The 72089-nt window shown below is 46.2% G+C and overlaps 1 long non-coding RNA gene across 1 annotated transcript; it reads right to left on the bottom strand.

Moving 5' to 3' along the window:
• Nucleotides 1-44513: 44513 nt before the first annotated feature.
• Nucleotides 44514-53360, bottom strand: LOC122457612. The gene is made up of 3 exons (XR_006277249.1): nucleotides 53288-53360; nucleotides 52583-52584; nucleotides 44514-44589 (listed from the first exon to the last, which is right to left on the bottom strand). It is a non-coding gene; the product is annotated as an uncharacterized LOC122457612 (long non-coding RNA).
• Between the last annotated feature and the right edge of the window lie 18729 nt (nucleotides 53361-72089).

Below are 72089 nucleotides of genomic sequence, written 5' to 3'. Positions count from 1 at the left end.
TAGGATGGAAGAATCCAATGCACCGCTACAGACTAGGGACCGAATGGCTCGGCAGCAGTTCTGCGGAAAAGGACCTAGGGGTGACAGTGGACGAGAAGCTGGATATGAGTCAGCAGTGTGCCCTTGTTGCCAAGAAGGCCAATGGCATTTTGGGTTGTATAAGTAGGGGCATAGCGAGCAGATCGAGGGACGTGATCGTTCCCCTCTATTCGACACTGGTGAGGCCTCATCTGGAGTACTGTGTCCAGTTTTGGGCCCCACACTACAGGAAGGATGTGGATAAATTGGAAAGAGTACAACGAAGGGCAACGAAAATGATTAGGGGTCTAGAGCACATGACTTATGAGGAGAGGCTGAGGGAGCTGGGATTGTTTAGTCTGCAGAAGAGAAGAATGAGGGGGGATTTGATAGCTGCTTTCAACTACCTGAAAGGGGGTTTCAAAGAGGATGGCTCTAGACTGTTCTCAATGGTAGCAGATGACAGAACGAGGAGTAATGGTCTCAAGTTGCAATGGGGGAGGTTTAGATTGGATATTAGGAAAAACTTTTTCACTAAGAGGGTGGTGAAACACTGGAATGCGTTACCTAGGGAGGTGGTAGAATCTCCTTCCTTAGAGGTTTTTAAGGTCAGGCTTGACAAAGCCCTAGCTGGGATGATTTAACTGGGACTTGGTCCTGCTTTGAGCAGGGGGTTGGACTAGATGACCTTCTGGGGTCCCTTCCAACCCTGATATTCTATGATTCTATGATTCTATGATTCTATGTATCGCTCCAGCTACATGTCAGGATTTAGTGAATGGCATTTTCAGGAACATGTTAGATTGATTTGTTATCTATTTAAATATAGTCTTGTCTTTTCCAAACACCTGAAGTTACATGAGCAACATGTTCATCTTGTCCTTGACAGACTTCCCCAGAATCACCTTTACACCAAACCAAAGAAATATGAATTCAACAAGGACATTATTGAGATCCTGGTTTATATTATTTCTCTCTAGAGTCTACCAGTGCATCCATGGAAAGTGTCTGCCATCACTGGGTGGTGCACCCCATAAGATGCAAAGGGATTTCAGCAATTTCTCAGATTTGCCAATTTGTATCAGTGCTTCATTAAAGGATTCTCCCTGCAAATAAAACCAATAACTTCCAAAAAGATGGTTTGTTTTGTCTGGTCATTGGAAGTACAGTCCACCAAATGCGTCCGATGAAGTGAGCTGTAGCTCACGAAAGCTTATGCTCAAATAAATTTGTTAGTCTCTAAGGTGCCACAAGTACTCCTTTTCAGTCTGCCTTTGATCAGCTAAAGAAAGCCTTCACTTCAGCTCCTGTTCTAGTTCATCCAGACCCGACCAAACCTATTACCACTGCTTTAACTGCACAATCAAGGCTGCACTTTTGCAAAATGCAGGCCCCCATAATCAACTCCATCCTTGTGCATATTATTCATGTAAACTAACCCCTTCTGAGAAAAACTGTGGTATTTGGTACAAGATGCTGCTTCCACTCAAACAGCATTTGAAGCTTGAAGACATCTTATGGAGGGAGCTCAGTTCCCAGGTCAGGTCCTCACAAATCACAAGAACTTATAACATCTTCAGAGGGCCTGTAATCTTACTGAACAGCAGATCCATTGGTGGGGCGGGGTCACTTTTCTTTGCCAGATTCATGAATACCTTCCACCCTTGCTCACGAAACAGGAAAGCAGACACCCATTCCCACATGAATGAATATGCTGAGCTCACCACAGCTCCCCAAGATGCTGTGCTACAATCATCTAACTTTATTTGGGGAACCACAACCTTGGATTTTATGTCCCTTATTTGGACACTACTCCCAAAAAACCCACAAGTGGCTAAAAGCTGTCAGACATTTGATACCCCTGACACTCTAGTCAACTTGGATTTCCATTTGCACAATGATCTACTGTATAATGAGAAGTGCCCTTACATTCCAAAAGGTCAGCACAGACATAAAGTGTTGAAAATGTGCCATGACATGCTGGTGACCAGCCATTTTAAGACTCAGGACTTGGTGGTAAGAAGTTTCTGGTGGCCAGGGATGAATACTGGCATGAAAAAATATGTCATCTCCTGTGGCCTGTGCTGTTGGAGCGAGTGGCCACCATGCTAAACTGCTTGATCTACTCCAGCCTCTGCTCACCCCACTTCTATCCTGGGGTGTGGTCTCATTGGATGTCATTGTAGAACTACCTCGCTTCCATGGTTGTGCCATCACACTAGTAGCTATTGATCTTTTTCACTAATATGGTACATTTTATTTCTTTTCACGTTCTCCCCACTGCTCAGGATACAGCCTACTTTTTCCTAAACCATGTTGTTTAGCTTCATGGATTTCCATTAGGAGCAGTGTCTGTACAGGGCCCACAATTCACTTCCCAATTTTGGCATGGATTCTGTAAACCCCTAGGAAATGAACTCTTCACCTCCTCAGCCTACCACCCACAGACCAATGAACAGATGGAGTGGGTAAATTAAATCTTAGAGCAATACCTTTGATGCTTCCTTAATTATTCCCAAGATGACCGGGTCACTCTCCTGCTATATGATGAGTTTGCTTACAGTTACTCCATCCATGCCTCCATCTGACATAGTCCATTTTATGCCAGTTATGGTTTTCACCTTCATCAGCATCTAGTTCCATCTGCAGACTCGCAAGTTCCTGCTGCAACAGACCTTGTTACCCACCTTCATCAAGTTCACCAAGAACTTATGGAGCATCTGGAAGCCACCAAGGAAACATATAAATTCCATGCCAACTGAGACCATCAAATTGCACCAACACTACGAGTGAGGAACAAGGTCTGGCTGTCTGCAAAACCTCTCAAATCCTTCCACCCGTCTACCAGATTAGAATGGGTCCATTCAAGATAGTTGAACAAGTCAACCTAGTAGAATTCCGATTTAAGCTGCCCAAATTTTTGAAAATCCACCCAGTGTGTCATGTGTCCCTCCTGAAGCCCTACACAGAAAATCCCTTTCCTGACCATTCAGTTACACTTCCCACTCCCCTAGAGAATCAGAGTCAGGAATAATATGAAATCCAAGAAACCACGACTTCTGAGCAAAGCCAACGTTGACTTTACTATCTGTTGGCATTGGTGCTGGAACTAGAGGCGCTAGGGGTGCTGCCACATCCCCTGGCTTGAAGTGGTTTCCATCATATACAAATTTAAAGCTTGGTTCAATGTTTCTCAGAACCCCCACTATACAAATTGTTCCAGCACCCCTGTCTGGTGGACTGGGAATGTTATGGCCCAGATGAATGGTCTTGGGAAGCAGAAGAGAATGTTCATGTTCCACAGTTCATACTCACTTTTCACTAAAAGAACCCTAATCAATTTGATTTCACCAAAATCAAGCCCTAATGCCCCTAGAAAGCACTTCTATGTGTGTGGCGGGGTGTTCTGTCAGGGAGCCAGCTGAGCAGGGTCACTCTCCCAGCAACGCACTCAACACACCTAATCCTAGCAAGGATTGCTTGGTTAATTTCACTTCCTGATTGGAGGAGGGGTGGAGCTAGCTACTACTTGACCCAGCAACAGCGAGAGCTTGCTGGCTTCTCAACACGTTCCATGCCTGGAGCTGTGTTTGTTCCTGCTTCCTGCAGCCTATGCCTGTTCCTGCCCCACTGCTTTTGTGCCTGCTTCAGCTGCTGCCCTTCTCCATCTTTGACACCCCTGGCTCTGACCTTGGGTCTGCTTCCCAACCATGTCTCCATCTCACCCATTAGTTCTGGTATTCAGTGTCTGATCCCTGGCTCTGATCTCTGGATCTGCTTCCCCACTACTTCTCTTGTCTCATCCAGTGGCTCTGGCATTTGGCTTCCCCATGGCTCCACTTGCTGACCACATTCATGGCTCCCAATTGGCTTTGGCATTTGGCTTCCGATCCCTTCCTCTGCTCTCAGCTATCTCTCAGGTATTCCAGGGTTCTGATCTCGATTCCACTCTAACCTCCAGCTTGGCTATCCCCATGGCTCCAGCCATTAGACCTAACTGCTCAAGTCCCAGTCAGGTCCCTGACACTTTGACAATTTGACCAAATATTTGTTTCCAATGTTAGGCTGTGAGGGACCTGCATGGCTTAGGGGGTTGTAATGGAATATGGAACATTTTAGTTATAGGTTACTATCTCTGTTCAAATCTAGCATAGGTCAGCTGGTGAGTGGCCTCTACGAAATGAGTCAGTGGGCTCATTTCAGGGGCCAGTGGACAAATATCCACATCCTACCAAAACTCACAATGGGATCTTGCAAAAATTAGCTCCCTTATTGGCAGTGTCAGCAGAGAGTCCAAGCATCAAAGAGTCATTGAGACTTTTATGCAATATGGGCCAAATTTGACTCTCAGATATAAAGTCAGAGTAGTTCCATTTGCATTGAACTCCATTTGAATTAATGGCATTATTCTGGATTTGTACCAATATATAAAGAACAACACATATAACATATATGGCTCAAAATATTTTTGCTGATACATAGTACATAGAGTGGGGCATGACTATCAGTTATTGTTATTTATTTCTCTAAATGCTTGCCACGAACCTGAAACATTTAAGGGATTAAAGTTATTTAAAAGTGGAATTCTTAGGGTTGGAGAAGCTTAGGTAACTTGTCATACCTCTATTGACTTCAGTTGAAGTTAATGATGCAATGCTGAATTATACCAGCTGAGGATCTAGGGTCCTATATACAAAATGAAATAAATGGAATAAATGTTTGTTAGGCTTCTTACAAATAGGTACGTGCTGCTCATTTGACTATATTCAATTCCATTCCATATCATCTAGCTCATATCTGACTTCCCAGTTTCAAACATCCGTCAAAGGCTGTAAAGGGGTCTGGCCTATTTTACACATTTTTAATAATGCTACAAAGACAAACATGACACAAAATTCACTTTGTAGAAATCTAAAGAGAAAATATTTAGTGTCAATGTCAAGCTAAGTCACATATGTACTCATCACAAAACCGTAAAATCAGATTAGCAAAGATTTTTAAAGAAACAAATGGCATTATCTCTCAGCCATAAAGCAGTGGGTGCAGAATACTGAAGGAGCTGATGCTTTTGGGAACACACTGACTATATCATCAGCCAGTTTCCTTTTGGATCATCATGTATTGTATTTGATAGGATCATGGTGCTGCCTCTTAAAGTTAACATCCTTAATCCTAAAGTGAAAGCTAAATAATACAGAAGAGAAAAAAATGAAAAGCTGTGCTCCACTTTCTTCAGTGAGGACCTTTTTAAAGTCCTAAGGCCTTCAGGAAAAGCTGTTTATTATTCCTAGTTGTGTTTGCCTTTTGCTTTCTTCTTGCCAGCTTTCATGTTTGTGGAATGACTTCTTTATGTTTTCACACCAACAGCCAGCATGACTTGGATGAGAGCATGTGCCCACTCAGAGAAAGCTCAATATGACTATAACAATACATTAAAATCACACACAAATGTCAGAAATTCCTTGGAATTAAGGTAAGGAAAACTTTAAAATTGAAAGCAAAATAACAAAGAACAATAGAGTGTATTGCCTGGGAACAAAATTTTCATAGAAAACCTAGAAAATATTGATCAAATAAATAGCACCAGTGCAATAACAAATTTATTAAAATATGATATGACAAATATGATAGCAATACATATAATATTTTCAACTTCCTCAAGTCTTCAAATAGTCCTTAATCCCTTGCATAGAATGAAACTATGGTACAGTTTTTATGCTTCATAAAAATTGGTTTCGCAACAGTATGCGTTTAGATCACTATAAAAATGCAGAATGCAACATTCAATGCATCTTTAACTAAATCCACTACTATTGTAATGAATCAGATTTTAAAAGTTAAGTTTGCATGGCAGGGACGCCTAATTAGTTAAGCCTCACTTTAGTGTTTGGATACTAGCTGGCAGACACTTCTTCCCCCTAACAGCTGAGATTATTTAAGAAAAATACTTAATGCAGGGCTGGTTCACATGGCTTGAATGATGGAGCAATAAGGTTTTATTAAACCCTTCCATTGCTCTCAGTGTTTGATAGAATCCAACTATCTTTCACTTTGCATGTAACTTATGGTGTCTCTGTCCAAACATGTCAGTGTTTCCACAAAAGTGTTTTTGATCACCTGCAACATTCAGCTAGATGTTGACTTTTATCATTAAAAACATGTTGAATTCATTTGCAAATGCCTGAACATTCCTTTATGCACATCCCAGTTTTGTTTTTAAAACTATAATGCTAGTTCACACAGTACTTTTCTTTGCATTAAGTATCTGTGCTATCTTATGATATGCAGATACTATACTTTAGTATTACACAGAGACTTGAGATATGGAAATAGGTATACAGATCAAAAATTTTGGATGGTGACTTTTCTTGGGATTACTGGGAAACTCTGATAAAGTTTGCAATGATACAAAAATTGGTGGAGTGTTAAATTTGATAAGGACAAGGCAGGGCAATATAGCAATCTGGATCACTGAGTAAGCAGGGCTCACTTGAATAGCTTGTGTTTTAAATACAATGAAATTCAAGGTCATATATATAAGAACAAATAATGTAGGTCACTCTCACAGAACAGGCAATTGTATTTTGGAAAGCAGTGGCTCTGAAATGGACTTAGGGCTCATGGCATATGCCCAACTGAACATGAGCTCCCACTGCAGTGCTGTAGTTAAGAGGACTAATACAATCCTGGAATGTATAGATACAGGAATATTGAATAGAAGTACGGGTGGTATTGGCATTATACATAGCAATAGTGGAATACTGTGTTCGCTTCTGGTGACTCCAATTTAAAAATGATTTGACAAGTAGGAAAGCATTCAGAAAAGAGCTGATTGAAGAATGATTCAAGATTTGGACAACCTGCCTTACAGTGACAGAATAAAGAAGCTGACTCTATTTAGTTTAGTCAATTGAAAATTTAGAGGTGATTTTATCATGATGTATGAGTACATACACAGTGAAGAGTTCTTATGGTAGAGAGCTCTTCAGTTAACAAACAAAGGCATGAAAAGATCCAGTGGCTGAAATATGAAGCTAGACAAATTCACACTAGAAATAAGGTGCACGTTTTTTACAGTGATCGTCATTAACTATTGGAACAGCTAACATAGGGATGTGGTGGCTTCTCTGTCACCTGAAATCTTTAACTCAAGGTTGGGTATCTTTCTAAAAGATATGCTTTAACTCAGCCAGAAGCCATGGACTAGATACAGTAATTACTGGCAAAATTCTCTGGCCTGTGTTACACAGGAGGTCAGAATAGTTAATTATGATGATCCCTTCTGGTCTTGAAATCCGTGAAAGCATCCACGCAAAGGGCTAGTCTTGATGACTTCTTGAGGTCCCTTCTGGCCTTACATTTATATGATTTTATGAATCTATATTATATATATTTATGTATTGATATTTATACAAAAAATAAAAAGCAGCACCTAGCTGAGGCCCCAGGCCACCCCTACTATAAATAGGGCCTTACCAAATTCACAGCGATGAAACACACCTCACGGAAATCTCATTTTTTGTGTGCCTCTATCCAATCCTATATAGATTTCATGGGGGGAGACCAGCATTTCTCAGATTGAGGGTCCTGATCCCAGTACAGAGGTAAAGGTAGCAATACCATATCATGCCATCCTTACTGCTGCACTGCTGCTGGCAGTGACTCTGCCTTTAGAGTTGGATCCTGGCCAGCAGCCGCCGCTCTCCAGCAGCCCAACTCTGAACGCAGTACCGGCACCAGCAGGATCACAGAAATAAGGGTAGCAGTACTGCAATCTCCCCTATAATAACCTTGCAACTCCCCCCTTAACTCTTTTTTGGCTAAATTGGTAAAAGTAAGTTTAGGAGGTTTTCATGCAGGTCCCCACATCTGTACCCTAGAGTTCAGAGTGGGGAAGGAACCTTGACATGGATGCATCCGATGAAGTGAGCTGTAGCTCACGAAAGCTTATGCTCAAATAAATGTGTTAGTCTCTAAGGTGCCATAAGTACTCCTTTTCTTTTTTCTAATTATCTTGTTTCTAAAACTGTGTCAGGAAACTGAAAAAAGGAAAACATTTAAAACACTTCTCTCATGTTTGATTTATAATAATTTAAACCAGGGGTCGGCAACCTTCTGCATGTGGCCCATCAGGGTAATCTGCTGGCGGTCCGCAAGACATTTTGTTTATGTTGACTGTTTGCAGAAATCATAGAATGGCCCCCTGCAGCTCCCAATGGCCGCAGTTCACCATATCCGGCCACTGGAAGCTGCGGGGGGCCATGCCTGCGGATGGTCAATGTAAGCAAAATGTCTCACAACCCCCCAACAGATTGCCCTGATGGGCATGCATAAGGTTTCCAACCCCTGATTTAGACTATCTGGTAACAAACAGATAAAATGTAAAGTAAGTGATCTACTTCCAGTTACACCTAATCTTACTACTTGCCACTGTTTATTGCAGTCTTCATATTCTTGCTTTATTTTTCTGTGGTCAGAAGTCTGTTTACCAGATATGAATAAGGATACCTTTGAGATTCTTTTGTTATTAATAGTCTTTTTTCCCCTCTTAACAACTATACCCATTTGTGCAATCCAGAACAAAGAAAAAGGTGAAAAAGCACACAATAGACAGTATCCATAACAGGGGTTTGTATTTGACTTGTTTATTTTTATATTTTCTCCATCTCTCATGTTGTTGTGATAAGTAATGCAGCTGAAAATAGGCTGAAGGCAGAGTGAGGCCATAAGGCAAGCTTGTGTTCCTGACTGTATAAATGAGGCACAGAGGGATATGAGAGGGAGGTGATGTGACTATGTTGCTCTACAAAGAAAAGTCTGCAATGGACTCCAGACACCAGCTGGATGAAAATATATCTTAAAATAAAATGGGGAAAAAAAGATTACAGAAAGTAAAAAATTGCACAGTGCTTCAAGAAACTCCAAAGGGGTTTGGGCATTTGGGAGCTTCATTGTTTAAAGAGGATGTTGAGCATCAATTACAAATCCCAAGTAAATTGCCCCACCCTGCTACAATGCCTCAAAGTGCTTAATCCTAGAAATGAAGATGAATGAGACTAAAAGAGTCTTTCAGTAAATATTAAATAAATAATGCTAATGAACTGTTCCATGTGAAATATCATTACTCACTATTGTATTTTAATGCCTCAGTTGACAATTGAACTGAACAATCCTCTGGCTGGTTTTTGTATGGGAACATTCTCAAGGACAATTAAAAAAACAATAAATGATCTGGAAACTAAAGATACATCTGATAGCAACAGAGGCTTGTTTGCTTTTCCATAACAATCTCAAGTATTTGCCCTGAAGTAAAGAAATATGCAGAGTCAGGTACAATTTGGCAGTTTCAGCTTTCAAGACTTTCTGAGAATATTTTCTTTGATTTCAGTCCACGGAGGTTTGCACCTCCCAAGGTTTGACTTACGCTTCAGGTTTTAATAAATTCGGCATCTCAAAAGACAACTCTGTTGAAACCACTGAGTTTTAAGTTGGTTTTATCTTGAAACAATGCAAACAACGACATCTATATGATTTCGATGGAAAGCTGGCCCAAAGTGTGCTTAATACTGGGCCCAGATTCAATTGAAAGGTCTGTGAATTTTCTAATGAAGTTGGCCTGAAATTCAGGAGAGTTTCATCATGAGTATTGTACACAACTATAGAAATAAAGGGCAAGATCTTCAGCTGGTGTAAACAAACATAGTTCCGGACTTCAGTGGAGCTAAGACATTTTGTAGCATCTGAGGATCTGGAAAGGAGAACTTTCCATATAGATGGAAGGGTGGGGAGGGGAGTGTTCCTCTCATTGTTCACTGAGAGATGATCTGATTATAAAACATGTTCATCTGACATCCCAAAATTCTTGGAAGCCAAATAAAATTATTTTCAGCATGACTGTGTGTTTCTCAACTATCCACATCAATTAGCAATGATAACTTCATTGTCACATTTCTAATCTAAACAAAGGGAATTGAAGTGAATGAGAAAGTATTTCCCCCTTCTCCTTGTTTCTGTTGAATTTGGTTTATAATTTTTATCCAAAAAAATGTACAGCATATTTTTATGTGAGCCAATGATCTTCATCTGATTGGTTTCTCAAGATCATGGCATTAAGAGATGATCCTTTCAAACGAGAAATATGTAATATAGTGCATACACCAACACTTTAATGAGTCCATCACATAAGTATTTCCTTGGGTTTCTAGATTCCACTTTCTGGTTTACCTAAAGGCTGCAGTGGTGTTATTGACAGATACCATTGATACTTCATCAAATAAGAAGAGGATGTCAACCATCTTCAAATCTGCAGAGGTCCTACCTCTCATTAAAGAGAAATTACAGTACAGTCTGAAAACCATCATCCAGTTTTGTAGATCTCCAGAAACATCAGCGGGTTCTCAATCTACAGATATAGAAAATGGACACACTCATTCAGTTCTAAGATTCTTCAGATGGGGATCACATATTTCAGCCTACATGCTAGTTTTGGTTTCCTCACAAAGGTTCTGTTATACATTGCTGAGATTGATTATACTTGGTGATTTTAATGTCAATACTTATCACTTCAAGATTTCATGACTCCATGACAGCCATAAAACTAACTGTTTGGGGTTTTGGCTTAAATCCTACATCTAGCCATACTCTGAAACTGGTTTTGAGATTGGCTTAGTGGTCATTGGGTTTGGATGGAGTGGGGAGGTGTGGAATATTGAATTAATGAATGCACTGAGGGAATTTGAGGCTAGAATCTGAGACCTCACCACATTTCATCTTCAGCTAATGAGTCATTGGAGACTTATTGATTCTACTTTTGGGAAGAGTGTCAATTACTTCAGAACAAGGGTCAGCAACCTTCAACATGTAGCCCATCAGGGTAATCTGCTGCCAGGCCACAAGACATTTTGTTTACGTTGATCGTCCTCAGGCATGGCCCTCTGAAGCTCCCAGTGGTTGGGAAAGGCAAACCGCAGCCACTGGGAGCCGTGGGGGGTTGTGCCTGTAGACTGTCAATGTAAACAAAATGTCTAATGGCCCGCCAGCGGATTACCCTGATAGGCCATGAGCCAAAGGTTGCCAACCCCTGCTTCAGAAGAATAGGTTGCCAGATGTTCATAAGGAAGCACCGGTGAAGCCTCTGCTTAAGAAATTATCTACCGACACCGAGAATCTTGCTAATGATCAATAAGGGGCTAATATACAATTTGGGGGAAATGTCACTGAGAAAACAAGAGAACAGGTGTTGAAGCAACTCTGATAGCAACTGTAGTCTTCAAATACCCTGAACCTAGTTAATCTGGTGTCAGGCATGGTTACAGCATAGAGGCTGTGCTGCTGCCAATTGTCCTGATAATAGACAAGCATGTCCAAGCTGATTCTTTTAGATCTGTCAGCTGCCTTGGATTTATGATTTGGCCTGATGTGAGAGTCCATGTCCAGATTCCAAAATCCTCTGCTCAGACATTAGTGGTGTTTGGATCTGGGATTTTGGTATGGGGCCATCTCTAATACTTAGACCAATGATAATGATAAACATTTTGGGTTTTATCCTTATGGATTTTAGAATTCTAGCCCTTTAACTGCAGCTTTAAGTAACCATGTTACTTGATATCTCTCTCTAGCGAGTGTGGATCCCCTATTCCAGCTACCCAAGAATTTATGGTTTTGCAGCCAAATTAACATATGCTTCCTTTGGTGAGAATGAATAAAAAAGATGAATTAGTGAGCATGGAAATGTCTGCTGGGTCAGCAGTGCTCCCACCTTCAGAGGTCCTAAAAATGTAAGAACCAGATGTACAACAGAAGCAGCCTTATTTATTGTGATTCTCAACTTCTGTCCACCAAGGAACAGCTTGACCTCAGGGTGACCTTGATATTTTGTAACAATGCTGTTATTTATATCTGTGATAGGGTCCCCTGTGGGTCAGATGGTCAACTGGTTAGCATCCTTAGTGCCACCTTCATGTCGATAGGGTTTCCAGTCCAGTCCCTCTCTTAATCAGAGGTGTATTGAGGTGGGCAGAAAATCTATGTCCCTCCTGCATCAGGGGAAGTTGGTAGGGGAGCCTGGGCCTGCCTACTAACCAGGCTCCAACCCAGAGCCCTAGGAGGGTCAACGGTGTCTGGCTCCCAAAGGTGCCTTGCAAGCTATCCTCCATGAGTCGCTTCCTACCATCCACCTTTCTCCTCCAGCCTCCTGTCAGAAAAAGGCAAAAAAAAAAAAAAACAACCCAAAGAAAAGGCACCTAAAATCGTCAGCCCCAATCGGGATCAAAATGCAGTCTTCTTCCCTCAGGAAGGCTTCTCCAGTACCTGTACCAGGATCCTTCAGGGTAGGTCTCTCCTCCTCCCCAGCCTTCCTCCTTCTGACCTGGGTTACTCCCTTTTCAACCCTTTCTCCAGTTGGAGCAAGCGCTGCTGGTCTGGAGGGGCCTGGGGGGGAGGGACACTACCTGGGTCCAGTACTGTCTTTTAACCACTTCAGGCCCACTGTGGGGTCACAATAAATGAGACCAGCTAAAACAACAAAGGTAAGACACACACAAGGTGGAGACCTCCAGGTTGGGGAGAGTGAAGGAAGAGAGGGAAAAAGGAAAAACTCAAAGCAAGCCCGATACTGATAACACACTGGACACTTTTTAACCTGCTTCATTACAGAAGGCTCTAATGAGAAAATAAAGATCATTGGTGCTGAGGATATAAGATCATTTCCCTGGAAAACTTGACTTCAATGCTCAAGTCCAGTTACAAATGCTGGCAGCTTTCCCTTGCTTTTCAGCTTGCTTACCTGAACTTAGAGTAGTGGCATGAAATAAAACAGTTTTGCAGCTGGAAGGGGGAAAACAATGGAAACAACCTTAACAGCCACTACCACATCAGACTTTTTGCTGAAGCATTTGGATGTAATGGCATGCAGAGCAGTAAAACACAATAAGGCAGGACAGGTCTCAGATTAAGTGCTTGCACATACACAGAATCACATAACAGCAAGTCCCTTGCCAGAGCAACTGCTAATTTACTTCATCATTAAAACACATTTGTCTAAGAGTGTTTACAGTAGGTAACATTGAATTTGCCTGAAAATGCTGCATTAAAGTTCTACTCCTGCCACTAGGAGCTTTTAACTAAGGTCAGAAAGCTATAGCCAAAGCTACAGCCTAGCAATACTGCTACCCTCTAAGTTAAAAATATTTAGCAATTATATAGCATTTTATGGCATAGCTCCAAAGCACTTTACAAGAATTAACCTTCACAACATGCCTATGAGGTTGGTATAATTACCCCTTTTTATTGATGGGAACACAGACACAGATAAATGAAACCTTTAGCCCAAATCAAATAGTAAACCAGTGTCAAAACCAGGATTATAATGTGTTGCTTGCAGTCCCTACTCATATTATTAAATGATACTGCCAATCTATTTTCATTCTCAAATTGTATCTGTCACTGCCTGGGTGAATAAAGGCTAGAGTATCAGGGGGAAGAGAGGACCCAGTGATGCTGTTATACCTTGTGTGGAGCTAAACAGTTATTAACCTTTCTGTAACTGTTGTTCTTTTAGATGTGTTGCAAGGTCCATTCCACTATAGGTGTTTGTGTGCTCCATTTTACAGAGGATCTGATATTCGTGCCTTCAACTCCTCCACGCTCCTGGCTGATGCAATGGATACTAAAAACATTACCTTCAGGGAAAGGGGCAAAAGAGAGACGGTCACTATTGGCTCAAAGGCAGGGGGAACTCATTAACTTTGTTAAGCTGAGATTCAAGTTGTGTGATGGAATAGAGTTCTGAACATGTGGAAACAGCCTGTCCAAACCTTTTAAATATCTTATGGCCATTCAGTTTGAAAACTTCTTCCATTTAGCAAAGTAAGCAATCCTAGTTGGTTTTCTACTATTGATCAGGACCTCCTGGACTTCTCTACAGCAGAAAAATAAAAAATAGTTTAAGTGAGACTCCCTTGCAGACATTAGTAGAGTCTTTCCACCAATCAAGAGAGGACAAGATCCATTTTGGTTCATGCACTAACATGTCTATGTGGTGCCTCCTTAGCAAATACACCGCTACCTTGAAGGAGTCTGAAACACTGTCTGGCATATTGCACTATATAAGTACACACTGCCAAGTGCCCCAGCAGGCACTTAAACAATTTCTCAGCATGGTGGGAGGATAAGCCTTTAAATCTAGAATGAGGTTTTGCATTGCATGAAACCTTGCCTGCAGTAAGGCGGCCCTGGCCATTGTCAAATCCAGGACTGCTCAAATAAAGTCTGTTTTCTGAACTGAAGACAAGTCTGACTTGTCTGTGTTAATCAACAGGCCAAGCGCATTGAAAGGGAATTGGATTATACTTATACTGGACAACACCTGCAACTTGGATCAACTTCTTATCAGCCAGTAATCCAGGTAAGGAAAGACACAGACCTCTGACCTCTAGAGGAAGGCTGCTACCTTGTAAAAACCACTGGGGCAGCCAAGAGATCAAAGGGGAACACTGTGAACTGATAATGGTGACCGCTGACAGTAAATCTCAGAAGTTGTCTGTGGCCCTGAGGAATTGCATGTGAAAGTAGGCATCCTTTAAGTCGAGAGCACCATACCGGTTCCCTAGTTCCAGGCAAGGAGTAATGGAAGCTAGAGTGACCAGCTTGTTCAGGGAAAGTCCCTGGCACGCCAGGCCAGTTTGTTTACCTGCCGCGTCCGCAGGTTTGGCCAATCACAGCTCCCACTAGCCGTGGTTCACCGCTCAAGGCCAATGGGGGCTGTGGGAAAGGCGGCCAGCACGTCCCTCAGCCCATGCCACTTTCTGCAGCCCCCATTGGCTTTTTGTTTACTAACCAACAAACTAACAACAAAACTACACTGACTATACAATGGGTACTATTTACAGGCAAGGACAGGGAGCTTCAGCAACTGTCAGGAGTGGCAGAAAGGAACAGAGGGATCTATGGCAGCTCAGCCATTTATGCCTGTGTATGGTACATGAGGCAGCAGAAGGCACTTGTGCTACCCTGACAGGTACAAACAGCTACAGTGGAATGAGCATTCAAACACTTGAAGAACAACTAGGAAATATTTGTATCTTTTGTGGATCTTATACACATCATTGAATATTTATTTAAAATGGGTTACCGGTCATGGAGTTAGAAATGGGGGCTGTCAGAGGAATCAAGCAGGAAAGGCAAAACAATGGCCTAGATAAGGAGCATCCCAGCAAACAGATAGTCACAATAGCCAGGTTAATAGCCAGTGAAAACGTGACTCCTGGACCCCAACCTTGGTAACACAGCTGTTTTGCCAAGGCTGAGAACCTGGAGATCAAAAGATACTAAAGTTAAAAGATCCATTCTGCAGAAAGGGAGGAGGGAAGCTGTCATCTGCTGCAAGTTGACACAGGATGATGGAGAGTCAGAGTGCAACCAGTACACTGTAACTTGGTCTCCAAGGGAATGGGGGCACCCAAGCTAAGTCACATCTACCTAGGAGCTAGAAGGGAATGCCAAGCATAGGTGTGTATAGATCTCTGTTATTTTAAATATATTCTTCTGAGTACTGTGCATCTTTTAAAAAATAAAACTATACTTTTTTGAAGAAGCTGCTTCTTTGTCACTGAATATTATTATTGTCTACAGGCTCCCAAAGGGTGTGGGGGTGTACGAGGTATCAGGGATGGCAATCAGGGAAGTGTAACCTGGAGACCCAGTTGGACAATAGCTGGATTGTGGGGTACCACCCCAGAAAGAAGTGGAGGGTTGTGCCTGTCAAGTGACAGGAGTTCACCTTGGAAACTGGAAAAGGATCTCAGAAGGCATAGCTTACCCAAGGATCATGACATTGTCTACTAGTTCAATGGAAGGAGGACACCTTATCTTAAACTTCATAGATAAAAGAGGGAAGGTCAAGAATATTCCTACTGAATGGCTAATGTGTGCTCTTAGGCAAGAGTAATCTTTGATAGGTGGGGAAAAACTGGGAGGAATTGCAGTCCAAGTATGCATAGTGCATCGTTAAAAAACAAGGAATTCTATCAAGGCTCCAGGCTTCTCTGCACAAGCACTATCTTTGGTGATAGATGCACCTGCAAATAGATGATTTTGTCAGCAGTGAAGGTTGGGATTAGGGAAAGGAACCACACTGAGATACTTTGGGTTTAAATTGTTATATATTGATTAAATGTGAAATGCTTTAGTTTAATTACAAAATGAGGTCATGTAACTCTTTTGTTCATAATCCATTTAGCACAATAACAAATTGGCAGTTCATCTATATCCCAGTTTGAAAAGGAAATTGTTCACAAATTGAAGACTGAACCTGAAATATTTTTATTGTACTATTTGTACTACAGTGACACCCAATTTTTTTATTTCTGTTAGGTCTTAATTTAGGAGTAAACTCTAGAATGAGGATTGGTGAAGTGGAGATAAGGAGCCAGCACTCAACCATTTTCTAGGTGCTGTGTTCTTCTGGTGATGTTCAAAGAGACAGTAAAGCAAATACAGTTGAAATGTCTGGTTAAGTCAGATTTAGTGCAGCTTTTTGCCACTAGAGCACAACAAACCAATCCAGATATACTGGTGAATCTGGCCCAAAGTGATGTGAGTCTATGATTAGTCTGGAATACATATTGTGGAGCTTGTTGCTTGTAGACTATTCTTCTAGGTCAATGGTTCCCAAACTTGTTCTGCCACTTCTGGGGGGAAAGCCCCTGGCGGGCCAGGCCGGTTTGTTTACCTGCTGCCTCCTCAGGTTTGGCCAATTGCAGCTCCCAGTGGCTGCGGTTCGCTGCTCCAGGCCAATGAGAGCTGCTGGAAGCGGCATGGGCCGAGGGATGTACTGGCGGCCGCTTACAGCAGCTCCCATTGGGCTGGAGCAGTGAACCGCAGCCACTGGGAGCTGCGATTGGCCAAACCTGAGGACGCGACAGGTAAACAAATCGTCCCGGCTCACCAGGGGCTTTCCCTGCACAAGCAGTGGAACAAGTTTGGGAACCACTATTCTAGATTGTTATTCATGCTGGCTTCCTAAGATGCAACTCATAAGTAGTCCTGATTGAAAGACAATGCTCTTACTTCCAGTCTAGGTAGGAGGAAATCCTCATCTCAGGTCCACCTGACCTATTTCAGTTCAGTATGGGAGTCAGAATGCATTAGATGAGGCTGAAAGAAGGATTTTGCCATAATAAACTGAATCTCAGGCTTAGGGTCATGCTATTGAAGTCCATTTTGAATGATGGGGACCATAAAGAAAACACGAGATCATTTTACAACTCCTTTGCACATCTTTGAGCAATCTAAATCTATTATATATTTAGTTACAAAGGTCACCATTAAAAAGTTAGCACTTGCCAAAAATTAGCATACAACGGTGTCTGGGACACAACATATTTTTAATGATATGTAGGCATTTTTCTCCTTAATTTCATATATTTCATGACCTAGTAAAGTAAATAGTCACCTACCAGATATCCCCATGCTCTTTCATATCCAAACTTTTCTACCCCAACTCTAATAGTTTACATTCCCAGCAATTTCTAGACTGGGCAATTTCTAATAAAGTGAGTGGGGTGAAACAGGGAAACCACCTACCACATAGAAGGGGTTAAGGAGAGCCTTTGCACCCAGCTAGTCCATTCCGTTATACCTGCAGCCAATGCCAGGCCTGATGGGGGTGGGGAGAGAGAAAAAAGGTCTGTCTCAATTCAGGGCTGACTGGTGAAGAGTCAGGAAGTAGCTCTCCCTGCCTAAAGGGACAGAGCACTGGCCTGCCACCCAGGGGAGCCACCTGGAAGTAAGCACTGGTTCCCCAGCCAAAGAATACTGCAGAGGAACTGCCAGCACTGGAGCTAGCTGACTGAGCAAACCCCAGAGACATTGTGGGGCTGGCCCTCACCAGTTTGTGGCCACCCCTCCAGTAGGAGCCTGGGACCGCAGTAAGGCACCATTTGGATCCAAGAAGAAATCCTATGGGAAAACCGCCACCCAGTAGATTGGAATAGAGAGGCCACGTCCCAAACTGAACAGACTGGTAGGCAGTAACCCAGAACAGCGGATTCTCACTCCCTGCTGGGGAGGAGGTTAACATAAACAGGGTCCTAGGCTAGGACCCTGTGGAGAGGGAGGCCCCGGGTCCCTCTAACCCCCTCAGCCTTAAAGACTGAGGCTACTCAGCCAGCAAGGAGCTGAGAGCTAGGCGATCTAATCACTAGTCCACCCAGCCACCAAAGCCCTGTCACAGTGAGATTAGCAGCAAAGAGTCCTTTGGCACCTTATAGACTAACAGACGTATGGGAGCATAAGCTTTGGTGGGTGAATATCCGATGAAGGGGGTATTCACCCACGAAAGCTTATGCTCCAATATGTCTGTTAGTCTATAAGGTGCCACAGGACTCTTTGCTGCTTTTACAGATCCAGACTAACACGGCTACCCCTCTGATACAGTGAGATTAGATGGTCTTTGTACTTCTCTCACCCAGGATGTAAAGACTGATTTTACCAGCTTAAAAAACAAATATAGTATCAGAGCAGCAGTACCCCACCACGTTTTTCATAAAAAATTAGCCTCTTCCATCAATCAAATATTTAGCCACCTCCTACTACATTGAATATAACAGTAGTTACCCTGTTCCAGCTACCGCTACATTTTTTTGCATTCACGTTACACTCAGTTCACCTAATAAGAACAAATCCAAAGATGAACATGCATTTGACTTTTAAACCACAGAACAATATCAGTGGTTAACACTGGGTTTCAGATTCCAACCAAGATTAAAGTGATCCTACTTACATACTAGTGAGTGAATGTATTAAAATGTCCACAGCTCCTTTCTTAGCTCCTGTGTAATGCATGAGTTGCTCACTCAGTGAAATGCAGAGACCCCATCCTCACAGAGCTAGATGTCTGATAGTTCTGTATCTCTTCTTCAGAATTTCTTGTAGCCAGAGAGGGCACTCACTGAAATACCTTGTTTTTAGGAGCACACCAAGCTATGGAAAGGGCACAAATTGATGCCATTGTCATTCCAATTGAAGTTAAAAGCTTTTTGAATGAATGTTCATATCAGCCTGATACTAAATGTCACTTCTCTTGCACACTTCACAGCTCTAAGTGAAGAGTAGTGAGGGCAGGCAGTTCAAGCACATTTAATGGGAGGCTGAGGTTGCATATTGTTTTGAGGAACCACCTAAGCTTAGATAATGCGAATTGAAAAGGTGGATTAGCAGAAGAGGAACTACTCAATCAATCTTATTTCAGGTTTGCACAAACAGAGCTGTCAGATGCTAAAGTCTTGGATTTACAATGCTTGAAGATAAGGAATTACTACTTATTGAAAATATTACCTGCACTAACCTGTTCTAAAGAGTAACATCCTACAACAAAGATTGTTCTGTTCTATGTGCATTGGAAATCTTATCCGTAAGGCAGGAGAAAAAAGTGATGCTTTGAACATTAGTGTACTTGGCACCAGAAGCTTCCACAAAGGAACAAAATTGCTTCATTACACCACTGTTCTAGATCATTTTTCATTCTCCTGACTTGGTTACCCATCCATGAAATTCAATAGAGGAATTCACTAAATTTAACCAACATTTTCAACCCTGTTAGGGTTAAAGGCCTAGATCTTCAGACAGTGCAAATTAGCATACCTCCACTGAAGTCACCAGGCTACTCTGATTTACACTAGCTGAGGATGTGGCCCAGATTCTGCTGTCTAAAAAAGTTCCATTCGTAACATAGAAGAAATATGAACTGATATATTGCACTGATTAACTTTTCACCAATACTGCACCAACACATTGCACAAGTTGATAATTCACTTACATTAAATTAATTGTTCATGATAAAATTCTCCTTTGACATCTATGGGAAGGTGCTAAGCTCCAGGGCTCACATGATGACTATTCTCATTTTCACTACAGAAATGATGCTTCTGCAGATACCTCCACATTCTAAATGAGGATTTGAACTAGCTATATGCCACATTTGCCTTGGGTACAAAGTTTCTGTAAAAGTGAGTGGCCAAAGAATATTTTCTCTCAACTCACCCTTCCTCCCAGCCCATCTGTCTCAAATCTGCCTGCAGAGACAACCAAATCAGAGCAAAAGACAGAATGTTCTTGTGATTAAGGCACTCAGATTTGAGTCATGTGAGGAAGCACATTTTGAGGCTTAGCTCTATAAACTGAGCAAATAATTTTAAAAAAATATTTAAATAATAATTTATTCAGAAAATGTCATGAAATTTAACTACTTTATTCTAGTATTAAATCAGCTCAAATTGTTAACCAGGCCCCAGATTGAGGAGGAATGAAGTTCCATGTTTAAAAAACTTGTATTAAAGGAGCTATCTTGAGAGAGAGAACAGAAGGCAAAGGAAGTTCCTGTTAAATGTTTGCCATCTAGGATCTCTTGAGAACATTTCAGATTTTAAAGCAAGACAAGAAAAAACATCTGAACACAGAGAAATAAAACTCTCTGATTAATGTTTAATGCTAGAAAGCTATTCATACAGTATACTGTACAGGCCTTTAGAGGAAAGGATCACAGTTTCTTCCTCCAGGCAGAAAGATGTTGAGCCCCCCTCCCCGAACAAAAAAGCTGTATTGTGCAAAGACATTGTCAAGCAGTTTGAAGTCATCATTAGCCTAAGGAGGAGGGAAGTCAAGTCCCATAGAAACTCCTCAAATGTAAACATGAAAACTGAATTTTAACAAGCACAAACAGCTTCTCTGTTCCATGGCTGACTTTTTTTTATTTAAAAAAAATTAAACACATGACGGCTAAGAATAGCTTGAAGGATATTGAAAATCATTTTTATTTAAAATGTCTTCTCTTTGAGTTCAGTCAGAGATAAAGGGAGATTTTTAAGAACACAAAACTATGAAGTTTTAAATCCGCTAAGAGACACAGGGATTCCTGTAATCAATACAGTCCTGAGAGTAAACCATCTTCTCTCAGTATAAACAATACGAGTCACTGCCTCTAGTGAGAGTTCCCTCACAAACAACACTTGAATCAATATGCCTTATTATACTTATGTTATCAGAAAAGCTGGAAATACTTAAGCCATTAAATAGCAGTAGACACAAGTCAGAAGGCCGTTTCTCACTTGAATATTCCCCACAATGTTTTTCATTTTATTTTGCATGTAACATTATACCAAAGCATGTAGTAAGAAACTGCTTTAGGAGAGATGTAAATGTAAATGAAAACACTGTAGATGCAACATATGGGCTATAAAAAATTAGACGGATCCGTGCAAAAGTAGAAATACTGAAATGTATGACATTCTATCTAATTCAACTTATTACAGCTACCATGTGTCTGCCAGAATTCAGTGATAACAGGAATAAAATAGGTAGCCTTATAAGGCTGAGCAAAATCAGGAATTCTCAAACTTTTTCCACACGCAGAATACCTTTTAATCCAAATATTGTCTTGTGGCACACCTGCCCTCTCATTTGCAATTGTGTGGAAATCTCCCTTCCCATTAACAACCATTAGCATCGCTGTGGAAACCACAGCAGTTGCTTACCGAAGCTATGTCTATGTAATGCCGGCAAACCCTAGTCGTTGGCGGGCAGGATTGAACCTGGGATCTTTGGAGCTTGGTGCATGAGCCTCTACCACATGCGCCAAAAGCTAACTAGTTTTTTGCTAAGGCTGTAGAGAAGACTCATTTTATATCTCTCTCTAAGTTGTCTCGGTGCCACTAGATGGAAAGACCACCACACCTAGGTGTGTAGGTTACATATGCACTAGCACTTTTGTCGGTAAAACTTTTGTCAGTCACAGGTGTGAAAAAACACACCCCTGACAGACATAAGTTTCAGTGACAAAAGTGCCAGTCAGTGAGAGATACTTTCCTGCCAACATAGCTTGTTGGGGGTGGTTTAATTATGCTGATGGGAGAGCTCTCTCTTGTTGGCACAGAGTGGCTACAGCAGAGACTTTACAGAGGTGCAGCTGCAGCAGTACAGCTGTGCCACTGCAAGTTCTGTAGTGTAAACATAGCCCTAGTAAAGTGATACTGGAGAAGTATTTAAGGTTTGGGGGTTTTTAACTTCTTTTAATGCAGAAGGGAAGAAGGAGAGGCAGCTGCATGTCACCAGCAAGCTCAGTGCAGACCACCAATGATCCATGGATAGTTTGAGAACCTCCGAGTTGGTCATTGTCTCAAAAAAACAATCCACCAGAGAATATCACAGCTCTCACTGCAGGAAAAAAAAAAACAAAAAACTATAGCTCTGCCAGTGAAAGGTACAGAAGCTACATCAAATTATTCCACCACTTGAATTTTTAAATGCTTCTTCAAGCAGCTCCACTTTTCTGTGTTAAGTGCACACAATACTAATTACACCAGAGATATTAGATACCCAGGACTTTTAGGGAACACACTGACACTCTCTCATATAAAGAATAACCTCATCAAAATAGCACCAATGCAGAAGAAAAGCAATCCACTGTATCAATAGTAATTCATGCCGGCATAACATATGGAGATGTTTACACACGACTCTGCTCTGTAACTGTTACGCAACACACAAGTCAATTAGGAGAGTAAGATTGGATTTCTGTTGTAATGCTTGTTGTGACAGGTTTAGTATATTGAAATTTCCATTTGGAAAATATTCATGTTTTGGTCATACTCTCACCACAATCAAATTCACTATGGAAGAATCCCTGCTATCCAATTCATATTGTAGACGACACCTGACAGTGTTGCCAGTTCTCATGATTTTATTGTGAATCTTGGGATATGTTTTCTTAAAGCCCCAGCTTTTGCAGTACTGTGATGAAATCAGAGACTCAGCTTTCATTTGAAAAAGAAAATTTCTAGCCATCATGGTAGCAGAGAAAAGTTTGAAAATGTGATCCATAAAGGCTAAATCCAGGAGGCCAATAGCTAGAATGCAGTTTTTTTAATCTTGTATTTTTAAGCCAGTCTCTTGATTTTGCGGGCCCTGACTTGATTTCTGAATACTTGGAGCTGGCAATTCTGGTGTTTTGACATGTTTCTCTGACGAAAAGCTCTGCCTAAAATGGACAGGGAAATCCTGCCAGACCTGTGCTAGCATGTCCATACAGTGAATACTACAGTGCTGCCACCTCGAGAGTGAATCACTACATCTCCCAGAGCAAAATGAACTGAGCAGCAAGTCTCTTTTCATAATGATGGAAACTTCAGAAAGCCCAAAGAGAGTAAATTATTACAGTTAAAAGAAAAAAACCTACTAAGTAATTTTCTGTTACCAAGGAATTAACAAACCAAAACAAAAACACACATACAATAGCTACTGCCTAGGTGAGGCCAACAATATATGGAGCTACATTCCAAACAGGGTGGGGGGCCCTTGGCAGCAGAAAATGCATCTGATGTGTGGTTTGCATTGACACAAGGCACCAACAATGCCCTTCCACTAGGGGGCTTGCAGTTATTCAGGGCTGCCCAAAATGTGAGAAGTATTGACTGGGGAAGGAGCATGGTTCAGACAACAAAAGGAGGCACTGAATTAATGTATCCCCAATACAATTTCTATCAGCACACTCCAACTACTGTTTACTGCCACTCTTCTCTGTTAGAAACCTGGGGGAAATGTGGCAGGGGGGCAGCGATGCAAACACCACCTTTCCTACCACATGGTTTGTCCTCACCTTTACCCTATGGTGGAGTAGACCCCATTGGCTCAGGGAGATGCAGTCACACCAGCAACTCCAAATTGAGTGCATTGTATTTTGTACAAGGGGCTCATGCACAAAAATAACTGATAAACATTATTTCCCCTGCTGTGCCAGGCCTAGACTAGCTGTCTGGGAAAATGGATATTTACCTAGTGGGCCAGCCAGTTCCCTAGGCTACAAAGCTGGGGTCTGCATGAACGCTGTCTCACTGCACTCCAGTACTTCCCTTCCTCTGTAGGCTTCCAAGAATACAGCAGTGAGCTGTGCTTACTCCTTCAGGGCACAAAAAATGAGGAGTTAACGTGGCTCTGTCTATTTAGGTTCATATTACAGAAAATGTACAAGGAGGAAGATCCTGTGCTTGCCAAATGGAAAAGGGGGAAAACAGGGAGAGAAAATTTATATTTTAGTTATTATAAACAATAGAGATTAAGTGACAAAAATCAATATTTTAAAGAAACCTGCCTTTCAGAATGTTCTTATAAGTCATAGACAATACCAGAAATAATGACTTAAATAAAATTGTGCAGAATGTGTCCTGTTTCATTTAAACAGGATGTTGCTCATCATTTGTATATTTTAAATCATGATTCAGTTCCTCATGATATTATTGACATCTCCTTATCAGAGCTCACACCTGGAAACAACATTAATGAATTAAAGATTTGAGTACAGTATTAAGGAAGCAATAGTGGTTTCTTGTCACTAAGACTATGTGGTTCTTTAGAGATAAAAATCACCACCAGAATGATGTAAGGAAGAGTACATAAAACCTGAAAGCACATTTTCTGGCTTGAGATATTGGAGCCGCTTCTTTCATACAAACAATCAAGCCCTGTAGCCATATACCCAGGAATCACAGAGATCTGAATTCTTGTTTCACCACGTACCTCTCTCTGTAAATGACTGTGTTAAGTGGGATGAATATCTGCTTACTTTGGAGATATGAGCTGATCATGTTTCTAAAGAGAACATCAGAATCAGGGAAGGTATTATTAGAATAGACACTACAGCAGAAACGGATGAATACTAAATGGTACTTAAAATAGAATAGTGCTAGAAAGGTTCCTTTTATCCACAGTTTCACAAGGTTTTCCTCTACTATTATTTGTGAGAACTATTATCCCAATATCCTGTCATTGTTGCTTATGTGGGCCAATAATCCTGTGAATCCAAACAAGCCCTTAAAAATGCACCCCTTCCAAGCTGCAGCAGCAGGATACCTTTCAAATGAACCCAACAGCGTAGTTAAGATGTAATGCTCATGTTCAAGGCAGATACCAAATGTAAAAGCGATTTCACAGATGAAAGGCAAGTTATCAACAGGGTAACAGCAGTACTGGCATATTTTCTTTGGAAATTATCTACCATATTCCACGGAATCAGGATAAAAGGGAAATCTAAGGGTGACATTGACTTTCAATCTCCAGAGTTCGCTTCGCGTGTGGCTGGCTCAAGTAGTTAAATTATGCCCCAGAGATGTGGCAAGAAACTGAACTGACAATGACCACATCACTTTGCTTTGTTGCGCTGAACTGAATGGCAATAGTGACTAACTCCTGTCTCAAATGATTCTGTAGATAAGTGCTACCCTCTGGAACCTCTTTGAAAGCGTGACAGTTCTTAAGTGCACCCTCAAAATATTTGACCTGCCTACCAAATTTGTTGTGTTCATCTAGGAAATTTTTCCTTTTCTTTTCAACTCCTCTCCAAATCCCTACAATTTACATGCGACTAAATGTCATATACTAGCAATAATAAGAGACACTAATAGCACTGTAAATGGACCCAAGAGGTTAGCATTGTAAAGGCAGCCTCACATGGCTGGATTTCTTTTACTTCTAATTAAGCTAAAATGCACATATAAAGGGAACTGAAGATAAGGCAGCAATTTCTTTGTTGATTTTATCTTAATAAACTGGAAGATATGTGTGAATAGGTGCTATTAAATGTGTGGAGGGCTGTAGGAGAGATTTTTGCTATTGCCGTTTGTTTATGCAGAGTGGAATTTGTATCCTAAAAGCATGTTTAAAATAGTGTTAAATTGAGTGTTCGGTTGAAAGGAAAATGTAAAATTAATTAAATTATTCCAAACTGGACCACTAGGAGAGCTGCTCATTGTGGCTCTGATTTGGGAAACCTTCAGTGCCCCACTGGCAGATACAAGGATATGTGGGAGTAGGAAAAGCTGGCTCAAGAAGCTCTACCTATGTGGAACTTGGAGGGAGAAGCACAGGTTGCAGGAGGGAAGAGCTGGGTGCTTCAGAATGACTGGGAGACCTTTCCCACTTATTGGGCAAACAAAGAAATCTAAAGATAGCAAGCCAAGGTATTAAAGACCTCTGTGCCAGAGTCCTGCCCAGGGAGAATGAGGAGCCACCAACAGGAGAAGATACTGTGACTATATTCTTCTTCTTGCAATAAAATTCTATTTACATCATCAGGCAAGTGTTTCTGTGCTTTTTATTCCTTCCAGCTCTCCTTCATATTCAGAGTATAACAAATCTATTACCAAATGCATTTAATTAAACAACACTCAATATTCTGATATGAAAGTGCTTTGAGATCCCTGAATGAAAGGCATGATACAAGTGCAAATAATTAACACTATTGTTTCATTCCAATATTCCCTCTAGTTCTTTTGGTATTTTCCTATTACATATTGCTGACATCTTTTAAATAGCTCAAATTTCTTATTATAAATAGTCTCCTGGACTTTCCCCTTGGGATACCAGGTGATATAACTGTACAGAATTTCCTGTGAACTGAAGATCAAAATACATTTCCTCTAATCCATCCATTCTGAGGCTAATTTCAGGGTGTCTTTTGCAAGAAGGCAAAGGGTACACCCTTTCCCTGATGTTGCCTGTAGATTCCACTCCAATGGGCCCATACACACAGAATAAGTTTTGCTTCCCCAGCCTTTGATTTTACCCCTAACACACAATTAATTGTCTTTGGAGCAATGCAATCATTTCTAATCTTTTTTTTAATATTGTAACATTATAAACCTGCGGTTTTCACTGCTTTCACAAGAAGCCCATAACCCCTCATAAAACCAGGCCCACAGCTGCTAATATTTGTGTCCATAAAAATGGGGGCGAGACTGAGAGCCAGCTGAACACACACATCCCATAATTTTCCAGTGTATATCAACATTGATATGGGAAAATGTGCACCAGATATCCAAAAAATGGAAAGTTGTTTTTAAAGGGATACTCTCAAGGTTGATAGATCTCAAATATGACCCCTTCTTCTGCAAATGGCAACCTTTAAAATACACCTATGGAAAAGACTAAATCAAAATAAGAGATTCCATAGTTTTATTTTTAGGATTGCAAGTCAGGACACAATTTGGTCCTGGATATAGAAGGCATAAATTACAATATACATCTTGGTATTTTGGCAAGACAGTGTTCTTTCTGAAGTCAGATTGTGACCATCAAAATGCAAAGTAAAGCAACGCTAGGATGACTGGACAGTAGGTCTACATCAAAAGCAAGCAGGCTTCAGATAATGCAAATATAGCAGTGAAAAAAAATCAGTATGTTTGTTAAGGAGGCAGCAGACTTTTCTCTGTGTCTCCATCCTTCCATCTTATTTTGCAATGTGTAAAAACATCTTTTTCTGAAAAGGTTAAATAGTCTCTTTGAATGCTCAGTAGATCACTGGACCTACAGATATGAGGAAGCATTCATACCTATAAAGAAAGTGTCATAATATATATCATTGGACCTGCAATACTTAGACACAGAGTCTCAATAGAGAAGATGGAGTTGGAGGAGTGATCCTGTGAGCTGCAGTTTGCACAGGTGCTGGATACCCCCAAAGAGCAATGTCCAAAGCAGCCACTTGCCTAAGACCAGGGATTGATATTCCCACCACAAAAGACATAGGGGAGCTACTGAATAGCATAGTGACAGGTTTCAAAGTAGCAAAGCCGTGTTAGTCTGTATCCGCAAAAAGAAGAGTACTTGTGACTCCTTAGAAACTAACAAATTTATTTGAGCATAAGCTTTCATGAGCTACAGCTCACTTCATCGGATGCATGCAGTAGCTGAAGTGAGCTGTAGCTCACAAAAGCTTATGCTCAAATAATTTTGTTAGTCTCTAAGGTGCCACAAGTCCTCCTTTTCTTTTTGTGAATAGCATAGGTGCTCTCTGAGATGCCCCACTGCCTGCAAGATTCTTTGACTTTTGCTTTCTATGTTATGTTAAATGATTCTCGGTATCTTTTCACCATCTCCTTTCCTCTGCCTTCATTTAATTATTTTGCCACTGACTTCCTTTTCTTTGTCATCTTTGGATATTTTTATCAGCAGGCTCAGTCAAAGTAATCCAGTCATCTCCCTTCTGAAGACATTTAATACAGCTGAATTTACCATTGACTTGGTATTAACTCATGTCACCCAGAATCAAAATCAAGCAGTATCTGGGAATAAAAAAAAAATGCAGTCCAGAGAGGGTTTTATTTTATTTTTAAATCTGTAATGTTTGTAATGACAAAAAAATGCACACTTACAGTGACCAAAAAAAAAGAATAAAATGAAGCTACAAGTTACTAAAAGCTATAAGCTCTATAAATTAATAACTACCTAACCTCTATCCTTGGATTGTCCGCATTAAGAGTAAAACACTATTTTCTCTACCTTTTCTTCAAGTGCACAAACTATTTCATAAAAATAGGCTATTTAAGTGATATGTTATAAATGCTCATAATTTAGTGTCAAATACTCCAACATACAGTACAACATTTAGTGCTCCATTTTGGCTTTTACAGCCTGAGCCAAAATCATGATGTAGACTCAGTCTGTCCCAGCAGGAATCCTTGGAAACTTTCCAGCTGAGTGAGCCTGAATTCCACCTGGACCACACCACAGTTTGAAAAGATGCAACAGGTACTCTGTCAACAGGGGGTTAAAGTTTCTGCACCCATTATGAATAGGGAATAACCTATGGGGTGTCTAGTATTCTTTTGTTACTGTATGTAGTGTGAGGACATAAACACAAAGAGTCATGCTGTAAACAGCAACTAGAGAACTCCCCTAACAAAGGACTTTCTATGCTGCAACATGCATCCTGGTTCCTCTCTGGTCACTGGGGAGGACCAGTTTTCCAGACTGTTCTCACTTCTGTTGAGTTTGTGCATGGGGATCCCTGCAGAAGGGACTCCCTGACAGAGTGCCTACAGGTTCCAGATCTTCTCTTCATTGTGGAAATATTGAAGACGAACCTGATTCATCCAGAAAAGTCCTTTGGGAGTCTTCTCTAGGAGGATCTGGAAGTTCCTGACAAATTCTGAACAGTTCTAAATATCTGAGAGCTTTGGATCTCAAACTTTGTTCTCATCAAAAGTTCTGCTGAAGACTGTCCAGGTGCAAGCAGTGTTGATCGACATGCCAGGAGTACTTTATATAGGTCCACTGATATTTGCAGATGTCTTTTAAGGCCTTCACTGCTCTCTCCACCTCCTCGTTACTTTGGGGGTAATGTGGACAACTAGTTTGATGTTCAAAAACCAAAGTCCTATGCAAATGCTAAGAATGTATCAGAGCTACACTGAGGACATCAGGAGCTCCATGTCTTGCAAATATTGACTTTAGTATCCAGATGATCTGTGCCAATTAAGTCATTGCAAGTATAGCCAAGTCAATAAGTAATTGACTACAATGACATATGTGTCCTTTCCAGAAAAACAAATCTGTGCCTGCACACTGCCAGGGTCAATAAGGTAGCTTTGTAGAGAGTAATGGTTCTGGGAATTGGTTTTTTAAAAATTTGTTATACATCTTGCAGCCCTCTACTAAAGTCTGAATTTGCCTACTCAGATCGGGCCACCAGATTGTTATGCTCATGCCCTGCACTTGTTTGTACCTGGGTGTCCCTCAGAGATTTCAGAAAGCATCTCTTTCTGGAGTCCCAGAGGAATAAAAATGTTCCATCCTTTCAGAAGCAGGCCATCAGCCATGTGAAGGTCATTTTGGTCCTGGCAATATGGTAGTAGGTTTGTTGGAAGTTGACTTTTTTGATCCCACTATCTTTGCCACAGTTGAGTCAGTTTCTGGCAATCTCTAATCTGCTGAAGTTGGCTGGCAGATGATAGAACTATTGCCAGAAGAAGGTCAATGTAGACTTTTACATCTTTCTCTAACACCTTTTCTTCTTCCATTGGGGGGCTGCTCAATTGCGGCTCTCGATAGAGCATCTGCTGCTCTGAGTGCTTTCCCTGGTATGTGTTCAATGTTAAAAGAAAATCACACCAGCCATAGACAAAAATCTTTGAATCTTAGATGAAAGGCCATTCCATGGTTTTGAATCCAATGCCATTAAGAGCTTGTGGTATGCTTCTGTGTTAAAATTCAAACCAAACAGATGTGCACAGAGCCATTCACACGTGCAAGTGATTACTAGAGCTTCCTCTTCCACTTGAACATATCGCTGCTCGGTTTCTGTGAGGATTCTTGATATGACTCTCACAGGTCTCTGGTCTCCTTCTGGCTGATCTTTGCCCAAGCCTCTTCTCTGCTTTTCCATTTTCCCCACTCATTCACTACTTTCCTTTCTTTCTTTCTTTCTTTAAGAGAGAAGCATATATCCTACTGCTAACACCATGTAGTGTGAGGACGTAAACACAAAGAGCCTTGCTTTAAGTAGCAACTAGAGAACTCTCCTAACCAGGAACTTCCTTTGTTTATTATTAAGTTCCCTGCTACAACACATCCTGGTCCTTTCTAACAACAGTGAAAAACCAGGAACTCTATAATCACTTCACACTGGACATCCTTGGGTCTTTAGATGCTACAAGCACAAGAATCAATATTGTGGCTGTCTGTTGTGTGGAAATGAAAAGGGAGCAGAGTTCCTCACAACCTCTCCCTCTGCACAGGGATAGCCACAATCTAGTCCTTATAGTGTAATTTATTGTGCAGTATTTTTCAAATGAATTCTGTAAACCCTAGTTATAAGCATAGAAAATGGACACAACTGGAGCCATTTTTCTAGTCTACCTCATCCTACTTCTTTCAGTATTTGGAGGTTCAGATACAAGAGTTTTGGCTCCATACCCCTTGGGTTTTATTTTGGTGATATTTTCAAATTCAATTATTTCACTTTTCAATTTTTCACCAGAAGGTCCCATTTTATTTTTCATTTTTGTCAAAATTCTCCACAAGAGAAAAACATCATTTTTTCACTCAGCTCGAATACAGAACCTATGACAAACTCTAAAACAAGAAAATAGCACTTTGTACTTTTCATCCCAGGATCTCAAAGCATTTTCCAAAGATCACCACAGATCACTAACCCCCCCATCCATTTACCCCTGTATAGAACCAAATAACCTGGATTAGACTAAAGAATTACAGTCCTCAATATAATAAACTATTGTATGCCACAGGCAAAAAATAGGAAGGACCAAGGTACATTAATGCCCAAGGCCCTTGAAATGGTAGGAAAATCATTGGATGAGATATTTTAACTGTGAGCCCTTGTAGTCAGAGAGACAGCCACTTCTGTCAGCATTGTGTGACAGTTTTATGATGTACATAAATAGACATGTATTTTTCAGAGTGCTGCAAAAGTAGGTCCATTAATAGCCATAACCCCATGCTCTGGGTGTCCCTACATCTCCAGCTTCCAGAAGCTGGGATTGGATGAGGGGATAGAGCATTTGAAATTGCCCTGTTCTGTTCATTCCCCTGAAGCATCTGACACTGGCCACTGTCAGAAGACAAACACAAGGAGGAGTCCTTGTGGCACTTTAGAGACTAACAAATTTATTTGAGCTTAAGCTTTCGTTATACCCAACTAAATTTGTTAGTCTCTAAAGTGCCACAAGGACTCCTCATTTTTGCTGATACAGACTAACACGACTGCCACTCTGAAACCTGTCAGAAGACCAGATTCTGGGCTAGCTGGGCCATCGGTCTGACCCAATATGGCTGTTCTTAAGTTAAATTTTTACATACAGGTAAACCACAACTAAAAATTGAGTTTGGGAGCTTCAGCCTACTCCCTACAAGACATTTTTATTTACATTTCTAGCTTCTTTTTTTAATTAGTGTTCTAAACTGTAACTTATTTCCTGAATCTCTTGTTCTTTTTTCAGTTTCCTTTACTAAATCAGTTATTATTTTAGTATCTGATTCGTCCTTTCTTAGGGGACTGTCACTATATCTTGCACTGGCAAGGGTACTGGATGATCAAATGGACTGGATGATCTGATCGGTCTTTACCATCTCTGACTTCTATGATCTATTATGTACAAGTCGTACCTTTTCCCCCTTCCCCACCTTTATTCACTGAATCTGTCAAAACATTATAGAAATAGGGCAGAAGTTCACAGGGTTACTTTTGTAATCCCTGCAGTACACATACACACCCCAATTCTTTGCTTAAAAGCTTTTATAGTGCCATAGGAAATTTGCTTAGAAAAGAACAATAACCCTCATTCTTGTTTATTCAGGAAGAGGACAATTAAATAGAACAGATTCTACAATCACTTAACACATGGTAATGACAGGATGCTGCTCAAGAAGACAAACTGCATGCAAGATGTGAAACTACATCATTAAGTAATACCAAAAATGTTACACATTTCAGTTGAGCCCCCCACATTTTCCCCTACAGAACTATATAATTAGGGTCACAAGTAATAAGCTCAAGGCTGGGACTCAGGAGATCTTGCTTCTATTCCTGATTCTTCCCATGACTTTCTGTGTGGCTGGACAAGTCACTTACACTTGCTTTGACTCGGTTTCCCCATCTGTAAAATGACAACAATAAAGTTTTCCCACCTTTTGATTCACTTGGGGATAATAGAAGGAAAAGCATGGTGTAGGTGAAAAAATATTAAATTTACATGCATATCAGATTTTCTTGGTAACACCCTTATGATGCCAAATTGCTGCTTTTGCATGAGAGAATGAGGTAAGAGGAGGAAGGGGGAAATCACTGGGTTTCAGGCTTCCCTTTTTTTGTGCCAACTTTGACGCTAAAGATGGTAATTTTCTCCCCACAGATACTGTGTTAAAATCGTGGCACAGAATGGTTTGTTTGAAATGTTTTCATCGGCAAAGGCTAGTGACATCTGAAAGTAGGTAGATGAAATCGATGTGTAAAAATTGCATCCAGGGCCAATTTACAGCAGCAAGAAATGCTCATAATGCACCTGGTTCAGAACAAAAATAGACAATGCCAGGTTCTCATCTGAGAACTTCCTCTGTTTTGGATGCAAAAATGTTTTGAAACCACCAAGACATTTTCTTTTGAAAAATAACTACTGGGTGTGTAAGCTTACTTATTTTGATAACATTTTAATACCCATGTTCTTTATCCTACTGGGATGGCCCTTTAAGGGAGTTGGGCTTAGTCTTCACCTGTGACTATTCAGCTGCCTCCCAGCTGGGGATATAAAGGCCAACAAGTAATTCACCCAAGGGTGAGAACTGTAGGCGACACTGGGTTAGGGAAAGGACCTGAAACGGGACTTTCCACTCCAGCTAGGTGAGAGACCTGGCTGAGGATCCCTGCTGTTTAGAAAAGGTATGTCTTCACTTCAAGCTGGGGGTATAATTCCCAGCTCAAGGAGACCTATCCATTCTAGTTCTGATCGAACTAGCACACTAAAAATAGAGTGTAGCTGTACCAGTGAAAATGGTGGGAGAGGCTACCTGCCCTGAATATCTATCTATCCATGTTCTCAGGGTGACTAGCACAGTTACCAACTTTCATGTGGTAAATAAGCACAATAAGCCAAAAATCAAGCTAATCCCATTTCAAAACAAAGCCAAAAAAAAGGGCCAATCCCCAAGAACCCCAATGCTTTATGTGACTAGATCCTCCCTGCGTGCAGTCTGGGACTGTGATGGGCCTTCTGTGTGTCTCTGACTCTCTCCCACACTTGCCCATTTGCCAGGAGCCAATCCAAAAAAAGAAGCAACAAGCTACAAGCCAAACAAGTTGCAAGCCAAAAACTAGCCAACAAGCAACTCACAAACCAATTAAGCCAAAAACAAGCCCAATTTCTATCTTTTTTTTCTCTCATGAGTTTGGCAAGTCTGATAGCTAGTCCCTCCTGGCACTCACACACCATGGCTACACTCCATTTTAAGTGTGCTCACTCAATCAGATATAGTATAGATACGTCTCCTTGATCTCGGAATAACCCCCTCAGATTGAAGGGTAAAATTCCCTTAGGCAGAGTGTTTGAACAATAAATGCATCCATTGGTAAACGGAGTGGGAAAACTGAGGCAGACATGGGGTCTGATGCTGGGTTTGGGAAGATCCTCTTACATATCATGACAAAGTTCCTCCTCTACCTTGGTGGGTCTTGCACTTATTAGCAGATTTGCTCACCTTAGAGCATCACGGTAGCCCTCAGTTTGGCCGTTTTCATGGACCCACAGTCCAGGTCAACTCCACCTATGTCTGACCAGGACTTGGGAGGTTTGGGGGAACCCAGGCCTGTTCTCTACTCTGAGTTCCAGCCCAGGGCCCTGTGGAATGCAGCTGTCTAGAGTGCCTCCTGAAACAGCTGTGCAACAGCTACAACTCCCTAGGCTACTTCCCCAGGGCCTCCTGCCAACATCTTCTTTATCCTCACCATAGGACCTTCCTCCTGGTGTCTGATAATGCTTGTACCCCTCAGTCCTCCAACTGTCCACATTCTCACTCTCAGCTCCTAATCCCTCTTGCTCCTTACAAGAGCACCATGAACTGAAGTGAGCTCCTTTTTAAACCCAGGTGCCCCAATTAACCTGCCTTAATTGATTCTAGCAGCTTCTTGATTGGCTGCAGGTATTCTAATCAGCCTATCTGTCTTAATTGTCTCCAGAAGGTTCTTGATTGTTCTAGAATCTTCCCTGTTCTCTTACCCAGGGAAAAGGGACCTACTTAACTTGGGACCAACATCTCTCCTTTCTATTATACTCCTGCATTCCTCTGGCCTGGAAGAAGAAGAAGGAAGAGGGCTACTGCTAGGCCAGTCCCTGGGCTCTCCCGGCTGCTCCAGCTGCTTCTCTGGCTGGGCCAGACAACACGCCTCCCCCCGTTCTCTGCTACCTGGTTGCTGGCTGGCTGCTGGACCGCCCCACCCCCACCCGCTGCTACTGCTCCAACTGCAGCCCCTTGGGGGGGGGCTGCTGGCCCACTCCCAGAATGGGGGAGTGAGGAACCCCAGCCTTTGCTGCTGTGAATACCACGACTACCACCACCTGAGAGGGGTCCTTTCTGCCTGGCTGGACCACCACCTGGAGTTCCTGGAGCTGCTGCTACTGCGGAGTCTGCTGCCTGGAGCTGCTGAACCCTGAGGAGAAGAGGACCATCCACCAGTGGGGAAGCACCTAGAGACTTTGCAGACCACCATAGAGGGGGCCTTAAGACTGAGTAACTTTCAAACTGTGCTCTTGTGGTGGGGGTCTTGAGTGTGTTTCCAGGGACACGGGGTGTGGTGTTGGGCTGCCCCCCAATCCATCTGTGTGTCTGCCTTCCAACCCCCACCAGTACCATCACCGCTGCCCCCTCCACCACCCCCACTGGCTGCATACCATCTGCCTCAGCTCCTGCCCCTGGGACTCCACTGCTTGCTTGGCCTGCCGCACCCTTTCACCACCTTTAGGGCCTGAAGCAGTAGTCAGTCCACACTGACTTTTTGAAAGTGCACGTGGACACACGCCCCCCCCCCCCATCCCCCTTGACTGGACCCCTTCAACAAGCCCCCAGCTTTGTCCCTTGTTACCTGCCCCTTGAAGCCTTTCTGCACTCCCCTTTATCCCAGCAGCTTGCTGGCTTCAGTTTTGTTTTGCCTGCCCCGCCCTTTTCCCTCTGCAGCTTCTGTTTGTTTGCCCTGCCCTGGCCCCTGAAGCTAGCTCCTCGGGTCCCTGTCCCGCCTCTGGCCTGGTTCTCCCCCCTCCCCACATGGTACCTCTTCCCTGATTGGCCCCTTACCCAATGCACCCATGCCCCTGCCCATGTGCTTGTGCTCTTCCCCTGTTTGAGTTTGCTCCCATTTCACTGCACCCCCATAATGTTCTTGTGACCTCCTTCCCCTAGTGCAGCTAGAGGAGCCGGATTTGTACCCTGAGTCGGTGACTGTCCCCTATGAGCCCTTGATACCCCCCTGTCTAGCCCCCCCCCCTTTTTAGCACCCTCCTCCCCTGCCTGCAGCCTAGTGGTCAACCTGCCTCCCCTCTCCCCTCCTCTCTCTGGTGTTTCCCCTCCCTCCCCGCTTCTTATAGTGGGGGACATGACAGGTGGGGCCCCTCCAGCAGCCCCAGACACTCTTTCCCCTGCCTGCCCCTCCGTCACCACCACAAGCCTCTACCTCACCCGCCGCTGCCAAACCACCTGCCCCCGCCGAGGCGCCAGCAGCGGTGGGCACCAGAGTGATCTCCACTGCTGCCATGCCTCTCGCCGCCTCGGATTCCGGGGGAGCCCCCCAAGCCGGCAGAAAGGGCCAGGGGAAGAAGAAGGGGAAGGGCCCCACCAAAAAGACCAGGCCCTCCATGGCAGGGACTGCCGCCACTGCCGCGGCCCTGCCACCGGCCGCGGCATCCCTACCCGCTGCTCCCTCCACCAGCTCTGTGGGTGTCCCTTCCTCGGCCCCAGGGCGTACGCCCAGGTGGCGGCAGTCCCCCCGCCTGATGCCACATCATCTCTCCCGCCCACCGCCTCCACTACCATCTATAGCAGCTAGGACCGCTTTCCCACCATGACCAGGAAGCATGGTGTCCGTTGCCTCCTGGTGCCTGCCTCGCCCCACATGGAGACCTACATGCGGGCATTGGCGAGGGGGGTGGGGCCCACGGCCATTGTGGTGGCCTCCAAAATGTATGGGAAGGTTGTCTTCTTTTTAGCATCGGAGGCCACCACCCAGGAGGCAGTGGAGAAGGACTTGGCAGTGGGAGGCGTGTTCGTCCCGCTGGAGCCGCTGGACAACCTGGGCGTCCGCCTCATCCTGACCTCAGTCCCTTCCTTCCCAATGCTGCCCTATTACCCGCCCTCTTGACCCTGGGGAAGCCCCTTTCTGTTCTGAGCCCCCTCTCACTGGGTGGCAAGGACCTCGCCCTCCATCACGTCCTCTCATTCTGCCGGCAAGTGCAACTTCAACTGCCGCCGGCAGTGCGTGACGGAGAGGCGCTTGAGGGGTCCTTTTTAGTCCCCTACCAGGGGGCCCATTAGCGGGTGCACTATTCTATGGGGGAGGCCCGGTGCTACCTCTGCCAGGCGATGGGGCACGTCTGGAGGAACTGCCCCTTGGCCCGGCAAAGAGGGGCATACGGGACCCCCGAGTCCCGGTGGGGAACCGGCCCCATCATTGCCGGTGCCCCTGGTTGCCCGACACCCAGAGCTGCCCCTTCTCCTACTCAGTCCACCACTGCTCCCACTCGGGCCCAAGGGGCACTCTCCCCAGCACGCCCAGACGAGTGGGACTGCCCAGCCTCTGCTGCCTGCAGTCTGGCGGGGCATCTAGAAGAGCGTGTGGCAGGGATACCACCGAGCGTGGGAGAGGGCCCGCCCCAGGGGGATTTTTCCCTCCCTCATGCCACTTCACTGCTGCCTCCCACAGTCCCTGAGCCATCGCCCCTGCCTCCCCACCCAACCCCCGTTAGCCGGCCCCCTGATGATGCCATGGAGGGCTGGGCCCTAGTCCAGGGGAAGCAGGGCAAGCGGAAGGTTCGAGCTCTGCTCCCTTCCACCGATGTGGAAGCCCCCCGGAAGACCAAAAAAGGGGGCACCGAGGCCGAGCCCTCTGCCTTGCCCACGGGCGTGTTCCATCCCCCAGTGCCAGCTGGGGAAGACGTGGCAGCACGGGAGGGCAGTACCGTCCCTCCATTGGAGCCCCTTCCCTTCAACGCCCCCGATGGAGCCCCTCCTACCCCGTTAACATCCGAAGCCCCTGTGAGCCCCGAGGCGAGCGTCACTTTGGGCATTCACAGGGAGACCTCCGGGGTGGTGGAAGGGGAGCTCCCCTCCATTTATGAGGAGATAGAGGTGCTGGGTCTGTCCCCGGTCACCCAGGGGGAGGACGACCCTCTGCCAGCGGGCCTCGATCTGAGCGACCTCACCCTGCCCCCCCTTCTCCATGCCCCTCCTCCCTAACTGCTGCTTCTGCTCCGGTCCCCGAGGGTTGCCTGGGCTCTTCCATCTGCCCAGCCGCGGGTGGCACCCTGCTGTTGGCCGCCGAGCACATTGAGGCGATGGCTGGTGCCGTGCGGCTGGAACCCGGACCCCATGGGCTGTCCCTTCTGGGCGTGAGGCAACCGACCTCCTTCCCGGGCAGGGACCGGGGACCACTGGAGATGCTGTGGCTACTCCGCCGGCCATGGTGCCCGGCATCGTGGAGGTCCCCCTTCCCACCCGCCAGTCCCTTGAGCTCCACCAAGGGCAGCCACTCTCCAGCTGCGTGACTCCTGAAGCCCAGGATCTTGCCTTTGCCCCTCACCCTGACTCTGCTTCCGACCCCTGTTCTGCTCCTACTCTGATCCCTGCCCTGCCCTTGATGTCAACACCGTCCCTGTCCCCTCCACCTCCCACGATATCATTGCCGTCCCTGGGGCTACCATCTCCTCGCCCCCAAAGGATAGTCCCCAGGGAGCGGCCTCTGTATTTCCCAGTCCCAACTCAGCAGGGGTTACTATCTTCCCTCCACCACCCCCAATTGAGCCAGGGTTTGAGGAGGGCCATGTGGTGCCAGCCCATCAGATGCCAAGTCGGGGGTCTGCCCCTTGCCTGCCCATCTCGGTGGGCCACAGGGCTTTGTCGGAGGTCCCTCCGGAGCAAAGTGACCCCAGCCCCCCATACGCTGTGAGAGGAGCTGTGGGAGTTCCTTGAGGACGTTCGTGGCTCCCGTAACAAGGTGCAGCTCACCCTCCAGCGATGGGGAGACTTCCATCTTATCCTCCGGGTCGAGAGGGCCCTCATGGGGGAGGGTAAAAGGACCGGGAAGCAGGGTGCCGCAACCTACCCACGGGTCCGCCTCTTCCGTGACTCCTTACTCACCTACGGGGTAGGTCACGGACCGTTGCGCTGCCTATCGGGAACCGCGAGCATCCCTGCCAGCGAGGATCCACCCCAGCCTTCCTTATGACGCCTCTTACCATCACAACATTGAACACCCGCGGCTGTAGGAGGGGTCTCCGCAGGTCCCAGGTGCTCTCCTTCCTTCAGGAGGGGGGGTACTCTGTGGTTTTCCTGCAGGAGACCCATATGGTTCTGGCCACCGAAGACAGTTGGTGGCTGGACTGGGAGGACAGAGTCTACTTTAGCCATCTCACAGTTCATACGGCTGGAGTGGCAACCCTGTTCTCCCCTGACCTATGGCCCGAGGTGCTGGGGGTCGCCGAGGCTGTGCCGAGCCACCTGCTGAACCTCCGGGTCCATATGGAGGGGCTCGTGGTTAATCTTGTCAATGTCTATGCCCCAACATCGGGCCCGGAGAGGCTGTGTTTCTTTCAACAGGCGTCCGCCTTCCTTGGAACCTTGGATCCTCGCGACTGCCTGATCCTGGGCGGGGACTTTAATACAGCCCTCGAGGAGCAGGACCACTCGGGGACCGAGCAGTGCCCGGCCACCACGGATGTCCTCCGGGGCATAGTCGACCATCACTCTCTGATGGACGTCTGGCACGACCACCACCCGGACGACATCTCGACGTTCACCTTTGTCCAGGTGGAGGTCCATCTGTCGTGCCACTCCCGGTTGGACCGCATCTACTTATCACATTTCCACCTTTCACGGGCCCACTCCTCCAGCATGCGGCCGGCCCCGTTCTCCGATCACTACCTAGCCACCGTGACTGTCTCTCTCTGCGCAGAGAGGCCGGGGCCGGCCTATTGGCACTTTAACAACAGCTTGTTGGAGGATGTGGGCTTCGTGGCGTCCTTCCGGGAGTTCTGGCTGGCCTGGCAAGGGCAGCGGCATGCCTTTCCCTCGGCGTGGCGGTGGTGGGACCTGGGGAAGGTGTGCGCGCCCGGCTCTTCTGCCGCGACTACACCCGGGGCGCCAGCCGACGGAGGGATTTACGAAATTGGCGTCCCGTCTCGCTCCTCAGCACGGACTACAAAGTCGTGGCAAAAGCAATCTTGCTGCAGCTAGGGTCCATGCTGGCGGACATGGTACACCCAGACCAGACCTACACCATCCCGGGCCGCAGCATCTTAAACAACCTATATCTGGTCCGAGACCTTTTGGAACTTAGGTGTAGGGACGGTCTGTCATTCGCCCTCTTGTCCTTGGATAAGGAGAAGGTGTTCGACAGGGTGAATCATGGGTGTATCCTGAGCACTCTGCAAGTGTTTAGCTTCGGACCCCAGTTTGTGGGTTTTCTCCGGGCGCTGTACGCCTCCGCAGAGTGTCTGGTCAGGCTCAACTGGACTCTGACCGAACCGGTCAGCTTCAGGCGAGGAGTATGGCAAGGGTGTCCCCTCTTGAGCCAGCTGTACACTCTGGCCATCAAGCCCTTCCTCTGTCTCCTCCGAAGGAGGTTGACAGGGTTGGTGCTGCAGGAGCCGGACCTGCGGCTGGTCCTGTCGGCATACGCCAACGACATGCTCCTCATGTTCCAGGACCCGGGCGACTTGGTGGGGGTGGAGGCTTGCCAGGCCATCTATTCAGCAGCCTCCTCCGCACGGGTCAACTGGATCAAGAGCTCTGGCTTGGTGGTAGGGGACTGGTGGCAGGCGAGCTCCCTCCCACCTGTGCTTCAGGCCATCCCCTGGAGCACGGGTCCCTGCTCTACTTTCTGCCACTCAACACTCTCCACCGGAGAACTGGCAGAATTTAGAGGGCTGGGTGATAGAGCAGCTCCGGAAATGGACAGGAGTACTCCAGTGCCTCTCCCTTTGAGGGAGAGCGCTGGTGATTAATCAACTAGTCCTGTCCATGCTCTGATACCGGCTCAACACCCTAGTCCCAGCCCTGGGTTTCCTGGCCAACCTCCAGACATCGATTCTCGAGTTCTTTTGGTCCGGACTGCACTGGGTCCCTGTAGGGGTTCTCCATCTACCCCTGGAGGAGGGAGGGCCGGGCCTGAAATGTCTGCTTACTCAGGTCCATGTCTTCTGCCTCCAGGCCCTGCAGATGCTCCCTTATGGTGCAGGTAGTCCGGCGTGGAGCATACTGGTGCACGCCTTCCTGCGCCGCTTCCAAGGGCTCCGATACGACCAGCAGCTCCTTTATCTCCATCCGAGAGGTAATCCACTAGACTTCTCCGGGCTGCCGGTCTTCTACCAGGACCACCTCCGGACTTGGAAACTCTTTTCAACGACCAGGTCCGTGGCGGCCACCGAGGGGGCAGTTCTCCTCACGGAGCCCCTGCTACACAACCCCAGCTCCGTGTGCAGGTGGCGCAGTCCCGCTCGGTGCACCAGAGGTTGGTCCTGGCAGAGGTCACAAGAGTCGGAGAGCTCTTGGACTATGACCGGGGAGACTGGCTGGATCCCTTGATGCTCGCTCAGCGCATGGGGCTCTCCAGACCTTGTACTCCCCGGCGCATACTTCAGGAGATGAAGGCCGCTTTGCCGCCCGCTGCTTGGATTTATCTTGACCGGGTCCTGCATGAGGGCACGCCGTGCCCACCCTTTACCCCAGGCCAGCCGGATCTTTTAACTGGATCCCTGACCCGTGGACTCAACCGACCCCCTCACCCCTTCACTGTAAGCCGGCTGCACAAGATGCGCCCCGTCTGCTTTCAAATCGTGCCAAGAAAACATCTATACACGCTCATGCTCCACACCCTTCATGCCCTCACCCTCATGTCCCGCCCCAATACAAAATGGCGGGACCTCCTGCCACCTTTGGAGGGTGAGGAGCCCCAGTGGGCCAGCCTATATTCCACCTTAGTCCCGAGGCCTGCCGGGGATGTCAGTTGGCGGCTCCTTCATGGAGCCGTGAGCACGAGCATGTTCTTGGCACGGTTCACCTCAATCCCAGACAGCTGCCCCTTTTGTGGCGTGAGGGAAACCCTGGCACACACATACCTGGAGTGTTCCAGGCTGCAGCCCCTATTCCGGCTCCTCACCAATATTTTCTTACGTTTTTGATTGCACTTCTCCCCTCACCTTCTCATTTATGCACTCCCTATCTGTGGCCCCACAAAGTCACGGGATCTCCTGGTCAACCTCCTCCTGGCCCTAGCTAAAATGGCCATCTATAAAACCAGAGTGAGGAGGCTGGCCGCTTGAGTCTCCTGTGACTGTGGGGCCTATATCCGATCCTCCGTCCGTTCACGTATCCGGGCAGAGTTCCTCTGGGCGGCGTCCTCTGACTCCCTTGATGCCTTTGAGGAGCAGTGGGCGCTGTCCGGGGTTCTCTGCTCAATGTCCCCATCCGGTTCCCTTCGTTTGACCCTTTGACCACACTCCTGTCCCTGTTGTTTCATTAGTTGTCCCCCAGAATTATTTGGTATCTAGGTCCTGTGGATCCCCCTTTTAGGCGGGGGGGGGGGATCCTTTAGCAGTGGATGGGCTTCGCCGGCCCACTTCCCAGATACCAATAGGATTACTCTCCTGTAGCCATCTGGCCTGATCCTGTCAGAATATACATGAGGAAATATATAATGTTGCATACCATTGTAAATATTATGGTATGCTAGGCTTAATATTGCAATAGTTTCAAATTCATCCTGAAACTTTGTCAGTGTTGGAGACATTTTTAGAACAGAAGGAAATACATCTTCCATAGGTCCTTTTTTTGAGATAAAATATTTTTTACAACTAACTTACATTTAAAAATCTTTAGCAGTTGCCTTCTTCTCTGGAAGAAAACATAAAATCATTGCTGTAAAATTGGTAGATGACACCGTGATTTGGCAAAGTGATAAATAATGATGGGGGCAGGTCAGTTATACAGATCTGGATCACTAGTTAAGGGGGGCTCATTAGAACAACATGCATTTTAGTACAATCAAATACAAAGTCTACATCTAGGAACAAAAAAATATAGGTCACATTTTTCAGATGGAGATGCTGGAAGACAGTGACACTGAAAAGGGTAATAATAGATACCCAACTGAACATGAGCTCCCCGTGTAATGTTAAATCTAAGAGGGTGAACGCAATCTTTGGATACATAAGCATGGCAATAATAAGTAGTTCTGGCGATGTGATGCTACCTCTGAATACAACATTGGTGAGTCTATTACTGGAATACGGAGTCCATTTCTGGTGTCCACACTTCTAAAAGCAGAAAGTGTTCAGACAAGAGCTGCAAGAATTATTTGAATTCCAACAAACCTGCCTTACAGTGAGAGACTTAGAAAGCTCAATATGAAAAAGAAAAAGTCACTGTTTCATCCAGACCATCTTTGCAGCTTTGGACAAATTTTCTAGATTCCTGTCACTGGAGCCATCTCCCTTAATTACTTTCATTACAAATCACGAATTTACCCCTAGGAAATATCAAAGTGACTTTTTTTGTGGGTAAAGAGCTGAGATTACTGAATTCAGGCAGCTGTTCCTGGCTACTGATTTGAGATCATACCAAGAGGTATGAAATAATGTAAATAATATGAAGATCCAATAGTTTCAATATTTACAAGTCAAACATGTTATTCTGAAATCTGGATACTAGAAGGCTGTATCTGGACTTTTCTTTAACCACATTTGAGGAGTTGACCCAGGTGAAAACTGGAACAAAAGATTTAATTCTTTATACAATTTTAACTGAAAAAGATGTTAAGTAAACAACCCAGATGAAAAGATAGGAGAGTGAATTGACAAAGAAACTAATCCAAATGAATGAGTCTTTATATGGGAAAGGGGATATACATCTTCAATTTGTGTAGCTCATGAAGAAATTTTTATAAATTACTGTACAGATGGTATTTGACTCCAGTTAAGATCCACCATATTTTTGCTACTAGGGAGGCGTTCTGTTGAAAAGAAAAGAACAACATATTTGCACATGTGGATGTTGTGTCCAGGGCTGGCAATGCTTCAACAAACAATCCTCCTGCAAAAAGAAGAAATTCTAAACAGTTCTGGGATGAAATTTTAGAGACTCATCTTTTTACAAAATGACAGCTTCCTAGAGAGTATTTTACCTGTTTACTTAATGCTCCATAAAAGAATCAATATTTTAAATTGAATGACAAATTAATGTATTTTTTATTGTTAGCAGCCAGATTTTGTATTGTACATTATTGGAAAAATGTGACTCCGCCTGTGAAATTGTGGTATAGTAAAATATGGACTATCTTTGTTATGGAAAAGCTTTCACACCAACCACATGCACAAAAGAAGTACCAAAAAGAGGATGATATATTTAGAAATGTGGTCACCCTTTTATCATATTCAGAGGTGGAGGGCTCCCCAGCCAGCAAGTCAGAATCTTTCACCAGATTCTTTGAATATTTACCTGACCCTGAATAAGTAATAAGTGATGTACGATGCAGTATATTAACATTCTGTTGTAACTTGGCTTAATAAAAAAAGTTCAAAAATAATAATTAATAGCTTCCCCACCACACCACCTGTTTTGTTAATAGGAAACAAAATGAAGTTGAGAGAGACCTAATACAAGTTGTCCCAACTGAAAACAAGTTGAAGAAGGCTAGGCTACGTTGATATTGACATGTACAGCAGAGACCCAACAGTTATATCAGTAGGATGACCCTTGCAATGATGGACAGAAGATGACCTAGGGGGAGGCCAAAGACTCGATATGTGGGCCAGATATCAACAGACCTCTCTTGTTATTGACACCTCATCAATTATTGGGAGTGGACCACATCTACCTTGATTGAATTGGCCCTGTCAACACTGATTCTCCACTTGTAAAGTAACTCCTTTCTCTTCATGTGTCAGTATATTTATGCCTGCATCTGTAATCTTCACTCCTGCATCTGAAGAAGTGGGTTTTTTACCCATGAAAGCTTATGCCCAAATAAATCTGCTAGTGTTTAAGATGCCACTGGACGCCTCATTATTTTTGTGGACACAGTGGAGCTGTTTCATTTTATACCACATGAGGATCTGGCCCAATCTTTTTTTTTTCTACATGCCACTTCCTCTTACTAAATCCACTCCTTTTCACAATCTTGGCAATAAAGATCCAACATTCCTATGTAGACCTAATGAAACCTAAATCAGGCATTTATTTTTGAAAGGTTCTAATGTCTTTTTGAACCTAGAGCCAAATCCTGCTTCCATTGAAAACAATGAGACTTCAAGGAGAGTAAGAACAGTGTCCTTGCTTGTAAGTTCCTTGATACATGGACCATGTTATGCATGACACAAATGATGGCATATAAAAACATTAATAATAAATGGGTGTTGCATTTATTTATTGCTTTGCTATTTACTATTTCAGACTTTGCTACACTCAAATATTCCCCCAAAGAATTATGTAATCTGACTATTTTCCTTTGAATATTTTTAATATCATATTGCCCCAATCTACAGTATTTTACATTTCTCAGTGCTGACGTGCATAAGCCATGTATCTGCCCAGGCTTCCAGTCTATTCAAGTAATTTTGAATTATATTGCCCTCTTTTGTCAGTGACTAGTAGACCTGTTTCAGGACATTTTATCTCTTTATTGCACATTCCTAGCTCCAGGTTATTGCTATGCAAAGTGAACAGAACTGTTTCTAATACTGATCCTGGGGCATTCCCTTCCTCTCTCTAAATATTTAGCAATTACCCTCTATCTTTGAGTTCCAAGCCAGTGCAAGCAAGTAGAACATCTCTACAATCTATTTGTTATCTTGCAGACCCTACATTTTCAAAGTACGGTTTCATCTACACAATTTACTTCTCTAATAGGAACTGTGTAGCTAACAGCCTGTGTACTGAATAGAAAATGCATAAGAAAGTTAATTATATCCCTGTCTTTCCTTCTTCAGCTTTTTGTTATTTCTTTAAAATAAATCAAATGGTGGCTACAGCCTCCTTTTTGTGAAATCGTACTGACTATCCTTAATTAAATTATAGCTTTCTGGGTGTTTCCCTAGAAACTAGCCCTGATTAGTGTTTCTAGTATACTCTACTTCATAAATCAAGTATACAAGTCTCTCATTTCTTGAAATTTCCTTAACTTCTTGTTTAAATGCAGCTGGTACATGAATTTCTCAAGTCCATTAGTTCCAGCACCAGCTTTCAAATACATCTCTACAAGGATCCACATTTGCCACCACCACTACCCACTCCCTCACCTTGAACCCATCAACTTCTTGGCCAGATTAGAGAAGAAGGACCATAATGTATGCCCCAATAACCAAACAAATTAAGGATCCAATGCTTTCCTCCAACAGCAAAAAGAAACATAAGCAAGAGAGGAGAGTCTCTGCCAGCCCCTGAGGACCTCTGAGATAAGCAGAGTGCAACCATGCTGCTCCTAGGCCATACCTTGTGATGATCTGCTCCCCCACACTTACAGCAGGAAATCCTCCCACATTGCAGCAAGGCTCCCTTAGGAGCCATATGGCCATTGATGCAGTCTTCCAAGGCTGTGCTCTACTACCCTATTCAATAAATGTGGAGGGTATAGAAAGGAGTAGCTGCACATGATATGGGACTTTCTCAGATGAAATTTTCTGAGTACTATTGGAAACATGACACAGAGAGTTGCAACAATTTGATTCCTTCCCATTTTACCCTGAAATCCCTCCCCAAGTTCACTGTGGAGTGTCTCCACCACATGGAATTGCTGTGGAGGTTCAAAACATGACAACCTGTAGAAATACCAACCTCTTCTATGCCCCAGTCCCACCTGCTCTGTTTCACTGAAGGTACCTACTGAGGAGAGCATCAAGTCCCACATTAATAGGTAGTATAATAGACAATGGAAGTGCCTGGGGGAGGGGGAATATAAAAGAGAACAAAGAGTAATATAATCAAGAAACACATCTAAAATATTTCATGTTGATGCCCATATACAAGCCTGTCATGGAATGGCGTTGTCTGTGAACTTGAGTTTTAATGGTATTTCAGTGCAACAGAACATATTGCTATATTACTAGTCAGCATTCACTGAAAGTTACTGATCAATTGGGATAAGAAGGAAACAACAAAGTATCTTTTGGGAAAAGATGGGAACAAAATGTCACCTCCATACCGTTGTCTCCCTTGGGGAACATACATTTGAGGAAATAATACTTTTTTCAGCAGTGAGAAATGCTTGCTAATTGCTTGTATTATCTGGTTGTCTGTGTTTCACAACAGGTAGTAGATTAATTGTAACTGGCAGACAGAGACATAAATACACAGGGGGGAAAAATATAATTTCACTGATTACCTTCAAGCCCTTAATAAAAGTAGTTAAGACCTGATTTAAAAGCTTTCCCTCCAACAGTAATGGCTTATTTGTCAGATTTTATTACACTGTGTTGAGAGTCATGCGGTAAAGTGCTTAGCGTTTAGTGCTAAATGTTGAATTTTTTCCATATGTTTATATTTTGGCAAACACTGGAGAAATTGTCCTTAAGACTGGCAATACAAGAGGGAATATCAAATGTCTAAAACAAAGTCAAGCTTTCAAATACAGTTCCCAAATTGGCACTTACTTACTCCTAAAGAAAAAGCTATGGCATTTTATAAACAATAAATATCAATGACTATCTTATTCAACATTAAAAATTGGTTACATTATGTTAATTCTAAATGAATATTTTATGAATAATCAGGATATGTTTTCCTCAGTATATAGTTACCTAAGGAGTTATGGCCTTATCCTGTAAATTCTCAAGGAACTTCATGGGGAACTTAATGGAAATTCCATGCATGGATGTCTTTGCAGGTAAAATCTAGCCCTTATGTTTGTTACATTTTAATCCCAATAAACTATTTAAAGGTCTCTTTAGTGAAATTCAATAACGGTTCAATAAACACATGTGTATCTGGTGCCCTTTAAGGTTTCAGTCTAGCTCCTATTAAAGTCAATGGAAAGACACTCATTGACCTCAATGAGAATTGGGTCAGGTTCTCAGTGAGTTTCTTTTTAAAGAGTTAGTGTCCAAATCTCTTTCATGGAGTTTCATTGCATCATTTGGTTAATGAGTTGGGATGTTTTTGTTTGTCTGGTAAATTTTCTCTAGGTTAATTTGGACAGAATAGGAGAGGGGAAATAAATTGAGCAGTCTGTCCCCTCATATAAAGCATATTTCAGAGTAAAGCTGGTTGGAAAAATACAGACAAAAGGGTTTTGTTTTTTTTTATTTTGTCAGAATTTACCAATTTACTGAAATGGAAACAGTCTGTGAAGACATTTTGATTTCAGTGAAGTTCCTCCAGAAACAAGGCAGGACCCCTCTGCTGGGCAACTTTCTAAAACTGTCTGGTGTTGTACCAGCTCACTTGCCTGGTTCCTCTAAAGGCCATTTGCTGAGCTGCTGGAGAGTCCAGACTTCCAGGGACTGCAGTTCCAGGACAATCAGCCAGAGAGGCTGCCCAGAAGTCACAGACCCCTGGTCTTCCAGAGTCTGTGACTCTAGAACAGTGAGCCAGGTAGACTGGCCCTGGGTCAAGGACCCTTGGGCTTCCAGAGAGTGTGGCTCCGAAGCAGTCAACCAGGTGGACTGTCCCAGAGTTACCCCAGGGTTTTCCCTTTCATCATGAATTTTGTAATTTGGGTGTTTGTTCCTAATAGAAACAAAACCAAATGTTTATATATTGAAAACTTCTGAAACAGAATTACCTTTCTCCATACAAGTTTACTTTGGAGTACAGATTGTTAGCAAACATATGCCATATGAAAATTATTTCTATCTACCTATGAGCTAGCTATAATTCAGCAAGTATTTCATTTGTTTATAATAATGTTCAGTGTATTTACATTAGTGTGAACTCATATAGAATCTAATAAAGATGAAACCAGTAGGCTTCTATAAAAAATACCCTAAAAACTATAAAAACTTTAATAGATAATTATATTATTTCTTTAACACATTTTTATTTACAAAATATCCCCAAAATAGCTCAATGTACACAACAGCAAAATACCTCATATTTAAAATGGAATAATAATATTCAACTTTAAAGGTGTTACAGTTTGTACTTTTAGGTGTACCAATTAGTTGTGACTGTGCAACTAGTTCAGCTACTGGGCATTCACTGCATGTACAGCAACAGTTATTTACACAGTATTTACTTAATATATAGTGTATAAACCAACTAGGGATTATTTTCAAAAAGCCAGGTGTACACAAAAATAAATGTCCCATTTTTCATATAGTTACTGCAATTGTGTGTGCAAATGTTCAGCTGTGTGTCTAACTGGCCATTTACTCATGTAAAAAATGTAACAATTTGTATATGCAAGTGTGATAATTGCATCCAAAGATGTAATTGCACACTACGCTTTTTTTAATAAAGTGTTATTAATACTAGGGCTGTCGATTAATCTCAGTTAACTCAGGCAATTAACTCAAAAATTAATTGTGATTAAAAAAATTAATTGTGATTAATCGCACTGTTAAACAATAGAATACCAATCGAAATTCATTAAATATTTGTGGATGTTTTTCTACGTTTTCAAATATATTGATTTCTATTACAACACAGAATAGAGTAGTTTCTAAACTAAGGGCTGGGGGGAAGTCGACAGGTATAGAGGAGCATGTGTTTCAGATAGAGATATCACTGGAAGTATCTATTAATGGAGATTCTATATGTCCTAGTAAGGAGTAAAGGATGGAAGATAATAAAATACAGGAAGTATCTGTTGAGAAACAGTCAAATGGAAGAAAGTCCCATTCAATTACATCATGTAATAGTAAACAGCTAAAACGTGACAAGTTTTTAAAGTGCTTGTATACCAATCCTAGAAGTCTAAATAATAAGATGTGTGAACTAGATTGTATTAAATGAGGATATTGATATAATAGGCATCACAGAAACTTGGTGGAATGAGGATAATCAATGGGACACAGTAATACCAGGGTATAAAATATATCGGAAGGACAGAACAGGTTGTGCTGGTGGGGGAATGGCATTATATGTGAAAGAAAGAGTAGAATCAAATGAAGTAAAAATCTTAAATGAACCACACTGTACCCTAGAATCTCTATGGATAGTAATTCCATGCTCTAATAATAAAAATATAGCAGGAGGGGTATATTACCGACTACCTAACCAGGATGGTGAGAGTGACTGTAAAATGCTCAGGGAGATAGAGAGGCTATTAAAATTTAAAAACCTCAGTAATAATGAGGGATTTCAACTATCCCCATATAAACTAGGTACATATCACCTCAGGACAGGATGCAGAGATAAAGTTTCTTGAGACCTTAAATGACTGCTTCATGGAGCAGCTAGTCCTGGAACCCACAAGAGGAGAGGCAGTTCTTGATTTAGTCCTAAGTGGAGCACAGGATCAGGTCCAAGAGATGAATACAGCTGGACCGCTTAGTAATAGTGACCATAATAAAATTAAATTTAACATCACTGTGGCAGGGAGAAGACCACAGCAGCCCAACACTGTAGCATTTAATTTCAGAAAGGGAAACTACACAAAAATGAGGAAGTTAGTTAAACAGCAATTAAAAGGTACAGCACCAAAAGTGAAATCCCTGCAAGCTGCATGGAAACTTTTTAATGACACCAGAATAGAGGCTCAACTTAAATGTATATACAAAATTAAAAAACATAGTAAGAGAACCAAAAAAGTACCACCGTGACTAAACAACAAAGTAAAAGAAGCAGTGAAGGGCAAAAAGGCATGCTTTAAAAAGTGGAAGTTAAATCCTAGTGAGGGAAATAGAAAGGAGCATAAACTCTGGCAAATGAAGTGTAAACATATAATTAGGAAGGCCAAAAAAGAATCTGAAGATGAGCTAGCCAAAGACTCAAAAAGTAATAGCAATTTTTTAAAGTACATCAGAAGCAGGAAGCCTGCTAAACAACCAGTGGGGCCAATGGACGATCAAGATGCTAAAGGAGAACTCAAAGATGATAAGGCCACTGCGGAGAAACTAAATTAATTCTTTGCATTGGTCTTCATGGCTGAGGATGTGAGGTAGATTCCCAAACCTGAGCCATTCTTTTTAGGTGACAAATCTGAGGAACTGTCCCAGATTGAGGATATTTGGAACAAACTGATAAACTAAAAAGTAATAAAATCACCAGGACCAGATGGTATTCACCATCTGAAGGAACTCAAAGGTGAAATTGCAGAACTACTAACTTTAGTCTGTAACCTATCATTTAAATCAGTTTCTGTACCAAATGACTGGAGGATAGCTAATGTGATGCCAATTTTTAAAAAGGACTTCAGAAATGATCCCAGCAATTACAGGCCAGTAAGCCTGACTTCACTACCGGTCAAACTGGTTGAAACTATAGTAAAGAACAAAATTGTCAGACACATAGATGAACATAATTTGTTGGGGAAGAGTCAACATGTTTTTTGTAAAGGGAAATCATGCCTCACCAATCGAATAGAATTGTTTGATGGAGTCAACAAGGTGGATCCAGTGGACATAGTGTACTTAGATTTTCAGAAAACCTTTGACAAGGTCCCTCACCAAAGGCTCTTAAGCAAAGTAAGCTGACATGAGATAACAGGGAAGGTCCTCTTATAGACTGGTAACCGGTTAAAAGATAGGAAACAAACGGTATGAATAAATGTTCAGTTTTCAAAATGAGAGAGAGATAAATAGTCGTGTTCCCCAAGGGTCTGTACTGGGACCAGTGCTATTCAACATATTCAATAATAATCTGAGAAAAGGGGTAAACAGTGAGGTGGCAAAATTTGCCGATGATACAAAATTACTCAAGATAGTTAAATCCAAAGCTGACTGTGAAGAGTTACAAAGGGATCTCACTAAACTGGGTAACTGGGCAACAAAATGGCAGATGAAATTCAATGTTGATAAAGGCATTTTAATGTACATTGGAAAACATAATCCCAACTATACATAAAAAGTGATGGGGTCTAAATCAGCTCAAGAAAGAGATCTTCGAGTCATTGTGGATCGTTCTCTGAAAACATCTGCTCAATGTCCAGTGGCAGTCATAAAATCAATCAGAATGTTAGGAACCACCAGAAAAGAGATAAATAATAAAATAGAAAATATCATAATGCCACTATATAAATACATGGTACACCCATACCATGAATACTGCATGCAGTTCTGGTCGCCCCATCTCAAAAAAGATATATTAGAATTAGAAAAGGTGTAGACAAAGGGAACAAAAATTATTAGGGGTATGGAACAGCTTCTATATGAGGATTGAAAAGACTGGGACTGTTCATCTTAGAAAAGAGATGATTAAGAGACAAGATGATAGAGGTCTATAAAATCATGAATGGTAGGAGAAAGTGAATATGAGGGAATATTTATCCCACATATAAGACAAGAACTAGGGGTCACCAGAGGAAATTAATAGACAGCATGTTTATAACAAACAAAAGGAAGTATTTTTTCACACAACGCATAGTCAACATGTGGAACTCTTTGCCAGAAGATGTTGTGAAGGCCAAGATTATAACAGGGTTCAAAAAAGAACTAGATAAATTCATGGAGGATAGGTCCATCTATGGCTATTAGCCAGGATGAACAGGAATGGTGTCCCTAGCCTCTGTTTTCCAGAAGCTGGGAATGGGTGACAGGACATGGATCACTTGATGATTATGTGTTCTGTTCATTCCCTCTGGGGAACCTGGCATTAGCCACTGTTGGAAGACAGGATACTGGGCTAGATGGACCTTTGGTCTGAACCAGTATGGCCGTTCTTATGTTAACAAAAAGTGTACAGTATTCACTTAATATTATTATTTTTATTACAAATATTTGCATTGTAAAAACAAAAGAATAGTATTTTTCAGTTCTCCTCGTACAAATACTGTAGTGCAATCTCTTTATCATGAAAACAACGAGGAGCCTGGTGGCACCTTAAAGACTAACAGATTTACTTGGGCATAAGCTTTCATGTGTAAAAACCCGACTTCTTCAGATGCAAGCTTATGCCCAAATAAATCTGTTAGTCTTGTGACAAAGTTTTTCCTCTACCTTGGTGGATCTTGTGCTTATTGGTGAATTTGCTCGCCTTGGAGCTTCACGGCAGCCCTTAGTTTGGCCGTTTTCGTGAACCCACAGTCCAGGTCAACTCCTCCTGTGTCTGACCAGGAGTTCGGAGGTTTGGGGGGAACCCGGGCCCGCCCTCTACTCCGGGTTCCAGCCCTGTGGAATGCAGCTGTCTAGAGTGCCTCCTGGAACAGCTGTGCGACAGCTACAACTCCCTGGGCTACTTCCCCATGGCCTCCTCCCAACATCTTCTTTATCCTCACCATAGGACCTTCCTCCTGGTGTCTGATAATGCTTGTACTCCTCAGTCCTCCAACAGTCTGTGTTCTCACTCTCAGCTCCTAGCGCCTCTTGCTCCCAGCTCCTTATACGCGCACTATAAACTGAAGTGAGCTCCTTTTTAAACCCAGGTACCCTGATTAGCCTGCCTTAATTGATTCTAGCAGCTTCTTGATTGGCTGCAGGTATTCTAATCAGCCTGTCTGTCTTAATTGTCTCCAGAAGGTTCCTGATTGTTCTGGAACCTTCCCTGTTACCTTACCCAGGGAAAAGGGACCTACTTAATCTGAGGCTAATACATCTGCCTTCTATTACTCTCCTGTAGCCATCTGGTCCGACCCTGTCACAGTCTTTAAGGTGTCACCAGACTCCTCATTGTTTTTATGGATACAGACTAACATGGCTACCCCGATACTTTTTTTTGCAAAAGTGTAATTTACAAATGTATTTTTTTTTATTACACAACTGCACTCAAAAACAAAAACATGTAAAATTTTAGAGCCTAGAAGTCCCCTCAGTCCTACTTCTTGTTCAGCCAATTGCTCAGACAAACAAGTTTGTTTATTTTAAGGAGATACTGTTGCCAGCTTCTTATTTACAATGTCACCTGAAAATGAGAACTGGCATTTTGCATGGCACCTTTATAGCTGGCATTGCAAGGTATTTATGTGCCAGAAATGCTAAACATTCATATGCCTTTTCATGCTTTGGCCACCATTCCAGAGGACATGCTTCCATGGTGATGATGCTCATTAAAAAAATAATGCATTAATTAAATTTGTGACTGAACTCCTTGGGGGAGAATTGGTTTCAGAGTAGCAGCCGTGTTAGTCTGTATTTGCAAAAAAGAAAAGGAATACTTGTGGCACCTTAGAGACTAACAAATTTATTTGAGCATAAGTTTTCGTGAGCTACAGCTCACTTCTTCGGATGCATTCGGTGGAAAATACAGTGGGGAGATTTATATACACACACAGAGAACATGAAACAATGGGTTTTATCATTCACATGTGAGCTGTAGCTCACGAAAGCTTATGCTCAAATAAATTTGTTAGTCTCTAAGGTGCCACAAGTACTCCTTTTCTTTTGGGGGGGGAGAATTTTTTGCTCTATTTTACCCATTTCTGCCATATATTTCATCTTATAGCAATCTCGGATGATGACCCAGCACATATTGTTCATTTTAAAAACACTTTCGCTGCAGATTTGACAAAACACAAAGAAGGTACCAATGTGAGATTTCTAAAACTAGCTTCAGCACTTGCCCAAGGTTTAAGAATCTGAAGTGCCATCCAAAATCTGCGAGGGATGAGGTTTGGAGTATGCTTTTGGAAATATGAAAAGAGCAACACTCTGATGCAGAAACTATAGAACCTGAACTACCAAAAAAGAAAATCAACCTTCTGCTGGTGGCATCTGACTCAGATGATGAAAATGAACATGCATCAGTCTACTCCGCTTTGGCTCATTTTCGAGCAGAAACCGTCACCAGCATGGACGCATGTCCCCTGGAATGGTGGTTGAAGCATGAAGGAACATATGAATCTTTAGCACATCTGGCACGTAAACATCTTGCGATGCTGGCTACAACAGTGCTATGCAAATGCCTGTTCTCACTTTCAGGTGACATTGTAAACAAGAAGTGGGCAGCATTTTGTAACCAAACTTGTTTGGCTGAACAAGTAGAACTGAGTGGAATTGTAGGCTCTAAAGTTTTACATTGTTTTATTTTTGAATGTAGGTTTTTTGTACATAATTATACATTTGCAAGTTCAACTTTCATGATAAAGAGATTGCACTACAGTACTTGTATTAGGTGAATTGAAAAACAGTATTTCTTTTGTTTTTTACAGTGCAAATATTTATAATAAAAAATAAAGTGAGTACTGTACATTTTGTATTCTGTGTTGTAATTGAAAATGTAGAAAACATCCAAAATATTTAAGTCAATTGCATTCTATTATTGTTTTATAGTGTAATTCATTGTACGAGTAATCATGATTAATTTTTTTAATCGTGCAATTAATCATGATTTTTTAATCACTTGACAGCCCTAATTAACATGTGTTTAAATAAAGTGGGCTAGATCCTATGCTGCTAAAAATCAATATGGCTTCCACTGAAGTCAATGGAGCTATGTGATTTTACACCAACTGAGGATATGGTCCAATATATTTAAAATAGTAGATTATCAAAGGAAAGCAATAGCATCCTGTGTTTATAAGTAATGAAGGCATTAATGTGAATGCTTAGCCATCAATGAAAATGTGATATATTAAAACACTGCAGATGCCAGGAATACAAAACATGTTGTTAAAGTTATGTTCAGTGTTTTATTTCTAAAGCATAGGTTATATGCTTGGTAAAATCAGTAATTTTCTAATATTAAAATATTTAAATGTATATTCAAAAGTTGTTCCAAATGTCATACTGAAGTGAAAACAAATTAAAATGAATTTAGTAATATACCAAGCAATTTATTTCTGTAACTGAGTCAAAATTACAAAACACTATTAATTTCAGCTGCAATGTTTATTAATTTCTATTGTTTGCTATGCAAAATACTGTTTCACTATTTTTAATATATCATCCTAAATGGCTTCCTTCCACCCTCCTGCCTTAATTTAGGCTACGACCTTATATTAAGGGCCATACTTGTATTATGGCATCACTTAGAGCAGTGGTTCTCAAACTTTTTTTCTTCACAGCCCACTTGAAAATTGCTGAGGGTCTTAGCGGACCACTTAATGGTCTTTCCAAATGCTGTTCGTACCATTAGCTAACTATTGTAAAGCGCTTTGGATAAAAAAATTAATAATTATCTTTTTTTGTTCTATAAATAAAAGCACACAACTCATAATTTAATATCAGTAGTCTTACCTTTTTAATGGGATGGATGTGCCCTCTCTCCCCTGCCACAACAGCCACAGAGCTGAGACTGAGAAGGAGGGCCATCTCTCCCCGGCAGCAGCAGCCCTGGAGCTAGGAACAGTCGCCCCTTTCTCTGGCAGCCACAGCCCTGCATGTCCCAAATTCCCACACCCCCTCTTCTCACCCCACTTCCCCCTCCCACCTACCCCTTATTCTCCCCAAGGCCACCACCTCACCTTACATGCGTGTCTTCTCCAGGGTCCAAGCACCTAATTAGTGGAACCACACCTGCGCGGCTCCACTAATTAGCTGGGTGGCCCTTCATTCTCTCATGTGCAGCTGCCCAGGCACGCACCTTAGAGGGAACTATCCGTGGACCACCTGAATGGAGCTCGCAGACCACTGGTGGTCCGCAGACAAGAGTCTGAGAACCTTTGACATAGAGGCCTCAACAAAGCTTGAGACCCCAGTGTGGAAGGTGCTGTACAAACACAGAGCTGTAGACTTCCCTGCCTCATAGAGCTTACAGTTTAAATAAACAAGACAAGCAAAGGGTATCAGAAAGGAAGTATTATTATGCCCATTTTACAGATGGGGAACTGAAGCACAGAGAGAATAATGTCTAGTCTATACTATAAAGTTAGGTCAATGTAAGCCACCTTGCATCAACCTGTTTGAACATATGTCCACACTAAAAATTGTCTCAGGCCAGTGTAAGCACCCTGGTGTGGCAATGCAATAAAAAACACATTCCTGAATCTGCGCTGAGCAATGGTCAACTTACTGAGGTCAACACAGTGTGAGTGTAGACACTGTGTGTCTGTGTTGGCCCTAACAGTCCTCCGGCAGCTTTCCCAAAATGCCCACTTCCCTGCAACAGTGACCGCTCTAGTCACAGTTATGAACTCCACTGCTCAGGGGTCAGAGAAACCTTTTTCTGATTGCCCAGCTTGGCAAGCACACCTAGCAGCTCTCTTATGTTGCATGCAACTCCACAGCCGATCATACTGACTCCACCCTGTAGATGCACTCCTGTCTGGAGTAGGTAGGACGCCTGTGGGGAAAAGAGGCTGTGAAGGCACAGCTATGGGCTAGCCAGAGAAACAAAAAGATTTGACAGGGGATGCAGCCAAAGGAGTACCACAGGGCTCAGCAGCAGTGCATCGTGAAAATGAAGGAACTAAGCTGAAGACCTGCCATTTTTACAATGAGCCGCATGCTATACTTGGTAGAGACCCCATCATCGTCCCCCCAGACCTCCATGAATCCTTCAGATGAGCCTGAGACAGAGGCCGCTGCTATGAACAGCAAGGAGTGGGCAGATGAAGCCATGGTGGACACAGCCACGCAACAAGCCAGGACTAGTTCAAGACTCCATCACAATCTAGCTAGTCCCACCAGCACAGAATGGACAAACATGATGAGGGGAAGGGATAACAGGTAGGGCCGAGGGGTTCAGAATGTGGCAGGGGACTCTGGGCTGAGTCTGCGGCTGGGGGTTGGGGTGAGGGAGGGGGTTTGGTTACTGGCAGGGAGTTTGGGTACAGGAGGGGGCTCTGGGCTGAGCCTGGGGCAGGGGATTGGGGTGTGGGCAGAGGTGAGGGCTCTCTGAAGGAGTTTGGGTGCAGAAGGGGCTGGGGCAGGGGGTTGGAGTGTGAGAGGGGTTCAGGGTGCAGGCTCCCGCAGGGTGATTCTTACCTTGGGCGTGTAAGGGGACTGTTGCCCTCTTACTAACATTCAGTGGGGGTGTTTTGATTGGCTAGCTCCAAATACTAAAATGGGAAGGGTCTATGGGAAACCAGGACCCTGAGACTGACAGTCTCCAGGAACAATGGGGAGAGACCAATGCTCCAGGTCAGCCTGAATGACAGGGCGGGCAGGCTAATCAGGGAGTCAGGAGGCCAGGGAGGTCCCGTCCTCCCTGTGAGCTGGATTTGCCTGAGTCAGACAGAGTGGGGCTGAGCTAAGAAGAAAGCAGGAGTCCAAGCTAAGCTGCGGGGCAGAGCCATCCCAGTTCCAGAGGTATCAGAAAAGCAGCCCAGAGAGAGCAGACCCTGTCCTGGGAGCAGAGATGCAGCCTCAAAGCTAGAGGCACAGCCCAGAGAGAGCAGACTTGCCCTGGGAGCAGAGCTGCAGCAACTAAAGTCAGAGGGGCCAGAAAAGCAGCCCAGAAAGCAGGTCAGTGCTGGGAGCAGAGTCACAGAAGCAGCCTGCAGAGCAGAACTGTCCTGGGATCAGAGCTGCAGCAACCAGAGGCAGAGGGGCCAAATGAGCAGCCCACTAGGTCAGACCACCCAAGTCCTGGTCCCTTATACACTGCCCTATAGTCATACCCATGGAAAAGGAAACCAAAATTTTATTGTTTCATGCAATCAAAATTCCTTCGTCTCCCTTCCACCCATGCTCTGGGCAGACCATACTCACTGTGGCTGGGCTGAGAAGCGATGCTGTGCAGAGGTGCTCCAAAGCTGACATGTCAGTAGGCATGTCTTATTAAAAGTTTATATGGGAATAAAGGAAGGGGGTTCTGAAACTATTTTTCCCTTTCTGTTGTGACTGAAAATATAGAGATGTGTCTGTCTATTTTTTTTCAGCCACTGTTACCGTTGCTGCCTTGAGGTTTGCCCCCTCAACATCTGCAGAACACCTAGTACTGATGAGGAGGAGAAAGAAGAGGACTAGGGAAGATATGTTCAGTGAGATCTTGCAAATCAGTGTTGCCTCCACCTGCGAACAAAGAGCCTGGAGAGCCAATATGGCAGACAGCATGGAGAAGAACAGACCAGACAGGAGAGAGGCCCAGGAAAAGGACAGTGAGATGCATCAGTACATAAGGGGTCTTCTCAAGCAGAAAACCCAAACCCAACCCTTGTTGGCCTTCAAGTCCAAAATTCCTAGACTCGCCATCCTTTGCGGTCCTTAGAGATCTCCATGTTAGCAGCTCCTTGCACCTGCCGCCCCAGAATAACATGCGACATCACAGGCTATATCCTTACCCCTACCACTCCACTCCGGGGGACATCAAGGAAAACCACAGCTTCATTGACCTGTAAGAACCACAGTTGGTTTATGAGTAGCCAAAATGGACTATATTTGTGCACTGAAAGCAACAGAAATGTTTGCTGCCTTTCGAATTTTAAAGTTTTGTTCTGTTGATTTATGTTAAAACTTTGTATTGCATTGCTTTGTTTTTGCACATTGTATTTCTGCATTGTTCACACTCACTTAATTTCTATTTTCTGAAAATGAAATTATCTTTATTAGTTCACAACACACATTGCAGAATGCACAGTGCAACTCACAGCACCCAATACTTGTAAATGTGTAAAGCACCATAGAACCCTTAGGTTCAAGAAACCACACAGTATATGTGTAACCCACACACCTTGTGGGTGTGGTGTTCTGTCCCATCGAGTGGCACCAAGACCACTTAGAGCCAACTGACTCCACTTGTAATGCCAATAGACTCTGGTCCTTGGCGGGCGGAATTGAACCTGGGACCTCTGGAGCTCAGTGCATAAGCCTCTACCGCATGAGCTAAAAGCCAACTGCCTCTTAACTAAGGCTGTAGAGCAGACTCATTTAACTCTCTATAAGCGGTCTTGGTGTCACTAGATGGGACAGAACACCACACCTAGAAGGTGTGTGGGTTACGTATGTAGAATACAAAGAAAGCATAGCATAATTCATAAACACAGTTCATAAACACAGTAAAACACAGTTTAATATTTATAAATTGCAAGCACTATTCAATTCCTAGCAGTGCCCAAAGCTCCACAACCAGAGAACAGTTCAGCACAGCACAATACTGCTCTTCCAAAATCCTTCTCAACCACATAGCTCCAAATGGGGCTCTTGTACTGCCCTTGTATCTGACTGTTCAAAGTCAGCACACAGCTGCTCCACCTCACCTTCTCACTGAAATCCAATCTTGTGAATAAACACTGCCAGTGCCCCTTCTATCTACCAAAAGAATATTCAACTGTCATCCTGCACTTGTAGTTGAATCTTTCCTTGGTGCTGTCAAGGTGGTCAGTATACAGCTTCATGAGCCAGGGGAGCAAGGGTAGTCTGTGTTGCCCAGAATCCCTATGGGCATTTCCATATTGCCTATGGTAATCCACTGCTAGGGAAAGAATGTCCCTGCTAGAAGTTTTCTGAACAGTCCTGTGTTCTTAAAGATGCATGAGTCATGCACCTTCCCTGACCAGCCAAATTGATGTTGGTGAAGCATTTCAGTGATCCACCAACACTTGTATAACCATAGAAAAGTAGCCCTTTCTACTGATGTACTCTGTGGCAAGGTGGACTGGTGCCAAAATAGGGATGTGTGTGCTGTCTATTGCTCCACTGCTGTTTGGGAACCCCATTGCTGCAAAGCAGCCACTATGTCCTGCATGTTGCCAACAGTCATTGTCCTGCATCACAGAAGACTATTAATGGCACTATATATCTGGATAATTATGGCCCCCCACCGTGGATTTTCCAGCTCCAGAATGGTTTACCACTGACCAGTAGCAATCCAGTATTACAAGCCTCCAGAGCAGGATTGCCACTCACTTCTCTACTGTCAATGCAACTCTCATTTTGGTGTCTCTGCTCTCGATGGGTGGGACAAGCTTTGCACACTGATCCAGGAATGTGGCCTTTCACATCCACAAGTTCTGAAGACATTGCTCATTGTCCCAATCCTGCATTATAATGCCCTCCCACCAGTCAGGGCTCATTTCTTGGGCCCAGAGCTCCACCATCTGCAACTGCTCCATCAATACCACCAATACTTTGAATTGTTTTTCATGTCATCCTTTAGCAAACTGTCCTCAAAAGAACTGTCATGTCCCCCAGTGTTGCAGTACATCCTTCAGGTCTGCAAATACAGAATGATCATGCCTCCTGTATTTGCAATATTGCATCTGCAACTTTCACAAGAACCCTGCAGAGTTCTGTGGGCTCCATGCTTCACTCAGAAATAGCGGATATCGAAAAATGCCATGAGGATTTGTGGGATTAAACAAAAGACGCAAAAATTATGGGATATGGATGGCATTATGGGATGGAGAAAATTAAAGGTTGGGAACTTGACCCCTAGAGACCTAGTCACCCCTGGTGACTTATTTCTATCCCATAACACATTGCAAAAATTTCCCAACTGGCATTGTGCCAGAGTGGTGCATGGCACACCAATCTATGTTGCACTAAACTTTGCATTTACACAAGCACGCCTGGTGAGTATATGTAGTGTCAATGCAAGCAGCCAAATATGCACCTGCACAAACAATTGTGATGGGGCAAGGCCAGATGGCTATAGAAAAGTAGTCTTATTGGGATCCGGGAAGTGGGTGGGCGAAGCCTGTCCACTGCTAAAGGATCTCCCCCAGCCTAAAAGGGGGATCCACAGAACCTAGATGCCAAAAAAATTCCGGGGGACAACTAATAAAATAAAAGGGATAGGAGTGCGGTCAAAGGGTCAAATGAAGGGAACCGGACGGGAACACTGAGCAGAGAACTCCGGACAGCGCCCACTGCTCCTCAAAGGTGTCAAAGGAATCAGAGGACGCCGCCCAGAGGAACTCTGCCCAGATACTTGAACGGACCGAGGATCGGAAATAGGCCCCACAGTCACAGGAGACTCCATCGGCCAACCTCCTCACTCTGGTTTTGTAGATGGCCATTTTAGCTAGGGCCAGGAGGAGGTTGACCAGGAGATCCCGTGACTTTGTGGGGCCACGGATAGGGAGTGCATAAATGAGAAGGTGAGGGGAGAAGTGCAACCAAAAACGTAATAAAATATTGGTGAGGAGCCGGAATAGGGGCTGCAGCCTGGCACACTCCAGGTAGACATGTGCCAGGGTATCCCTCACGCCGCAAAAGGGACAGGTGTCTGGGATTGAAGTTAACCGCGCCAAGTACATGCCCGTGCTCACGGCTCCGTGAAGGAGCGGCCAACTGACATCCCCAGAGGGCCTTGGGACTAAGGTGGAATATAGGCTGGCCCACCGGGGCTCCTCACCCTCCAAAGGTGGCAGAAGGTCCCACCATTTTGTATCGGGGCGGGACACGAGGGTGCGGGCGTGAAGGGTGTGGAGCACGAGCGTGTAGAGATGTTTTCTTGGCACGGTTTGAAAGCGGACCGGCTGCATCTCGTGCAGCCGGCTTCTAGTGAAGGGATCGGTTGGGTCCACGGGGCAGGGGTCCAATTAAAAGGTCCGGCGGGCCTGGGATAACGGGTGGGCGGGGCGTGCCCTCGTGCAGGACCCGGTCGAGATAAACCTGAGCAGCAGGCGGCAAAGCGGCCTTCATCTCCTGAAGTATGCGCCGGGGAGTAAAAGGTCTGGAAAGCCCCATGCGCTGAGCGAAGGTTAGGGGATCCAGCCAGTCTCCCTGGTCATAGTCCAGGAGGTCTCCGACTCTTGTGACCTCTGCCAGGACCAAACTCTGGTGCAACGAGCGGGACTCCGCCACCTGCACACGGAGCTGGGGATTGTGTAGCAGGGGCTCCGCGAGGACATCTGCCCCCTTGGTGGCCGCCACGGACTTGGTCGTTGTAAAGAGTTTCCAGGTCCGGAGGAGGTCCTGGTAGAAGACCGACAGCCCGGAGAGGTCTTGCGGAAGACCTCTCGGATGGAGATAAAGGAGCTGCCGGTCGTATCGGGGCCCTCGGAAGCGGCGCAGGAAGGCGTGCGCCAGTATGCTCCACGCCGGACTACCTGCACCATAAAGGAGCCTCTGCAGGGTCTGGAGACAGAAGACGTGGATCTGAGTAAGCAGACATTTTAGGCCCTGCCCTCCCTCCTCCAGGGGTAGATGGAGAACCCCTGCAGGGACCCAGTGCAGTCCTAACCAAAAGAACTCCAGAATCGATGTCCGGAGGTTGGTCAGGAAAGCCGGGGCCGGGACCAGGGTGTTGAGCCGGTACCAGAGCATGGACAGGACTAATTGATTAAGCACTAACGCTCTCCCTCGAAGGGAGAGGCACCGGAGTAGTCCTGTCCATTTCCGGAGCCGCTTTATCACCCCGCCCTCTAAATTCTGCCAGTTCTCCGGTGGAGAGGGATGCGTGGCAGAAAGGTAAACGCCCAGATAGAGCAGCAGACCCGTGCTCCACCGGATGGCCTGAAGCGCGGGTGGAGGGAACTCGCGCCAGTCCCCTACCACCAAGCCAGAGCTCTTGACCCAGTTGACCCGCGCAGAGGAGGCTGCTGAATAGATGGCCTGGCAAGCCTCCACCCGCACCAAGTCGCCCGGGTCCTGGACCACGAGGAGCACGTCATCAGCGTACGCCGACAGGACCAGCCGCAGCTCCGGCTCCCGCAGCACCAACCCTGTCAACCTCCTTCGGAGGAGACAGAGGAAGGGCTCGATCACCAGAGCGTACAGCTGGCCTGAGAGGGGGCACCCCTGCCGTACTCCTCGCCCGAAGCTGACCTGTTCGGTCAGGGTCCAGTTGAGCCTTACCAGACACTCTGCGGAAGTGTACAGCACCCGGAGAAAATTCACAAACCTGGGTCCGAATCCAAACGCCTGCAGAGTGCTCAGGAGATACCCGTGATCCACCCTGTCGAACGCCTTCTCCTGATCTAAGGACAGGAGGGCGAACGACAGACCATCCGTACACCCAAGTTCCAATAGGTCCCGGACCAGATATAGGTTGTCGAAGATGCTGCGGCCCGGGATGTTGTAGGTCTGGTCTGGGTGGACCACGTCCGCCAGCACGGACCCTAGCCTCAGGGAGATGGCTTTTGCCATGATTTTGTAGTCCGTGCTGAGGAGCGAGACGGGATGCCAATTTCGTAAATCGTGGAGGTCCCCCTTCTTCGGCAATAAGGCCAGCACGGCTCGCCTGCACGAAAGAGGGAGGACCCCGCTCTGCAAAGACTCAGCCCAGACGGTCACTAGGTCTGGGCCCAGGACGTCCCAGAACACGCGGTAGAACTCCACGGTCAGCCCGTCCATGCCCGGAGATTTATTGGTGGGCATGCGACGGAGGGCTTCCGAGAACTCAGTCAGAGTGAGAGGCAGCTCTAGCCGGTCTCGGTCGCCCACACTGACCATCGGGAGCTCCTCCCAAAGCACTCTGCAAGCGTTAGGATCAATCGGATCTAGGGAGAAAAGGCTTGCGTAGAAGGCTCTCGCCCTCTCGCACATCTCCACCGGATCCGTGAGGGGGGTGCCATATTCTGCCAGTAGGCAGATGATATGTTTCTTAGCCCCCCTCTTTTTCTCCAGGGCATAGAAGAAGCAGGAGCCGCAATCCATCTCCCGAAGGAGATGGATGAGGAATCGAACAAAGGCACCCCGGGCCCGATGGTCCTCGAGGGTCCAGAGCTCCTCCCGCTTCTCCCGGCACGCTCTGCAGAGGGGTGGATCCTCGGGGCTGGCGGCCAGACGCCTCTCCAGCTCTAAGACCTCCCGTTCCAACTGCTCTATCGCCGCATCCCTCCGTCGGCTGGCACCCCGGGTGTAGTCACGGCAGAAGAGCCGGGCGCACACCTTCCCTAAGTCCCACCATGGCCACGCAGAGGGAAAGGCACGCCGCTGCCCTCGCCGGGCCAGCCAGAACTCCCGGAAGGACGCCACGAAGCCCGCATCCTCCAGCAAGCTGTTGTTAAAATGCCAATAGGCCGGCCCCGGCCTCTCCACGCAGAGGGAGGCTGTCACGGTGGCTATATGATGGTCAGAAAATGGGGCTGGCCGGATGCTGGAGGAGTGGGCTCGTGAAAGATGAAAGCGTGATCAATAAATCCGGTCCAACCGGGAGTGGCACGACCGATGGGCCTCCACCCGGACAAAGGTGAACGTGGAAGTGTCATCCGGGTGGTCATCACGCCAGACGTCCACCAGGGAGTGGTGTTCGACTATCTCCTGAAGGACGGCAATGGCGGCCGGGCTCTGCTCGGTCCCCGAGCGGTCCCGCTCCTCAAGGGTGATGTTAAACTCCCCTCCCAGGACCAGGCACTCCTGAGGATCCAAGGTGCCGAGGAGAGCGGATGCCTGCTGATAGAATTGCAGCCGCTCCGGGCTCGCTGCTGGGGCATAGATGTTGATGAGGTTGACTACGAGCCCCTCCATGCAGACCCGGAGATGCAGCAGGCGACCCGGCACAGCCTCGGCAACCCCCATCACCTCGGGCCGTAGGTCGGGGGAGAACAGGGTCACCACTCCAGCCATACAAACTGTGAGGTGGCTAAAGTAGACCCTGTCCCCCCAATCCAGCCGCCAGCTGTCTTCGGCGGTCGGATCCGTATGGGTCTCCTGCAGGAAAACCACAGAGTACCTCCCCTCTCGAAGGAAGGAGAGCACCTGGGACCTGCGGAGACCCATTCTACAGCCACGGGTGTTCAATGTTGCGATGGTAAAGGGTGCCATGAGGAGGGCTGGGGGGGATCCTCGCCAGCAGGGATGCTCGTGGCTCCCGGCAGGCTTCGCAGCAGTCCGTGACCCACCCCGTAGGTGAGTAAGGAGTCACGGAAGTGGCAGACCCGCTGGTAGGCCGCGGCGCCCTGCCTCCCGGTCCTTTTCCCCTCTCCCATGAGGGCCCTTGCGGCCCGGAGGATTTGATTAAAGTCCCCCCATCGCTGGAGGGCAAGCTGGACTTTGTTGCGGGAGCCACGGACGTCTTCTAAAAACTCCCGCAACTCCTCTCGCAGCGCATGGGGGGCTGGGGTTATGGTCTGGTTGCTCCCTGACGGAGCCCTTGGTATAGCCCCCTGGCCCAGCGAGATGGGCAGACAGGGTGCAGACCCCCGACGGGGCTCTTGATGGGTTGACCTGAATGCTGGGGCGATAGGGGGCGGCGGAGTGAGGATAGCAGCCCCTGGTGGGTTGGGACGGGTAAACACAAAGGCCACTCCCTGGGAGTCATCTGTTGGAAAGGGGAAGGAGACAGTCCCAGGGGTGGCAATAATATCTCGGGAGGTGGGCGGGATAAGGGCAGGGGCAGGGGTAGAGGTGAGAGTCTGGGTTGGGAGAGGGCTCTCACTCATGCCGGGCGCAAGCTCTCTGGTGGATTTGGCAGCCACGGCATCAGGAGGTGAACTTTCTTCTGTAGGGTCCTCTCCCGGGAAGGAGGTCGAATGCTCCTCACCAGCGAGGAATGCCCCTGGTGGCTCAGGTTCCAGCCGCGTGGCACTGGCCATCGCCTCAACTGGCTCGGCGGCTCTCAATGGGGTGCCCTCTGCAGCCGGGTTGATGGAGGAGTCCAGGGACTCCTCGGAGGTGGGAGCAGAAGCAATGGTTAGGGGGAGGGAACATGGGGAAAGGGGGGCTGGAGTGAAGTCGCCCAGATCGAGGCCCGCTGGCATAGGATCGTCCTCCCCCTGGGTGACCGGAGTCAGACCGAGGGCCTCGATCTCCTCATATATAGACGGGAAATTGTTTTCCGCTACCCCGGGATTCTCCCCGCCGGCACCTAATGCGACGGTTACTTCGGGGCACACTGGGGTTTCAGATGGTGCCTCGGGGGTCTTGGAGGGGAGGGACTCCCGTGCAGGGGAGATACTGCCTCCCAGTGCTGCCACGTCTTCCCCAGCCGGCTCTAGTGGGTGGAACACACCCATGGGTAGAGCAGAAGGCTCGGCATCGGTGCCCCCCTTCCTGGTCTTCCGGGGGGCTTCCACGTCAGATGGGAGGAGCGGAGCTCGAGCCTTCTGCTTGCCCCGCTTCCCCTGGACTAGGGCCCAGCCCTCCATGGCATCATCCGGGGGCTGGTTAGCAGAGGTTGTGTCAGGGCGCAGAGGCGATGTCTCAGGGACTCGAGGGGGTAACGGTGGAGCAGCACAAGGGAGGGAAGATTCCCCTTGGGGCGGGCCCTCTTCCATGCTTGGCGGTGTCCCTGCCGCACCCTCCTCCACAGGCCTCGCCAGATTGCAAACAGTGGGGGCGGGGTTCTCCCGCTCGTCTGGGCATAGTGGGGGAGGTGCCCCTTGGGCCTGAGCGGGAGCAATGGTGGATTGGGAAGGAGGAGGGGCGGTTTCGGGCGCCGGGCAGCCAGGGGCGTCGGCTATGACGGGGCTGGTGCCCTGCCGGGGCTCGGGGGTCCTGGATGCCCCTCCTTCCCGGGCCAGGGGGCAGTCCCTCCGGACGTGCCTCATCGCCCGGCAGAGGTAGCACCGGGCCTCCCCCGTGGAGTAATGCACCTGGTAACGGGCCCCCTGGTAGGGGACTAGGAAGGACCCCTCCAGGGCCTCTCCGTCGCGCGCCGCCGGCGGCAGTTGAAGCTGCACTTGCCGGCGGAACGAGAGGACGTGACGGAGGGCGGGATCTTTGCAACCCAACGGGAGAGGGCTGATGACAGAGATGGGCTTCCCCAAGGTAGAAAGGGCGGGTAACAGGGCGGCATTGGGGAGAAAGGGAGGGACGGAGGTCAGGACCAGGCGGACGCCCAGGTCCTCTAGCGGCTCTAAGGGGACGAACACGCCCCCCACCGCCAGGCCCTTCTCCACTGCCTCCTGGGCGGCGGCCTCCTCTGCTAAGAAGAAGACGACCTTGCTATACATTTTGGAGGCTGCCACAATGGCCGTGGGCCGCACCATCCTCGCCAACGCCAGCACATAGGTCTCCACATGGGGCGAGGTGGGCACCAGGAGGCAACGGACGCCGTGCTTCCTGGTCATGGTGGGAAAGGGGCCTCGGCCGCTATAGATGGTAGCGGAGGTGGTGGGCTGGAGAAATGATGTAGCGGCAGGCGCGGGGGCTGCCGCCACCTGGGCGTATGCTCTGGGGGCCGGGGGAGGGACACCTGCAGAGCTGGTGGAGGGAACTGCGGGGAGGGGCGCCCCAGCTGGAGATGGGGCCGGGGCATTGGGGGCAGCCCCTGCCATGGAGGGCCTGGTCTTCTTAGCGGGGCCCTTCCCCTTCTTCTTCCCCTGGCCCTTCCCGCCGGCTGGGGGGGCTCCCCCCAAATCTGAGGGGGTGATAGACGTGGCAGCAGTGGAGGTCAACCCGGTGCCCGTCGCTGCTGGTGCCCCAGCGGGGGCGATGGCAGATGGTTTGGCAGCGGAGGTAGAAGCTTGGGGGGGTGACGGAGGGGCAGGCGGGGGAGGGGGAGCTCGGGCTACTGGAGAGGTCTCACCCGTCTCATCCCCCGCCATCATGAGCAAGGAGGAAAGGGGGGACACCAAAAGGAGGAGGGGAGAGTGGAAGCAGGTCGACCACTCCTCCCCGCTAGGCTGCAGGCAGGGGAGGAGGGCGCCAAAAGGGGTGGGCTGGACGGGGGGCAATCAAGGGTTAGGGGTCAGTCACCAACACAAGGTGGAATTCCGGCTCCTCTTGGTGCACTTCGGGAGTGGGGGATACAACAACATTGAGGGTGCAGTGAAGAGGGTTGCAACTAAAATGGGGAATTGCACAAGCGCATGGGAGGGGGCATGAGCACACGGAGCGAGGGGCTAAGCGGTCTGGAGGTAGAACAGGGAAACCAAGGGGCTAGCTTCAGAGGCTGGGGCGGGGCAAACAAACAAAGGCTGCAGAAGGAAATGGGCGGGGCAGGCAAACAAACTGAAGCTAGTAAGGGGGGCTGGATCAAAAGAGGAGGCAAAGCAAGTGGCAAATGGGGCAGGTAGTAAAGGGCAAAGCTGGGGGGTAGGCAGTCCAGGGGGGGGCACATGTGCCCATGTGCACTTGCACAAGTCTTTTTTTAGCTGGCTGCTGCTTCTGGCCCAAAGGGTGGAAATAGGGCGTGGCAAGCCAAGCAAGCAGCTGAGTCCAGAGGCAGGAGCTGAGGCAGATGGTATACAGCCAGTGGGGGTGATGGAGGGGGTAGCGGTGGTGGTAATAGTGGTGGGTGTTGGGGGGGACACACAGATGGATTGGGGGGCAGCTCCACGCCACACCCCCTGTGTCCCTACAAACACAGTCAAGACCCCCACCACAAGAGCACAGTTTGAAAATTACTCAGTCTTAGGCCCCCTCCATGGTGGTCTGTAAAGTCTCTAGGTGCTCACCCACTGGTAGATGGTCCTCTTCTCCTCCTCCTCGGGCTTCAGCAGCTCCAGGTAGCAGACTCCACAGGAACAGCAGCAGCTCCAGGAACTCCAGGTGGTAGTCCAAGCAAGCAGAAAGGACCCCTCTCAGGTGATGGTGGTGGTGGTATCCACAACAACAGTGGCTGGGGTCCCTCACTCCTGCTCTCTGGGGATTGGGCTAGCAGCCCCCCCCCAAGGCTGCAGTTGGAGCAGTAGCAGCACCTGAGAGTGGGGGGTCCAGCAGCCAAGTAGCAGAGAAGGGGGGGTGTTTGGCCCAGCCAGGGGAGCAGCTGGAGCAGCATGGAGAGCTTAGGGCCTAGTAGCAGCAGGAGTAGCAGCTTCCCACCTCCCTCCAAGCTAGAAGGCTATGGAAGAGCACTCTTATTGGGATCCGGGAAGTGGGCGGGCGAAGCCCGTCCACTGCTAAAGGGTCCCCCCCAGCCTAAAAGGGGGATCCACAGGACCTAGATACCCAAAAAATTCCGGGGGACAACTAATAAAATAACAGGGACAGGAGTGCGGTCAAAGGGTCAAAAGAAGGGAACCGGACGGGGACACCGAGCAGAGAACCCCGGACAGAGCCCACTGCTCCTCAAAGGCGTCAAGGGAGTCAGAGGACGCCGCCCAGAGGAACTCTGCCCGGATACGTGAACGGACCGAGGATCGGAAATAGGCCCCACAGTCACAGGAGACTCCATCGGCCAACCTCCTCACTCTGGTTTTGTAGATGGCCATTTTAGCTAGGGCCAGGAGGAGGTTGACCAGGAGATCCCGGGACTTTGTGGGGCCACGGATAGGGAGTGCATAAATGAGAAGGTGAGGGGAGAAGTGCAACCAAAAACGTAATAAGATATTGGTGAGGAGCCGGAATAGGGGCTGCAGCCTGGCACACTCCAGGTAGACATGTGCCAGGATATCCCTCACGCCGCAAAAGGGGCAGGTGTCTGGGATTGTGGTGAACTGCGCCAAGAACATGCTCGTGCTCACGGCTCCGTGAAGGAGCCGCCAACTGACATCCCCGGCGGGCTTTGGGACTAAGATGGAATATAGGCTGGCCCACCGGGGCTCTTCACCCTCCAAAGGTGGCAGGAGGTCCCGCCATTTTGTATCGGGGCGGGACACGAGGGTGCGGGCGTGAAGGGTGTGGAACACGAGCGTGTAGAGATGTTTTCTTGGCGCGGTTTGAAAACAGACCGGCTGCATCTCGTGCAGCCGGCTTCTAGTGAAGGGGTGAAGGGATCGGTTGGGTCCACGGGGGAGGGGTCCAATTAAAAGGTCCGGCGGGCCTGGGGTAGTGGGTGGGCGGGGCGTGCCCTCGTGCAGGACCCGGTCGAGATAAACCCAAGCAGCGGGCGGCAAAGCGGCCTTCACCTCCTGAAGTATGCATCGGGGAGTACAAGGTCTGGAAAGCCCCATGCGCTGAGCGAAGGTTAGGGGATCCAGCCAGTCTCCCCGGTCATAGTCCAGGAGGTCTCCGACTCTTGTGACCTCTGCCAGGACCAACCACTGGCGCACCGAGCGGGACTCCGCCACCTGCAAACGGAGCTGGGGGTTGTGTAGCAGGGGCTCCGCGAGGAGATCTGCCCCCTCGGTGGCCGCCACGGACCTGCCCGTTGTAAAGAGTTTCCAGGTCCGGAGGAGGTCCTGGTAGAAGACCGGCAGCCCGGAGAGGTCTCGCGGAAGACCTCTCGGATGGAGATAAAGGAGCTGTCGGTCGTATCGGAGCCCTCGGAAGCGGCGCAGGAAGGCGTGCGCCAGTATGCTCCACGCCGGACTACCTGCACCATAAAGGAGCCTCTGCAGGGTCTGGAGGCGGAAGACGTGGACCTGAGTAAGCAGACATTTGAGGCCCTGCCCTCCCTCCTCCTCAGGTAGATGGAGAACCCCTGCAGGGACCCAGTGCAGTCCTGACCAAAAGAACTCCAGAATCGATGTCTGCAGGTTGGTCAGGAAAGCCGGGGCTGGGACCAGGGTGTTGAGCCGGTACCAAAGCATGGACAGGACTAGTTGATTAAGCACTAACGCTCTCCCTCGAAGGGAGAGGCACCGGAGCAGTCCTGTCCATTTCCGGAGCCGCTCTATCACCCCGCCCTCTAAATTCTGCCAGTTCTCCGGCGGAGAGGGATGCGTGGCAGAAAGGTAAACGCCCAGATAGAGCAGCGGACCCGTGCTCCACCGGATGGCTTGAAGCGCGGGTGGGCGGGGGCTCGCCTGCTGCCAGTCCCCTACCACCAAGCCAGAGCTCTTGACCCAGTTGACCCGCGCAGAGGAGGCTGCTGAATAGATGGCCTGGCAAGCCTCCACTCGCACCAAGTCGCCCGGGTCCTGGACCATGAGGAGCACGTCATCAGCGTACGCCGACAGGACCAGCCGCAGCTCCGGCTCCCTCAGCACCAACCCTGTCAACCTCCTTCGGAGGAGACAGAGGAAGGGCTCGATCGCCAGAGCGTACAGCTGGCCTGAGAGGGGGCACCCCTGCCGTACTCCTCGCCCGAAATTGACCGGTTCGGTCAGGGTCCAGTTGAGCCTTACCAGACACTCTGTGGAAGCGTACAGCACCCGGAGAAAGTTCACAAACCTGGGTCCGAAGCCAAACGCCTGCAGAGTGCTCAGGAGATACCCGTGATCCATCCTGTCGAACGCCTTCTCCTGATCTAAGGACAGGAGGGCGAACGACAGACCATCCCTACACCCAAGTTCCAATAGGTCCCGGACCAGATAGAGGTTGTCGAAGATGCTGCGGCCCGGGACGGTGTAGGTCTGGTCTGGGTGGACCACATCCGCCAGCACGGACCCTAGCCTCAGGGAGGTGGCTTTTGCCACGATTTTGTAGTCCGTGCTGAGGAGCGAGACGGGACGCCAATTTCATAAATAGCGGAGGTCCCCCTTCTTCGGCAATAAGGCGAGCACGGCTCGCCTGCACGAAAGAGGGAGGACCCCGCTCTGCAAAGACTCGGCCCAGACGGTGACTAGGTCTGGGCCCAGGACGTCCCAGAACACGCGGTAGAACTCCACGGTCAGCCCGTCCATGCCCGGAGATTTATTGGTGGGCATGCGACGGAGGGCTTCCGAGAACTCAGTCAGAGTGAGAGGCAGCTCTAGCCGGTCTCGGTCGCCCACGCTGACCGTCGGGAGCTCCTCCCACAGCACTCTGCAAGCGTTAGGATCGGTCAGCTCCGGGGAGAAAAGGCTTGCGTAGAAGGCTCTCGCCCTCTCGCACATCTCCACCGGATCCGTGAGGGGGGTGCCATCTTCTGTCAGTAGGCAGATGATATGTTTCTTAGCCCCCCTCTTTTTTTCCAGGGCGTAGAAGAAG

The sequence above is a fragment of the Dermochelys coriacea genome, chromosome 1, assembly GCF_009764565.3.
Source record: "Dermochelys coriacea isolate rDerCor1 chromosome 1, rDerCor1.pri.v4, whole genome shotgun sequence".
NCBI lineage: Eukaryota > Metazoa > Chordata > Testudines > Dermochelyidae > Dermochelys > Dermochelys coriacea.
The sequence above is the reverse complement of the archived record's forward strand: the minus strand, read 5'-3'. Positions and strand labels throughout refer to the sequence as shown.